At 36.6% G+C, this 72,089-nt stretch overlaps 1 protein-coding gene across 1 annotated transcript; it reads right to left on the bottom strand.

The window, feature by feature from the left end:
• Positions 1-22,558: 22,558 nt before the first annotated feature.
• LOC145693506 (protein takeout-like) lies at positions 22,559-66,550 on the bottom strand. Its single transcript, XM_081769573.1, has 6 exons — positions 65,991-66,550; positions 50,973-51,065; positions 49,572-49,719; positions 46,355-46,488; positions 43,051-43,203; positions 22,559-29,033 (listed from the first exon to the last, which is right to left on the bottom strand). The coding sequence occupies exons 1-6, from the start codon at positions 66,082-66,084 to the stop codon at positions 28,882-28,884; spliced, it is 774 nt and encodes a 257-aa protein (XP_081625699.1). The 5' UTR covers positions 66,085-66,550; the 3' UTR covers positions 22,559-28,881.
• Between the last annotated feature and the right edge of the window lie 5,539 nt (positions 66,551-72,089).

Below are 72,089 nucleotides of genomic sequence, written 5' to 3'. Positions count from 1 at the left end.
CGTTTGTACAGAAATATGCATGCAAAATTTTCGTTTGTACACAATTAGGGGCGCCGCCAGAACGAAAACAAAGGGGGGGCTGTCTAAGTGGTAGCCCCCCACCATGTTCAATTCAATCACAAATTGTCACAATCGTTTCTATATCGTTTGTACAGAAATGTGCAGGCTAAATTATTGTTTGTACATAATTAAGGGCGCCGCCAGAACGAAAACAAAGTGGGGGCTGTTTAAGTGATAGCCCCCCACCATGTCCAATTCAATCACAAATTGTCGCAATCGTTTCTACATCGTTTGTACAGAAATGTGCATGCAAAATTTTCGTTTGTACATAATTAGGGGCGCCGCTAGGGCGAAAACAAAGTGGGGGGCTTTCTAAGTGATAGCCCAATCACCATGTTCAATTCAATCACAAATTGTCGCAATCGTTTGTACATCGTTTGTACAGAAATATGCAGGCAAAATTTTCGTTTGTACACAATTAGGGGCGACCTCAGAACGAAAACAAAGGGGGGGGGGTGTCTAAATGGTAGCCCTCCCACCATGTGCAATTGAATCACAAATTGTCGCAATCGTTTGAATATAGTTATAAAGAAATGTGCAGGCGAGATTTTCGTTTGTACACAATTAGGGGCGCCGCCAGAACGAAAACAAAGTGGGGGCTGTCTAAATGTTAGCCCTCCCACCATGTTCAATCCAACCACAAACTGTCGCACTTGTTTGTACGCCTTTGTACATAAATGTGCAGCTGAAATTTTCGTTTGCACATAAATGTGGCCCCGCCAAAACGATAACAAACTATGGGCTCTCTAATTGATAGGCCTCTCACCATGTCGAATTCAACCACAAACTGTCGCACTTGTTTGTTACGGTTTTGTACAGAAATTTGCAGGCGAAATTTTCGTTTGTACACAATTGCGGGAACGCCAAAACGATAACAAAGTATAGGCTACCTAATTGGTAGCACCCCCTACGTCCGATTCAAAAGAAAATCATCTCAATTGTTTGCACATCGTTTGAGCAGTAATGCGCAGGCGAAATTTTTTTTCTAAGCTATCAGATGCGTGGACAGAACGAAAAAAAAGGGGAGTTGTCTAAGTGCTAGCCCCACCATGTTCGATTGAACCACAAATTGTCGCGATCGTTTATACATCGTTTGTGCAGAAATGTGCAGGTAAAATTTTCGTTTGTATTAAATAATATACGGATGTGAGTATTTTTAATATCTGCGATCAACATTAACCGGTTTGAATAACGGTTGATGAGTTTGAAAATGGTTCCTATTGCACTAGTTGAAAAAAAATTCTTTTTCTCTGGCACACGGAAGAAAGTGCCTGATTCTAATAGAACTTTTCACGTAGAATTCGAATCTGCAATCAGTTTTTCTCCATCACCCTCAGTTTTCCCGTGACAGAGGTGTTTTCGGAAAATTTCCCCTCAAATTTCTGTTCTTTTTCTTTTTTCTTTTTTTAAAACCGTTTTCATACTTGTAGCTTGGGTACCTTAGGTATATAAACGCACAAATTATATTGTATGTTAGCCTGATTTATACTTAGTAAGCCCTCTAAGTTTCATAAGAATAGCATTATTCTATCTAGAGAAATAAACATATTTATATAAAAAATATGCTATGTGTACTGTTCATTTTACAATATTCATTAGTGCAGATAAAATCACATATAACTTCCACGAAAATTACAATATAAGCACGGTTTATATCTTATTGGATTTGAAATAAAACATATTTTCAATGATGTATACACCGTGTCACCATTTTATATCTACTTAATAAATAATACAAAAGAAGTGAGTGGTATCTTCTTAATAAATGGACACTTACTTACCTCAACTAATATGTTTTAGTTGTCGACTTTCTTCTGTGTTTGGTTTCTGGAACATCTCTTTTAAGTGTCCAACAGTAATCAGCTAGCATTTTTGAACTACACTGTCACTGGTACCTCTTCTCCATGGAGGAAATGTCCTGATGAAAATGTTCCCCATACTCATCACTAACAGCACCAAGCTTTTCAGGAAAGAAATGCAGGTGGGAGTCTAGAAAGTGAACTTTAAGGGACATGTTGCAACCCATTTCATTGAATGATTGCCGGAAATCACTCACAATTTCACGGTAATTTGTGGCTTTCTTGTTTCCTAAAAAAATCTCTGTTAAACATTTAAATGGACACCAAGCTGCTTTCTCAACCAGAGTTAAGAGATCCTCAAATTTTTGGTCACGAATCAAACATCTTATTTGGGGGTCTACAAAAATCCCTAGCGTCACTAACCCGAGGATTTTTTTCCTTGAGGTAACAAGATCCTGCATTACTTTTGTCCATTGTCCTAACAAAGTTTTTGAAGAGCCCCAACTTTATGTGAAGAGGAGGTAGAATTATCTAATCAGGGCTCACCAGTGAGGAATAAACAGCATTCTTCTGTCCAGGAGTTAATACATGCGTTGGCCATTCCTTCTTGATGTAATGTTCCGCTTTGTTCCTGCTGTCCCATTCGCAGAGGAAACAACAATATTTCGTATAACCAAGCTGCAAACCCATTAACAAAGAAATGACTATTAAATCACAGCAAACGGTCCACTTGTATTTCTCATACTGAATTTTTTCTAACACTATTTCGATGTTTTCATAAGTTTCCTTCATATTAGTTGCATAAGCCAAAGGCACTGAAGGAAATTTGTTGCTATTGTGCAAAAGGACAGCCTTAAAACTAGTTTTCAAAGAGTCAATAAGCAATCTCCACTCTGTACTTATATGTGCATGTCCAAGTCTATCCATCACAGCACAGACATTATTACAATACACTAAATCATTTTCTTGAGAATAGTAGTTTTGAAACTCTGTATGAAGGTTTCGAAAAATACACACTTTAGTGCCACGATGGAGCAGATTCCAGCCTTAAGTTTAGAATCAAGAAGTTCTGTCTGTGTATTGGAGAGTTTTAAATCCCGTATGAGGTCATTTAGTTCACCCGGAGTTATCAGATGGGAATCCAATGTAGATGTGCTTCCTATATAAGTAGGATCATCATCTTCATTTGGAACTTCAATAGTTGCCTCAAGTACGTAATCCTCATTTACCGTAAGATGAGGAGGAGGTACCGGTACAGGTAATTCTGTACTGTGTGGAACTGGTCTAATTGCTGATGCAAATTAGGGTACTGTACTGTGTGGTTAGATTTACTGCTTATTTCTTTTATCTGTGTCATACAAAAGTAGCAGTCTGAAGAATGATCTTTTGGTTCCCTCCAGATCATCGGTACTGCGAAGTTCATGTTTCGTCCACCATTTGCCCACCCAGTCAGACGTTTCACGCAAGTACAACAAATGTAGTGAGGAACCCAGTTCTTATCCTGGTCTCCTACACAGCAACCAAAATATAACTGATAACACTTCCTCACAAGTGGAGTAAAACATCGACGCTGTGATTTAAATATCAGCTCCCCACATACATAACAGAAATTGTCCGGTTTATTTACACACTTCCTCGACATCTTGTATCCTGTAAGGTATCACACACATACATACATACACACACACACTCACACACACACACACACACACACACACACACACACACACACACACACAGGAACCTACACTCCATCAAATTCCCACAAAATCCCTCTAGACATTCCCTCATACAAAAATGGTGACATGGTGTACACATCATTGAAAACGTTTTATTGGAAGTCCAATGAGGTATAAACCGTGGTATATTGTAATTTTCGTGGAAATTATATGTGTTGAAGACCGACCCGACCCCACCCGTGACCCAAATTGACTGACCCGACCCGACAACCCGACCCGAGCTGACCCGATTGGCCCGACCCAAAGTGACCCGAGTGAACCAACCCGAGGTGGCTTAACCCGACAACCGACCCGAGTGACTTGACCTTACAATCTAACCAGTTTGAGAGAGCTAGAACTTTACAATACTGCCACCAGAAAAAAAATGCTGACCAATTCTTATGCATAAACCATTGTTTCGGCTTTTTTTACTTGTAGTATAATTATCCTCCTCATCCTCCTCAGTGTTCTCCCATTAATAAACAGGCCAGTTTCCGTGAATTAGGTAAGAAGCTTCCATTTTTGCGATTTCCCGCTAATATCTGCCTCGCAACCCAACATAAAGTACCACCCTCCTTATTACAATCTATCAATTCCAACCTTCTTACACACTCTCGCTCTCCTGATATCACCCCCTTTACTACATCCCTCAGAATGCAATCCCTTAGCAAGATCAAAACTTGTGATCCGTCCATTTTTCGCTTCCTTATATCGTCTAATATTGCTCTCGTCTCTTGCATTTTTTCAGCATTTCCTTATTCGTTTTCCTCTCTACCCTGCTAACCTTCTTTATTTTACTCCACATCCAAATTTCCAAGGTTAAAATTTAGGCAATCAAGTTCAAAAGTCAAAATAAAATTTGACTGAGTTCTGAAGACAAGTTCTGAAGGCTAAAAGAATAAAAGTTCTGAAGACAACATTATTTTCTAGTAAGGAATGTATATAGAACTTCCTTTAATATTTTTTGCTGTGTAACAAACAATTTCATCACGTTAACATTCCGATTTTTCTATTTAAAAACAGCGTTGCTGTCTGATAGAATCATAAGGAACTAATTGCACTGAAATATCATTCTGTAGGGAATTACCTTTTATTTTTTCTTGATTAATTTATCTAGAAGATATTTGCAACGTTATATAAAATTAGCAAGTATTTTATTGCAGAGAAAGTCAAATCACTACCCCAGCAATAATAATAATAATAATAATAATAATAATAATAATAATAATAATAATAATAATAATAATAATAATAATCTGAAGGTGACCAAGAAAGTTCTGTCTCTTTGTGGAGGTCTGTGTTCAATTGGCCCTCACACCGTGAGTTGAATGCGAATGGATATAAGGTGAAGGTCAGTTGTTGGACGAGACGAGACGAGACAGAATTTTCATGAAAGGGTACGAGATGAGACAGAGCTCTTTCAATAGAAACATATGCACTTTTCCAGACGAGACTACCTTCACGACACATTTTCGAAACGAGAATGCCCCAAACCAGGTCTCGTGAGCAACACTAGTAAGTATATCCAACATACTACTTGGTTGTGGCTGTTCAGATACACCGTGAACTTGCGTAAGGACTGAGTGAACATGGGGCCTTCACAGAGCGTCATAAGGGCTTGTTTGCTGTACGAGTTCAAATTGCTGCTCCGCGGAGCGGAACATATGACAGGCCTTTGGTGAGGGTGTCGTGACTACGCGGAGAGTGCAGTGGTATGACGGTTTAAGGACGGTGACGAAACACTCGAAGACGCACCGGAAGTCAAACAGATGTTCAAAATAAAGATCTTCGGGCAGCAATTGAGGCGAAGACAGACATGTGAGGAACTGGTACTACCTTTCAGTGTAAGTGGAGAAACCATTCGGCACCACCACCATCAACTTGGGAAGCACTGCAAGTTGGGTTGATAGGTCCTACATGATTTGACTTGGAGCCAGAAAGCAACGCGAGCAGACACCTGTGTTTCTTTGGTGTCTCGTCTGAGGAAGGAGCAATTTCTGAACAGGGTGTTGACATGTGATGGGAAGTGGGTCCTGTACGAAGCTCCACGGCGCCGTCATTGTTGGTTAGCATCCCATGAACCGGTTCAAAAACAGCCCAAGCCAGCACTACGCCAGAATAAGGTTCTCCTGTGCATTTTGTGGACTGCTCGAGGCATCGTCCATCGGGAACTGCTACCAGCTGGTCAGATCATCAATGCAACTGTGTACTGTCTGGATCCAGCAGTTCTGAATCGCAAAGGGGTCCTCTTGTTACAAGGCAACGCTAAGCCCCACGTGGCTAAAATGACCCAGTACATCATTCTACGCCTTGGATGGAAAACACTATTGGATCCGCCATACTCCACGGACATTGTACCGTCCGATTATCACCTGTTCCATTCCTTGGACAATCACCTTAGAGAACGCCAATTCAAATCGCTAGTAGAGGTTCAATATGCACTTGATACCTTCTTCACTTCACGTCCCACCAAGTTCGACTGCGATGGAATCCATAGCCTTCCAGAACGTCGGCAGAAGGTCGTCGAGGCTGATGGAGACGATTTTTGATATTCCAGGTACGTCTTAGGTTACATACCAATGTTCGAAGATGTTGGTGAAAAGGCGGCGGAACTTTCTTGGGCACTTTTAAAGTTATAATAATAATAATAATAATAATAATAATAATAATAATAATAATAATAATAATAATAATAATAATAATAATAATAATAATAATAATAATAATAATGTGTCCTGCCCAAAGGCAGATGTTTGACCCGAAGGTCCATGGGTATTGATTCCAGCTCGTACCAAGTAAGTTTTCTGGTGGACAAACCCCATGTGCATGGGTTTTCTCGGTGTTCTCCCATTTCCTCCCACTTTCTTCATTCAACCACTTCAATTATTTCTCATCATCACTGTCTCTCTTAGCGTTGGTGCATAACGTGGGACGTTAACTAGATATTTCCTTTCAATTTCACTTAATGTGACATTTAACTTGACATAGAAACGCAGAAAGGAAAAAAGTCAGTAGTAATATTAATTACAATTACAATACCAATTAGTTAATATAGGGTAAAATTAAAATTTTATTACTATTTCACCTTTAATTAGTCACATTTATCATTCATTCACCAACTTCGAATTGAATTCCACAACAAAGCTCTTTATAGTATTCCGTATAGAAAATAAGTGAAGAATGTGACGACCCGACCCGAGTGACCCGACACGAGCTAACCCGACTGACCCGACCCGACAACCCGACCCGTAACCCGACCCGTAACCCGACCCGTTTGAGAGCATTATCAGAGGGGTACTATTTACAGTACAATTTATTTTGTATGGTTTAGCATACTTTAAGGCTACCATACTTTTTGAAAACAGAAAAAACGGGACATCTTACAAATTAGTAGTAAATATTGCATTTTGTATTAATTTTATCTTTCGAATTTTACTACAGTATCGCACTAGTTATACAACTTAAAATAATGTATTAATATAGTCCATACTCAGTGGCGTATTTAGGGGGAGGGCATCTGGGCTCAAGCCCCCCACCGAAATCTTACTTACTATAGTAAAGTATATGAAATATCTTGCAAAATTTTCATATTTTCAGGCAAAGCACCCCCGGAAGTTAGCAAAGCCCCTCCCGAAACAAAATCGTAAATACGCCACTGTCCATACTTAATCAACAGTGCTAAAAATTATTATAGAAGCTAGAAGCTGTTATACAATATAAACGCAATCAGTGAACATACAATATTTAGGCAAAAATTATATTTTTTTTATTATTACGCATACCACCTTTACATGCTCTACATGTCTATAAAGAAAAATATCCAGATTTATGAAGTTGTTTCAAAATTTCAATTGGCTGATTTATTTTTGTTAACCTAAAATGCGAACTAAAAGAAAGCAATTTGCATAATTGTTTTTCTGAAGCAGAAAAAAAAGTGTTTTCGGGGCTGGTCTGCAACGTCACAAGAATTTGTTGCCACCTCGGGGTATACATTCTTACTTTTAGTGATAAGAGTGCTACTTAGGAGGATTTAAACATTGCATGTTATATCCGGGGAAAAAGCGATTGCAATAATAATAAAGATTAGAATGAAATTGGTCCTATAGTATTGTCGGAATTGAAAGCAAAAGGAATAAGTCGATTTTATTATCTTTTCAGAAATTTTGATATGTAATTAATAGTAATAATAATAAAAAAAAGGACAAGAAGGAAAATTTCTGCACACCGGGACAAATTTTAAGAAACCGGGGCGTAAGGTAGCCTTACATACTTATTTGCATGCGGAGTGTCAGTACGGAGCCACTACGTAGCAGAGTTGAAACAAAACCTCGTAAATAGGTTGCCAACTCAGGAAAACAAAATTACCGGCACACCCTCAAAATTATCTGTACAAATGAGAAACTGAAGACTGTATTGATCGTTATTGTATTTACCAGCAATTGCCACTTGTTTAAAATTATCGAAACAGATGAATAATACTGGATGAATAATCTTTATGTAACAATAGTTGATTCATAAAATGAAATTTATTCTATAAACTTCACTTCAAACAAAGGTAATTGCTTTAAAAAGTCATTTTCTACTCTCAATAAATGAATAAAATTCTTTTACAATAAAATATAAGTGTTATCAAATTTGTTATGTTAAATAAATAAAAAAAACTGCCATACTTTAAAAAAATATCGATAATGTATAATACAACGGAAATTTGTGTTTGTAAAGGCACTGTTGAAAAATTTCGATGTTCAATGTTATATTCTGGATTGCAAATTCCAAAATACCGGTCAGAAGGGGTCTAATAAGAAGTTTGTACCGGTTACCGGCCTTAATCAAAATTACAGCAAATACCGGCCAGTTAGCAACTCTACTCGTAAATCAGAATGCTGAATGCACCAAAATACTTCACCATGCATTCTATAGTTTCTGCAAAATGAGTTTAATGAAGATGATCAAATAAAACAAAATACTATGTTATAATTTTCCCTTTAACAGTCTACTTTGTGAATTTGTTATATCTTTCACTTATCAATTTCCTGTACGAGATGAGAATAACGGTTTCTGCGCAAGATAGAAAGAAAAAAACACATTTTTCTCATAAGGATTCAGTTCACGTAAGAAATAATGAATAAGTTTAATAATAAGAGCCGAGGAGTGAAAAACTAACTCAGCAATAATGATTGTAAGTATAAATATAAATATATATATAAAAAAAACATTTAATTCCATCATCGTTAGGATAAGATCAATATAGTGAATCACACGATAGTGTGAACAAACCAAACCACACAATAGTGTGAACAAAGTCCTGTTAGAAAAATACTCCATAAATGTGACACATTTTTTTAATGCTTCTACCATTTATACAAACCCTCACATTGTTTTCGTTCTGGCGGCGCCCCTAATAGAGTACAAACGACAATTTCGCCTGCACATTTCTGTGCAAATGATGTACAAGCGATTGATATAATTTGTGATTGAATTGGATATGGTGGGGGCTACCATTTAGACAGCCCCACTTTGTTTTCGTTCTGGCGGCGCCATTAATTGTGTACAAACGAAAATTACGCATGCATATTTCTGTACAAACGATGTACAAACGATTACGAAAATTTGTGATTCAATTGGACATGTTGGTGGGAAGCTACCACTTAGAGAGCCCCCAGTTTGTTTTCGTTCTGGCGGCGCCCCTAATTGTGTACAAACGAAAATTTTGCCTGAACATTTCTGTAAAAACGACGTACAAACGATTGCGACAATTTGTGATTGAATTGGACATGGTCGGGGGCTACCACTTAGACAGCCCCACTTAGTTTTCGTTCTGGCGGCGCCCCTAATTGTGTACAAACAAACATTTCGCCTGCTCGTTTCTGTACAAACGAAGTACAAACGATTCCGACAATTTGTGATTCAATTGGACATGGTGGGGAGGTATTACTTAGAAAGCACCCTACTTTGTTTTCGTTCTGGCGGCGTCCCTAATTGTGTACAAACAAACATTTCGCCTGCACATTTATGTACAAACGACGTACAAACGAATGCGACTATTTCTGATTGAATTGGACATGGTCGGGGGCTACCATTTAGACAGCCACCACTTTGTTTTCGTTCTGGCGGCGCCCCTAATTGTGAACAAACAAACATTTCGCCTGCCCGTTTCTGTACAAACGAAGTACAAAATTGCGATAATTTGTGATTGAATTGGACATGGTGGGGGGGCTACCACTTAGGCAGCCCCCTTTTTTCTGTTCTGGCGGCGCCCCTAATTGTGTACAAACGAAACTTTTGCCTGCACATTTCTGTACACACGAAGTAGAAACGATTGCGATAATTTGTGATAGAATAGAAGATGTTGGTGGGGGGCTACCACTTAGACAGCCCCCACTTTGTTTTCGTTCTGGCGGCGCCCCTAAGTTTGTTCAAACAAACATTTCGCCTGCACATTTCTGTACAAACGATGCACAAAAGAATGCGACAACTTGTGATTGAATTGGACATGGTGGGGGGGGGCTACCACTTAGACAGCCCCCATTTTTTTCTGTTCTGGCGGCGCCCTTAATTATGTACAAACGAAAATTTCGCGTTCACATTTCTGTACAAACGAAGTACAAACGATTGCGACAATTTGTGATTGAATAGGACATGGTCGGGGGCTACCACTTAGACAGCCCCCAATTTTTTTCGTTCTGGTGGCGCCCCTAATTGCGTGCGAACATACATTTCGCTTGCACATTTCTGAACAAATAAAGTACAAACAATTGCGACAATTTGTGATTCAATTGGACATGGTGGGGGGGGCTACCACTTAGACAGCCCCCATTTTTTTCTGTTCTGGCGGCGCCCCTAATTGTGTACAAACGAAAATTTGGCCTGCACATTTCTGTACAAACAATGTACAAACGATTGCGATACTTTGTGATTCAATTGGACATCGTGGGGGGAGGTACCACTCAGACAGCTCCCCACTTTGTTTTCGTTCTGGCGGCGCCCCTAAGTTTGTTCAAACAAACATTTCGCCTGCACATTTCTGTACAAACGATGCACAAACGAATGCGACAACTTGTGATTGAATTGGTTTCGGGGGGGGCTACAACTTAGACAGCCCCCATTTTTTCTGTTCTGGCGGCGCCCTTAATTATGTACAAACGAAAATTTCGGGTGCACATTTCTGTACAAACGAAGTACAAACGATTGCGATAATTAAGTGATTGAATAGAACATGTTGGGGGGGGGGTACCAGTTAAACAGCCCCAATTTGTGTTCGTTCTGGCGGCGCCCCTAATAGTGTACAAACGAAAATTTGGCCTGTACATTTCTGTACAAACAATGTACAAACGATTGCGGCAATTTGTGATTTAATTGGACATGGTAGGGGCTACCATTTAGGGGAACTCCCTCGAGAGGAATCACTCTACTTATTTATTGCAAAAAGCAGAATTTAAAAATTCGCATTCGTCCAAAGTTATCGTGTGAAGTAACAGCCGTTTGTATGTACGTACTAATATTGATAAGTTCCACTACGCGATCCCAATTAATAGTTCATATACCCGCGCCACACATACACACAGTAGCATTTGTACACACGAAAGTATACCTGGTAGTATCCACACGCTTACGCCGGAAACTAGAAACAAACAAACACACACACACACACACACACACACACAGGGACAGAGAGAGAGAAAGAGAATATATTGTTGTACCTTTATACTGAATGCACCATTACTCACAAAATTAGTTAAAAAAGAAAAAAGAAAAAAGTTGTAAATGAAACTTTCAAAGATTGGTACCACTGCTGCGTGTCACACATGAGATTGTTCCATAATGATTGATTCGTAATATGATGTATATGGGTTTCTTAATGGTAGTATAACAAAATGCCTTCAAATTGACCACTAAATAAAAAGTGAAATTTATTTCTCAAATTTTGTAAAATCGAAGTCGGTGGGCATTATGGGAACAGTCTACAATAACAATATATGCAAATAAATATTAATATACTTCACGTTTTCCAGTGGGTGCAAGAAAGCTTCGAATAGTATTTGTTGCCAGAAGCATTAGCTGATGTAAATATATATATATATATATAGATATATAGATAGATAGATAGATAGATAGATAGATAGATAGATAGATAGATAGATAGATAGATAGATGTAGATATATATTAGATAAATATACCCATTCTTCGCATGGAAGTCAAGGCCTGTGGAAGTATTACCCTCATTTCCGCGACCGCGAAAACTATGGATCTGAGACTAAATCGATCATTTTGGATTACTTTTACATGACTCGGTATATCCTCCCCTCCCCGCTGATTCTCGGTCCGCATACAATGGTAGCTGAATTTGCAAGTGATCACTAATGAAAGTGTCACCATTCATCTCAGCGACCGCGAAAAGTATGGATTTGACACTAATATCGGTCATTTTGTATTACTTTTACATGTTTCGGTATCCCCACCCCCCGCTGACTCCCGGCCCACAACAATGGTGGCTGAATTAGCAAGTGATCACTAATGAAAGTGTCACCATTCATCTCAGCAACCGCGAAAACTATGGATTTGACACTAATATCGGTCATTTTGTATTACTTTTACATGTTTCGGTATCCCCCCCCCCCCGCTGACTCCCGGCCCACATACAATGGTAGCTGAATTAGCAAGTGATCACTAATGAAAGTGTCACCATTCATCTCAGCGACCGCAAAAACTATGGATTTGACACTAATATCGGTCATTGTGGATTACTTTTACATCTCTCGGTATATCCCCCCCCCCGCTGATTCTCGGCCCGCATACAATGGTATCTGAATTTGCAAATATCGCTAATGGAAGTGTCACCATTATTCTCAGCGATCACGAAAACTATGGATTTGACACTAATATTGGTCATTTTGTATTACTTTTACATGTTTCGGTATCCCCGCCCCCGCTTACTCCCGGCCCGCATACAATGGTAGCTGAATTTGCAAGTGATCACTAATGAAAGTGTCACCATTCATCTCAGCAACCGCAAAAGTATGGATTTGACACTAATATCGGTCATTTTGGATTACTTTTACTTGTCTCGGTTTTCCCCCCTCCCCGCTGACTCCCGGCCCACATGCGATTGTAGCTGAATTTGCAAATCATCGCTAATGGAAGTGTCACTATTGATCTCAGAGACCGCGAAAACTATGGATTTGACACTAATATCGGTCATTGTGGATTACTTTTATATGTCTCGATATCTCAACTCCCCCTTCCCGTTGACCCCCGACCCGGTGCCGCATAGCATGAATTTGGAAGTTAATGCGATCGGAGTTTCACCATTGATTTCAGCGACCGCGAAAACTATGAATTCAACACTCATATCTGTTATTTTCTACTACTTTTACATGTCCCGGTAAACAACCCCTGAGACCCCCCTGGTTCGAATTTTGACAAAATCGTTTAACTCTGGTCTGGAGCCTGGACCAAGGTATTCGTGACTAAAATTTGGTAACTCTCGGTCAATTTGTCTGGTTCCCAAGCTGGTTCCGGTAAACACCTCCCCATGAGACTCCCCTGGTTCGAAATTTGAAAACAACTTTTCGTCTTGATCTCGGGCCTAGGCCAAGGTACCCCTGACCAAAATTTGGTAACTCTCGGTCCACTCGTCTGGTCCCCAGGCCGCATACAGACAGACAAACTCACAAACAAACTGTTTATTTTATTTATATTAGACTAGATAGATTCTTGGAAATTATACCAGATTTTCATATTATCTTTCCGAACTAATTTTAAAGACCCGCTCCTACTTATCTTTATATGTATACAGTATATCTATATTTATATCTATATATGTATATAACAAACGCAGGAATTACCCCATAAATAACACTCCTGGAGGACCCCTTTCTCAAACACTTGTACAAACTTCAGTTTTCGTACCGGATGATTACCGAGACCTGGTGGGAAAAAAAACTGCTTTTGCGTTCGAATTAAAAAAAAAAATAGTTCTCCTCAGATTAGTATTCACTGATAATATTTTTATAAAATTTAAATTTGATGAGTAAATCAGTGGACTTTGAATACATCCACATCGTATCCACTGAGTTGCGAAATTGTGTACCTCCAAACATGAACGGCCGAAGGGGAACATCTTCAATGTTTGCTCTATTAGTCTGGCATTTAATGTTCATGGTTTGTTATATTACGTATACATTTTCGTGAGCCAGGGAGGTTCATTCTTATCAAACACGGAGATTATGAAGGAGCAGATCTACTGTACAAAATATAATAAAAACATCTCTTTCGGATTTCTATTATCCCGCAGTCCAACCCCGAAAGGGAAACATAAGAGATAGGCTTTTTGTTTTTAAACAAGATAACGTGTCTAGCGAATGCTTTACATTGTGAAGATTATATTAGTGAAAATTAAACAATATAATTTTACAACTTAATATACATATTACTAAATGTTTAGCTCCCCGTTGCTATGTTGTTAGCGATGCGCCTTTCTCGAACGAGGTTTGATTCATGGTAGGAGCTCATGTGTTTCAAATCCGACATTAAACTGTACGTTCACGTCTTGTAGAGCTTTGCTCCTAAAAACGACGCTAAACTATAATCTAATTTAATATTATTAATATTAAAAAATAATGACTTATCAATGTGACGTCAATTTGGCAGTCATCAAATCCATTTTATACTTTCACTTAATCCAGTGGATATTAATATAACAATTACGAGACATACGCGCATATAAATACTCAGAAACAAGCACATACACACGTATACATACACAAATATGAACACTTCAAATCTATTTACATGTGTTGGACTGCACTGCATCAAGTATCTCCTCATGTATCTGCATTTTCTGATTCATCCACAGATTTCTTATTTGTACGCATCAATCATTTTAGCATTTTCGGGAAGGTTCAGGGTTCGTTCTTCATTTAAAGAGTCGGTTCTCTATATTGGAAACAGAATGAGGGGAGGGTGGGGGAATTTATACTTTATGAATGGATAACATTTTAAGAAATATATACAAAACATGCCGCTTCCGATGCAGCACTAAAGCATTTCTTTTAGCGGTGTACTACTAGTGGTACCCTGGTGATAATACCCCCTCCCCTCTCAAGTTGTAAAGTGAGAAGGGACAGAAACATCCCAGACACTCAGGGTTCAGTTGACAATAATAAAACTATGGGTAAGTAAACATCTTGTGCAGAGTCACGTTTTGCTTATTTTTGAACATTTCTGTGAAATCAACAATACAACAGCGGAAATACTAACTGGTTTTATTACTCCAACCATCGCTTCAACAAGGGATAATTCCCAACGGTCAGTGTTCTCTTTCTCTTTTTCTGTCCTCGTTCTTATTCTCCACATCTTTAATGAAGTAGGGGGCGCCCAACCCCTCGACATTTGGACGTCTTTTCCTCTTGGTTTCGCCACTTGTTGAAGACAATCACCACAGCACTCTTCGAACACCTGACAAGTCCTGCAGTTTCCGAAATTCTCGTGCCGAGTGTTTCTGAGCGAGTACTTTCTTCAAAATATTATTAAAAATTATAGAAAGATTTTCGAGACATTCGAGTCGAGTCGAGATTTTTACCAGCTGTCTCGACTCGACTCGAGTCTCGACTCGAAAATTCGAGTCGAGAAATACGTTTGTCTCGACTCGTCTCGAATTTTACAAAGAGTGTCTCGACTCGAATTCGAGTCGAGTCGAGTCGAGATTCGAGACATGTCTCGACTCGAGCGCATCCCTAACGGCCACCAACGGTCATGCCTCTTTGGAAGCCTGTCAGGTCGCCCATTTTACCGCACCACTTTCAAACCACGACATTCACAGGTGAACTGGTTATTGCTGATGGAAGACGAAGGTCTACATGGCACATTCAAAACAAAAAACGATCGGAAACCGCAACAAGTGTTGTACAATGGAGAGCCAAACTTATGTGTCCTGTATGAAGTGTTTTTAGATATTTTTGTCTACCCTATATATATAGATATTCTAGGTAGATATATATATAACAGATATTCTAAAAATGACATCCGCAGGTAAGAGAGCGTTATTCTTCAGGTCAAAATAAAGCGAAAGTATTATGCAATGGTGTATCGCACAAGCCTCCTTCAGCTGCTATAGGAAATCAAAAGCTTCACTATGTGGCAACATCGCATATTAACTTAGAACCATTATCACTCTAACCATTACCCGCCCTCTACACTACAGGTGTAGTTAAATTTATATCAAAGTTGCACCATCCGGTCGTGACGTAATGTCAAATCGTAATTAGTCCACTTTGCAGACACAACTTTATTGGTAAAAGAAGTGATCTACATACATTATGAAACATAGCAAAGCGAGCGACAGCGAGTGAAGGAGGTTAGAAGCCCCGCAGGGCTGGTTTGATTCCAACTTTGCACAAATGATAATACCACGTGACATTACGTCACGTTCGGGCGGTGCAACTTTGACGTAAATCTAACTTCACCCATTGCTCTACGAATCCATGAAACCGTTACATCGATAGTTACGCTAATAGACTGAAATAGTGATTAGAGATGCGCACGAGACGAGTCGAGACAGAATTTTCCTGACAAAATTCGAGTCGAGACACGGCTCTTCCAATAGAGAAATATACATTTTTCGAGTCGAGACATCACTTTTTACAGCACATTTTTGAGACGAGACAGCCACAAATCTTGTCTCGTGCGCATCCCTAATAGTGATGTCGTCCTTCCCTCTTCATTACCATGATGATCACCATGTTTATGTTTTTTTCTAAACAAATGCGTTGAGTTGAGTTGATTTTAGTTTAGCGTCCCTTTCAACAGCGAGGCTATATGAGACGTGGATCTACTGATTAACGTGGAATCCGAACCACATGAGCTCCCGCTGGGAATCGAACCAGGTTTCCCACGCCAAAGGCATGTACTCTAACCGCTTAGCCACGAGGGAGCTGGGAGCTCTCTAATCAAATGCATGAATTGATAGGAATAGTATGAAGTATACTGTTAATAAGAACACACAGTTCATAAGAATATTAGAATATTTTAAAAGACAAAGTACACTTGGTAGGAAAAGATACAAATTAAGAATATGGGTCCACTATTTAGCAAATTTTATGAGTGAAATCTAGTAATTAACGAAGTAACATATAAGGAACTTTTTTCTCGAGGTAATCTGATAAGAAAGAAATTGAGTAAGTAACGCCAGCGCCATTACCATATAATGCACAATGAACAAGAGCAACTATACGCAATGTATAAACTCTAAGGTATAAACTGTTTAGCTGTCAGGACAATGAAAATAGAACAAATATACGATTTGTCTACAAGGAAAAACAATTGTCTACTATGAAAATAATGTTAATTATATTGATGCATTTAGATGTTTTACGCCCACCGTGCATAATTAGTGGCTACAAAATAAAGAAACAAACAATAAATCAAAACAAAGCCAAAAAATCTGCATTCTGAGAATTTTCACCCTGGACTAATTTCTGATCGGTTAACATCCATCGGATCTTTAGTTATCGGATCGGATTTTTAATATGTATACAAGGTCTGTATGATAAGTAATGAGACTCGCCGCGCCGCGGCGCGCGTGTCGCTGGAGCGGGTTTGTCGGTGATGGAGGATGTAGGGGGGGGTCCGAGCAAAGCAACGCACCGCGCGTCAGTTGGCTCCGAGCCTTAGTGGAGCGCGGACAAGCCTTGGACAAAGCCCTTGTGAACATTCTTGTCACGGCGGAAAATCAACAAACATGGAGGGTTCCATCGAACAGCGTTATGCGATCAAATTTTGCGTTCGCCTGGGGAAAACGGCTACTCAGACGCTTTCTCTCATCACGGAGGCCTACAAAGAGGAAGCCCTATCCAAAGCCCAGGTGTTTCGTTGGCACAGTGCGTTCCGGAACGGCCGGGAAAGCGTTGAGGATCTGGAGAGGGCTGGACGCCCGACAACAGTGACTACGGACGAAACTGTGGCAAAAGTGAGGGATCTCCTGAACTCAGACCGTCGATTATCGTTGAGATTGATTGCTGATGAACTCGATATGAACCACACAACAGTGCACAAGATTGTGACGGAACAATTGTGAATGAGAAAAATCTGTGCGAAACTGGTGCCGCGAGTGTTGACTGACGAACAAAAGCAACGACGTGTTGATTGTTGTCAGGAACTGTTGAACCTCATGAACAGTGACCCTAACTTTGAAGATGACGTCATAACAGGTGACGAGTCGTGGGTGTTCCAGTACGACCCTGAAACGAAACGTCAAAGCGCGGAGTGGCACACTCCTGCGTCCCCGCGCCCCAAGAAGGCCAGAATGTCGAAGTCAAAGGTGAAAACAATGTTGATTGTTTTTTTTGACAATGTGGGGGTGGTCCACAAGGAGTTTGTACCCCAAGGACAAGCCGTCAACGCCGCCTTCTACAAACAAGTCCTTGAGAGACTGCACAGGAGCGTCAAGCGGAAAAGACCGGCGATCGCTAGCCGGTGGAAGTTGCATCACGACAATGCCCCTGCCCACACCGCCTTCTTAGTGACCTCCTTTTTGACCCGGATTGGGGTGGAAGTCCTTCCACAACCACCCTACAGCCCAGATGTGAGCCCGGCCGACTTCTTCCTCTTCCCGAAGCTGAAGCCACGCTTGAAAGGAACCCGTTTTGCAGACGTCACAGCCATCCAAGCAGCCGTGACCACATTTCTAAAGGACATGCCGGCTGCTGACTTCCAGGGGGCGTTTGCAGCGTGGAAACATCGATTGCAGAAGTGCATCGACGCAAGAGGAGAGTACTTCGAAAGCTTTTAAGTCCCTGTACAGATCAGATCAATAAAACAATGTTTCCAGACCTGGTCTCATTACTTATCATACAAACCCTGTACTGCAGTACAACAGGAAATTATGCAACTATGAGTGGTTCAGCATAAGTTTTAAACACTATTTCTGTAGACCTACACGTTTGGAATGTAGACTAATGTGAGATACTGATGGTACTAAATAATTTTTTCCAGAATTATTTAAATTTAATATCCGATAAAATAAGCTAAATATATTTTGACACCTAACGTAATCTCAAAATGTATAAATTAGAAAATCTGCTATATCAGGGGAAACGTTTCACTTCCAACACTTGATATATTTTAACATTATTATTTACGTAATTGCTTGCTTTTTTAGGTTTTCGTAGTTTTATGCATTGGATTGTTTAAACATAGAAATGTTTCTTTTACTCTAATGTTTGCAGTCCAGAAGTTGACACGCCACTGTTTTCGCTTTTTTACTTAGGTTCTCAGGCCACGTTGTTTAGAAAATAAAACTACGGTCACCATGGCAACGAGACGGATGTAACGTCACACTATTTTAGTTCATAGGGGTGCTAGTGTCAACGCGTAACGACTTTAACCAAGGATCTTATAAAATAGAGGATCTCCTTTGTTGCCCTTACAAAAAAAATCTTGAAGCCATATGTCACAGCTTCGCCACCCCTACTCTGCCCACTTCGCCCAATAGTATCGCAATGTTTTGAGTCAACAATCATGGCAGAAATGAAAGTGGCCAATCAGACGATGGCAGAAACGAGAGTAGCCAATCAGACGTGCCGAAGTTTTTTTTTTTTTTTTTAATCGATTTAATAGGATGAAGATACATATGGACAGATCCTCTATTTATAACATCCTTGACTTTAACTGCTATCTGGAAAGAATCGATGTAACTATTGGATGGATTGCTGATTTACCCTATAGTTCTGTATCTGCGACGTTGCCACATAGCGCAATTCCTATCTATAGATGATATATTCAATACTCAAGGGTGAATCAATCTAGATTATAAAATTGAAAGTGACTTTATTTGTGACTCTTAATCTCTTGAACCGAAAGTCCGATCTCGACCAAATTGTGTGTAGATGCGCTTCTGACCTAGGGGTGTTTTTACCTATTCCCTTTGACGGTAGAACGTAGGGTTGGGGAGGAGGTGGAGGAGGAGATAGAGAAAATAAATAAAACTAACTATTGCACCACCAGACCGATCTTGACAAAATTTTCAACATAGATGAGGTTCGGGATTGGAATGAATTTTCTCATTTCACATTGACGAAACAACGTATTAGAAGAGGAGGAGGAGTAGGTATAAAATCAATATAAATCAAAATAAAAGTGACTAGGGTTATGGCTTAATAACTCTTGAGCCACCAAACCGATCTCAATCAAATTTTCAACATAAATGAAGTTTGGGACTAGAAGGATTTTTATAATTTCACCTTGACGGTAAAATGTAGGGGAGGTGGAGATATATATGAAAATAAAAAAAACTTAATAACTCTTGAACTACAGAACTGATCTCGATCAAATTTTCAACATAGATGAGGTTCGGCTCTGAGACAATTTTGTCATTTTACTTTGACAGCACAACGTAGAGGAGAGGGAGGGGAAGATATATGTAAAAAATAAAAATAAAAGTGACTTATTCCGTGACTTCATCACTCTTGAATTACCTGACCGATTTCAATCAAATTTTCACCATAGATAAGGTTTGCACCTGGGGAGGTTCTTATCGTGTCATTTTGACGGTAGAACGTAAGTGACTGGGTGAGAATGGGGATATATAAAAATAAATAAAACGTAATAACTCTTGAAACACCCAACCGATCTCGAAAGTATTTTTTATATATTTTTCACTTTGACGGTAAAATCTAGGAGCGCAGGAGGGGAGGGGTATTATATATATATATATAATTAAGTAATCTTTAATAACGCTTGAAACTCCCTACAGATCTTGATTAAATTTTCAACATAGATTATATTTGGGCCTGGGATAATTTTTATAAATTTACTTCGACGGTGCAACTTAGGGGAGGAGTCGAGGGAGATATATGTGAAAAAATGAAAATGGCTTTTTTGTGACTTTATTACTCATGATCACCCGACCGACCTCGATCAAATTTTCAACATAGATGAGGTTCTGTGCTGGGATGGCCTTCATCATATCACTTTGACGATAGATCTTAAGGGAAGGGTAGGGGAGGGAAGGTATATAAAAATAAATAAAACTTAACTATTGAGCCACCCGACTGATCTCGATCAAATTTTCATCATATATAAGGTTCAGACCTGAAATGGTTGTCATATCACTTTGAGGGTGCAACGTAAGAGAGGAAGGAGGGAAGGAACATTTATAAATGATCGAAAGCGACTGATATTTATGTCAAATCTATAGTTTTCGGGTTCATTGAGATACATAGTGACACTTCTAATGCTGATTAAATCTAAATTCAGCACCGCAATTTGGGGAGGGGAAATGGGAAATACATAAAACTGATCAAGAATAACTCATATTAGTGTCGAATCCATAGCTTTCCGGGTCGCTGAGATTAACGGTGACACTTCCGATGCAGTGCCCCGGAACATGGAGGAGGGAGAGGGGAATATATACATACATACATATATATACACATAGATACATATATAGGGCTATATATATATATATATATATATATATATATATATATATATATATATATATATATATAGCCTATATATTGAATGAATGTGCTAATAAAAACGTGATATTCTACTCAGATATAGAAAGTCTCCGCACCAAAGCCAATGATGAAATAACACTTCTTTAAAAAGCGCGCAACTTCACACTACTAGAGCACTTGCTTTTAGGCACATTGAAACCAAATGATGCCAGCTTCTATGACAAAAATCCCTCTCCCGTTTCTAAATATCCCTCATACTCGAAAAATATTTGTTCCTACAATATAAAGGGGGAAAAGTGAGATGTTATCATGAGTACCAGTAAAGATCAGGTGGTAGCCGGGGGGAAGTTGAGGTTTACAAGCATTTTAACTATTTTTTTTTTCTCTTTTGTGTATTTAAAGTTTCCCTCGGCATGTGGATGGAAATATTTTCCACTAATATGCAACAAAGAAATTGGTCTTCATGTATTTTTGAGGGGAAGGAGGAAGAGACAGACCAAAGCTGGGAGGTGTCGTTTCTTTTTTCAAAGAAATTGATGTTACTTCTTTGATCCTTCACACTAACTCCTTCAAAATAGGTTGGTTACACAAGAGCAAATAAATATTTCTAAGAGAAAAGTTCCAAATAACCTCTTAGTTGGCAAAAACATTTCTGAGCTATAAGTGTAATCCACCAAAAATGTATTATTTTGGGCCCAATTATGATCTAAAAGTAAAATACGCATTGATATGACCAACAGAAAACATACAGTATTTTTGTATTCACAATTGTCAGAAATATGTGAGTTTTTTTATTTTATATGAAGTGAAATCTTTCAGTTTCACGTCTCACGATATACTTTTTGTTGATTTTTATTTAACATACCGTATATGTGTTTTTTTTTTTGTTTATTTTGCACTCATAAACACACAAATCTTAACAGGAACTAAATAACTTTATTTAAGAACAAAAATACAACTTTGAACAATTACATTTTCAAATGTGATTTATGCAAGTATACAGTATGTTTGGATAAAATCATCGTATTAAATCATCTCTTTTAAGAATGGTACTCTTATGTTAATTTACTGCACTACATGGTAAATACTATTTACAGAATTAATACTAAACCATAAACTATATTTACTATACTAAATACCCGCATGAAACGTCAATATTTTGGAAATAAATATTCCTTCAAATTTCAATCCTTTGTAACATCTACATAAAGCCAAGCATATTTACAGTTTCAACGTTCTTTTTTAAGTAAATAAACATTTGTATTCCCTGGAAGTGTGGTTTAATGAATTTTTGCTGAATACTTTGTATGTTAAAATATTTAAAAATTGACAAATATAAATTATATAGAATACCCAGTTGAAGTTACAAGAACAAGCAAATATACGAAATAGAAAAACTTACTGAACATTAGTTTGCGAACCTGTTTTAGTGTTGTTTTTTTTGAGCTGTCGAAGTTTATATATATATATATATATATATATATATATATATATATATATATATATATATATATATATATATATATATATATATATCAGTGATCTAACACAAGTAATCAAAATGGTCGGCCCCGCGTTGTTTTGTGGTACACTTGATTTTTTGTGCTTAAAACAACTTTTACATTTTATGATATTCAAAGCCGTTGGTTTCAACCAACGAATTATCACTTTCAATTAAATAACAGTATATGGTTGCTAATTTCGTTGAATTCAACCAACCAATGTTCACCGTATGACTAACATTTACTTTATTGTAGTTAAATTGAAAACTAGGTATTAAGTTTGGATGCTTTTTCGGTGAATTTCATTGAATTCAACCAATCAATATTCACCGTATGACTAATGTCTGTTTTTTGGTGGTTAAGTTGAAAACTAGATGTCAGCTTGGTTGTTTTTTTTACTGATGAAAATTGGTTGGTTGAAAATTACAGAATGTAAGCGAATATCATGAAGGTATTAGAAACCGTTAAAAATTGGTTATCACCAAGAATCATCCGTTGGTCAACACTCATTTAGTTCCTTATGAACACACACACAAATACACAAACGCGACTTAGCTAAGAAGATGGAGAAATTGTAAGCGAAATACTGCCAATGTACATAGCCGTGTTTTAGAACTGTATTCGAACTATAGAGATTGCTTCGTCAGGTATCAAGTGGTAACCGTGTATTAACTAGAATTCCATTCAATGATCAGTAAACCTGTAGCTAAATCTGTGATGTTACATTTCGTTACCCTTCTTAGTAATTTATACGCATAGGGGAAGTGCTAGCATGTAACCGGATGTTGATAAAAGACAGTCATGACACACGATCAAGAATATTACTAGCAACTACATCACATACAAGTTGTGACTATAATCATCTTCTCCAAAATTTTCAAGTAAATATAGTGGGTAAAACGATATCTTAAACCACTTTCAGCTATCTTCACGAAAGGTTTTGATATTTTAGATAAATAATCTCTCAAAACTCTGTTCTTTTTGGTTTTGATTCCGACCTTAATGATTGGTTTCTTTTGAGACTAACGTCGCTTTTCACTATTAAGAATATGCGAGACGGAAATATAGCTTAATGTGGTATCAAATCTCGAGCCGGGTATCTCGAGCCGAAAATACATACGTTTAGCTATGACCATGAAGGAACATTACAGATTTCATTTAACACTAAGAAATATTATACGGAATTGATGATATAACATATTGTTCTGTGATTTACAAAGGGTTTCAATCAGTGAACGAATTAATGCAAATCACAGTAAACATTTGCTTAGCGGCGAACAGATGATTTGAGGTGCTAAACAAACACTTGTTTTCCTTCTGTGTTTATTGTAGACAAAATTATGGTCAAAACAAATATTATTTTGAGAATTGATGCTCGTTTACACTCCTTAAAATAATGTCATATTCAACATACAGAATTTTGGATAGTAAAGTATTAAAGAATCAATCAGTACTGATTGACATTTCTTAAATTTTCAGGTGTGTATAATATGTGTACTCGGTCACTTCTATGCATGCAATCTTTGAAGAAGCAGACGCTAATCCGTTAAAAAAAAAATGAAAACGGAAGTTGAACTGTTATCTGAATATACTTAGTATTGGCACAAGGATCTAGCAAAGAGGGAACTCCGCGGTACAGAGTATCCCTACTTCTTTCTCTTTTGTAGAGTTTGGCGTTCGTTCACTTTTTGATATTTCAATTTTTTTTTATCTTGAATTTTACGTGGCGGTCCAATCTGATTTACTCAGTTTCACGATTCGGAAATAATGGTTTCCTCTTCAATAAGCTGCCATACCGCAGAAGATTTAATACGTTACAGTTCTCGATAAAATTTGTTCAGTCATATTCTACTGGCTTCTTTCTCTCTCTAGCTACTGCAAGGACAGAACGTTCAGTATACTGTTTAACTTCACATACTGTTTAACTTCCTTGTTTGGCGTTTCGTATGCAGTTTTTCTTTCTTCTTATTCGATTGAATTTAAAATTGTGGTACCGAGTCTGTTTATGCAGCACGGTCAGTGCATCATTTTAATACTCTGAGCAAACCAGTGTACTGAGACCCCTACAACTAACTTTTATAAGTAATTCAACTTGTGTGGGGGAGGGAGGGGCTTCCTACGCACGTCTGGTCCCCGGGCAAATTGACGATCTTGCCTGTACCTAGGTACATTAAGACAGCCCTGAGTACGGTAAGTTTGATAAGAAAATAACACTTGAAAATCATAAAAACATGTAAATACGAGATAATGAAGATATTTGAAAAATCAATAGTGTCTCACCATGAAGTTTCTTCACTTATTGTTTAGTCAAGAAAAATTCTTCCAAACAACTATTCGTTTCTTCCTTTTATGATTACACTCTTGTTCTGAAATGGCAATTGCCTAAAAGTCTGATGAAACCAAATTTTGTGATTAAAGTGTACCTGCTATTTCACGCGCTAAAGAATGCCTTAATTCTATCTTAATTTTAATTCTATCTTTTAACAATGCCAGCGCCGTAGCGGACATAGCTACTAAGTCTATCGCATTTCATTTATAACCCTATACGGGATACCAGAATAACAACAAGAATTGTTATAAAATTAGCCTAGCCATAAGCTAAATTGCATAGTTCCTAGCAAACTACAACTGTCTTTCTTATACACCCTCTTTTCATAGGTTAGGAACATAGCATTTTATTTATTCTGGTAGGCCTACGTAAGTATAGCATCCAAAACAGTAACTACTCAAATATTTAAACAGAAAGTATTTACAACGTACAAAGACTTCTGTATAATATTATGTATTCTAAACTTTCTTATGATGTTAACATTAACAATCAGTTTAGTTTTGGCATTCATTAACCTATTTTCAGTTACCGATTTCCATACGGATGAGTTTCCTACAGCATTTGTGCAAAGACTGTCATAATAAGAAAAATTGACTCAAAGCACGCCTTTTTCTTTTCTTTTCTTTTTTCTTTCTTTTTCTTTTTTTTCTTTTTTTTTTTTTTTTTGGACAAACAGACAGAGAATATTATTGGACTCAAATGGCTAATAAAGACAAAAATTCAATTGGTAGATTTATTCCTAAGTTATTGATGCAAATCGAATGTGTGTATTTTGATGGTGAGTGTAGAGTCACAAATTTAATAATAATAATAATAAATAAATAAATGATTAAAAATTGCTACTGTTGTACGTTGCGGTACGTGCTGTTATTGGATGTAGAAGGTGTTGCGAGGAGAAATACAAATGGTTTTCTGTGTTACTTTACAGGATTGCCACGATGTATATACAAGCAATGAAAGTTTGTATCTAGACTGTTCTGTTATTATTTACAATTGTTGAAGTGGTTCTTGTGATTTGAAAAGCAAATGGAAACGCCAGAAAAGAAAATGTCACAGAAAGTAATTCGGACTAATACTAAATAAATTATTACTCAACCTGAAGGTAGGTATTCCTAGAGTGTCACGAAAGGAATGCATGTTGTTAGCTAAGAGTGGTGAAAGAGATAAATATAATTAGAATCTATTACTGGAAATATAGTTTTTTAATGGGTACTTTGAATTTCTAATATTCATAGATATATTTATATTTCTACATATGTTATGAAACTAGTCTTTGGCTAGCTGGGGACTCCGCCTCCAGACCCCGCGTTTGCTCGGATTACGGCCTCTTATCTCTTACGTATCACCCTTTGCATCAACAGTGAATTTTGTACTATTGCTCTTCATATTTCCAGAATTTGCCCAGCTGAGGGCTTCGCCCCCACACCCCCTGCGTTTGCTTGGTCTAGGGTCTCGCATCTCTTAAACCCACAACTCTACCGAATTTTAAGTTTATTTTCCTATTTCAACTATTTAAAAGATACGATTTTGTATCCCAAGAAAACGACTATTTAAATAACATGAGGATTCCTTCATCCCCCTTTAGACCCCTAAAAAATTAAAAATATTCAGTTTTGGCAATTTTCCTGTAGGTTAGTCCAGAAAAACTACAATCATGTCAAATTTCATCATTGTAATCCTACAGGAGGTGCTCAATAATTTTGGGGTGTAAAAGGTGTCCCTTATATTTAACATGGGGAAAGATTTTTCAGTTCCCCATAAAACCACTCTAAAGTTGGAAATATTTATTTTTACTCATTTACTTAGGTAACGATAATGATAGCGTACAAGCATAGAGAATTTTAAGTTTCTTATCCTAATTTCAAGTACCTAAAACATGAGATCATAGGTCCAATAAAAGACCCATTTAAATAATATGCTGAAATTCCTCCTCCTTTAGACCATGTAGTTTTATGTATAGTTAGGATATAGCCAAAAATATTAAACAAAAAAAAAAAAAAAAAAACGGAATCGTTTAAATCAGCAACAATAATTATAAAGCTTATTAGAAAGTGGAAATTACTTATGTGGGTTGCTGGGAAGAGGATGTGATAAGTGAGGGCTTGTGATAATATATTAGGTTAAGAAAGCCTATTATATATTTGTAAAGTGTTAACATTTTGTAAAGAAAACGCCTAAAGTGTAGGTGTATTAACATTATTGTATTTCGAAATATTCTTTAGTGTTCAAAGTTATTTCTTTATTACAGAAGAACTACTGCAGATTAGCAGCTACAGCATTGTTTATCAACACAAAACGACTTAAAGTACTTGTATGTATCAGACTGCACTCACTTTTACGTAAAGGAGTATCTTAAACAATACTGTTATAGTCTGTTCAAATAACGAAATTACTTCGCAAATCTTGCCGTCTACACGAATATATCAAACGTGTAATTCTCCGAAATAATTGGCCAATTAGAATACAGCATCCTGATTCAATGGAAAATTAGGTTCTTAATGTGTCAAACAAAAGTGAACTAAACTTGGATGGACCGTTTCGAAAAGTTATTGTAGAAAAAAAAAAACTATTTGAACATTGAACTCACAATATTACATATTGCTTTATTTACAGCACAGAGAGTTTCCTTTTCCATATGTTATTTGCAACAACTAAACGTTTTTCGCCTTACTCAGAATTAAACATGTATGTTTCGTTTTCAATTTTAGCACAAAAATTGGTAAATATGCTTGCAACCAGTAGCATATCTTAAGATAAGTCACAGCGCTGAAAACGTAATATCTTCTGAAAATGTACATCTTCAGAAAGTAGTATAAAATGAAGGAAAGCTTACGTAACGTAATAATTGTACACAGCTTTCTGAAGCTGTGTGAAGCTTTCTTTCCATAGGTAGTAGCATTAGATTTTAAATCTTTTGCAATGTAACTTTCTTCAAGCGTTACGACTGCTCACAACTGCAAGAAAAGTCTATAGTATATATACACCAAGTTTCTTACTTTTACCTAAAGAAACTAAATCTATATCACATTTATGCTTATTTTCTGTTACTTGAATGTCAGTTCATATGAAGGAGGTTCAGAAACTAAGGTTACAATGCCGGTATTTCTGGAGTTTCGACTGTTATGGTGAAACGAGGAGTAAGCGGTAATTTTAATACATGGACTTGGCAACTGCGTAGAGTTTTACGCCGCTTACGGCGCAAGTCGTAGGCAAACACAAATGGTGACTTGTTGGAAAAACTGGTCTCGCGAAGAAGTTCGCTCACTTACTAGATTCCTGTGGGTGAAACATGTAACTGCGGCTGAAATACTGTGATCTTGACACGATTGGGCAAAACAATCTGCAGCATACGGCCAGGACTTCTCACCGACGGCGTCGTCTTCCTTGACGACAACGCGCGCCCATATACACCCCAGAAGACTACCACGTTGTTGAAGCAATTTCGATGGGACATCATTGACCACCCTCCCTACAGCCAGGACCTCGCTCCAAGCGACTTTCACCTGTTCCTGCACTTGAAGGAGCACCTTAGAGGTCGTCACTTCTCGTCAGAGAAGGAGGTGAAACACTTCGTCACAACGTGGCTGAACACGCAACAACAATATTTTTACCAGTAGGGAATCTTCAGCCTCATCCCACGATATGATAAGTACCTCAATCGATACCGACTATGTTGAAAAATTACCTAATGTATGTACTATCTGTTGGCTGTATGAAATATATATATACACGTTTTACTACAGGCTTCGTAACCTTACTTTCTGAACACTCCTCGAACAAACAAGAGTACATACTTTTTTAATTATAATTCTTTGTGTATAATTTTAAAACATTTCTAATCTAGAGTTCATAAAACTCAAATTGTATATAATCTTTCTTTAAACGAAAGAATCTATCTTAGTAAATAACCAGATCATTCAAAGTTAACATGGCATATATCAGCCAGTTAATGAACTATTTTATTTCTATTTTCTGCGATGATCTCAACTATTATATTTTTCAAGATGCTGGTTTTAATCTGGTAGTAAAACATCTTGAGGAAAGTTCTTGAAAATTTGATCTGCAATGTGCCCGTATATTCTTCCTAAAGCTTGTATAAGTTTTGGTTTGATGTCAAAGAGGATTTCATGGGCATTTTCATTGGCAAACATATTCAGAGCATCAGCTGCAAAGAAAAGTAAGAAGAAATACGTAATTAGTTTTCTTTTAAATTAAAAATTAAATAAATTGACGCACTCAGAATCAGAAGTTTTAAGTCAAGTTCGGGAAGAAACGTTAAGTGCATGAGAAATATCCTGCAATACAGGTCTACACTAGTATTAAATATTAAACGAATCGAACGACGTTCAAATGACATACCTCTGCCCTTGGGAAGGAAATGTGAGTTTCGAAAGAGAAGTTGTTACGTCCATATTTGGGGGCAGATGTTGTTAAGTCAAATTCGTTCCGCATCTGCTCAATAAGTGGCGCTGCTGCTTTGCCGCCAGAGGGCTTGCTGAATAGTGAAAAAATAGCTGACGTCGAGAAAGATTCGAATGACGATGTCACAGGTCAATGTTTATCTGAAGATAGTGGCTCTGAATATACCCCTTCTGGCGACTGCAAATATGTAAAGGAGCAGGGCTGTAACTTCTGGGAGACAGGGGGCAACTGCTCTCCAGAAAAGCTCCTTCCCCTTCGAGGAGGGGGGGGCACTTTAAGACAAAAGTTTTTTGCTCCATATACGAAGATGAAATTATAAATGAAGCACCAAAGAGTTTCTCTACATTACATAAAGAAAACAGCATACAAAAAGTAAGTAAAACAAAACTTCGTCGTTGATCCATTTCAGTAAAAATGTCTATAGGGGCCCTAGAAATAATATTTATTCGTATGGCTTTGAGATTTGAGCCTCTTAATTAATTTGCCATGTATGGAAAGGGCCAGGGGCGTGCCGAGGACCTACAGACTCCAGGCTTACAAAGAGTAAGAGAAATATGGGAAGAAGGGGCCCATCTTTGAATTTTGCGGGAGGGCCCCAAACAACTTTTTCTAGGGAGCTCAAATATTAATGTTTGCCCCCAGAAAAAATCTAAGTTACGGCGCTGTAAAGGAATTATAAGCAACAAGTAGCAGCGACAGCGATTGTGAGGGTGCACCTTCCGCATCAGCTGCAAGTGTAGATCCTGTGGAATTTATACCATGTATAATCTGACACCAGGGCCTGCTGGACTGTCAAAAGCAACATCTGGTGAAATGAACACTCCCATGGAAGGAAGAAACGGAGAGCTCCGGAAAAATGGAAACGTAATGTGTGCAAGATTTGAAAATAGCTGGCAAAGGGTGCATAGGGTACAAAGGGAACGTTGTGAGCCCTCGTGTGCAAAGTCAAGACTTCTAACGTAGGTGTGGATGTGCAAAGAAGTTCTCTGAGGATCAGAAAGACAGGACGTTTACCTACTTCAATGAACTGGGCAGTTAAGAGCAACACTCACGAGCAGTCCTCAGGAGTGCCTTCTGCAAAAGCCTGTCAAGATTCGTCAAGCCAGATGCTAAGAAGCGAGAAAGTATGTATGATGTGCAAGTTAAAGTGTGTATGAAGGCATCTCATACGCTGCATGGATTAAACCGAGGAGGACCGGATCGGAAAGTTTGTGTTTGGGTTATTCACCAACTGATGACAGAGAAGCATCCGCTGGGATATAAAAAGCATTAGTATGTACGCCAAAATGTTCGCAATGTCATTGCAAACATTCCAACAAGGGAAAGTCATTACTGCCGCGCTAAATCGCAGAGTGTCCAATGTATACCTGCCGAACTCATTGTCGCTCACTTGCATAAAGATTTTATAGAGCAACATCCAGAGTTGCGTCACGATGTGAAATACTAGTTATTTAATGACGTATTTCAACATGATTTTCATTTAAAAATTTGATAAACCAAGAAAATATATTTGTGATGACTGCATGAAAATGGATGCACAATGCAAGGCTGTTCATGCAGACTTGTCGTTTTGGAGGAGCCAGTGCATTATCAAAAAGCCGAACATTTTTGTACCTACTTAAGGGAGGTGAGGGAAGCGAGAGGAAGAAGGACCTCCTCCATACAGGGCATTTGTTTTGATTATCAGAAAGATCTTCCTCTCCCTGTAATTAATATTGGGAAAGAATACTATAAAAGACAACTGTGGTTGCACAGTTTTGGTGTACGCGATGTGGCTTCAAATAATGCGACAATATTCATGAACTCGGAAACATTTAGTGGCAAAACACTAAATGAAGTTATGAGCTGTATGAAATGGTATATTGATGATAAGGTGTCTGACAGTTAGGACATGTTTTTATGGATAATTGTGCAGCACAAGAGAAGAACAGATATATGTTTGGGTTTTGGATGCATCTTGCGCATTTATTTATACTTCCCCGACAGAATTTTTGGGCATATTAAAAACAAGAAGCGATCAACACATCAAGTGCTCGTCCCTTCCACATGGTTTAAACTGATCACACAAACTCTACGGAAAAATCCCATTGATTTTGGGTATGTCAAAAAAACAACTCACTGATAATGGGGAACATGATGGCACTCGAGTTGTTGACGTCTTTGATTTCAAAGCGACCCTTAATGACACTCTTATGCAAAGTGTTCCTGACTTTACTGGAATTTGTTATGTACGTTTGAAATGAGGTGCGTACCAGAAGTTCGTCACATAACGTCTTCAACTCTTTTTCGTCCATAGTCGTTTCTGAAACGCGGGGTGCGATTGCAAATCTTTCAAAATGCATATGACGGTGCTCCTTAGACCTCAGATCAGTTGCGGCCGGTAAAGAAAGAGAAATGTGATGATGTACATATGCTGCTAAAACATGTCTCTGCCAGAAGGGACTACATTTTACAACACAATGGTTGTACTACTGATGATAATGTAGAGTGAATGTACAAGAGGATCTTAGAAACAAAGCTCGTAGCTATGACTCGTATTACTTATCTATTCTTTATTGTGGCATCTGTGTTAACAGTGAGGTCAAAAGTTATTAAGTACATTGACTTGCCGATTTTTCACGCGTTTTATAAGACAAGTTGTCAAGATTTCAAAGTTTTGTCACAAAAGTTCTCCTTATCTTATACACAGCTGGTATTGTAACACAACATCACACCTATGGAAACGAACCAGAATACGAAATTTCAGTTCAGTGTTCATATCTTGGTATTTTAACACAGTTCTATGAACTTCAAAGCGCGCTCCTTTAAAATCTAGTAATAATGACTTCGGAACTTCAATTTCTGAGTGCTTCATTTAGCACTTGTTTTTGTTTCTTTGTTTTGGGTAATAAATAACACTCTTGTGATACCTATCATTAATGAAGCACCGAATAGATGGCAGAAAAATTGAAATTTTTATTTTTGACTATATTTAAATAAAAGTAAGATTGTATCTCACATCTCGTAATAAGAATTAACAAGTAACCTTTCTACAAGTTCTGAGAAATTTAAACAACATCTAAAATAGTATCAAATATTTCTTTTTGTCATCAACATTTATTAGTATCTGCAAAAGTACTGTTAATGAAATCTTTCAAATACATTGCAAAGCCATTACTTCACACTCTTTCAAGATCGCAATTTCTGATATAAGTAAATGCATTATTGTTTCGTAACTTTAAAAAACATTAATGATTATAGGATTTCTTCCTTATAAGCACATCTAAACATAGATTATCTGTAGCCATCATATTTGTTCCAAAATAAACATAGGACAGCTTGACAACAATATCCTTCGGGTCTTTAACGATTTTGAGTAACAAAGTAAAATCTGTAGATAATGTTGCTACCACTACCAAATTTACCGGTATTAGACATGACTTCCAAGAATTTATATTTATCCAAACTGGATTCAAAACATTCTTCATGAACATAGTCAAAGTGGTTGTTAGCCTCTTAGGATGTCTCTACTTCCGTCTTATTGTGTGTTATAGAAGAAAAATCTCGTCCAGTTATTTACCAGGAAGTAATGTGCCTAAGATCGTTGACACATTCCCGCACTGGATGGCGATGCTGATACGTTGGAAAAGGAATGCAGTAGCTCGGGGGTCACCAGTTTTGATTGCTATTCGATGACCAACTTAATTAATGAAATTAGATCCTTCGTGACCCTAAGACCCACTGGTTTCTATTGCTACTGTTACAAATCAATATTTGTCCAATAGATTTGAGTATTTTAGTCTTCTGTCTGATTCTCTGTGAGCGGCGACGAGACCTGCCTGAATTGAAGAATGGGGTAAGTTGGAAGGAGCAAACGTATCGGAACATGTGAAATCCCAGACTAGTGCTTTTCCATTTTTCCACGGTACCAAGGTCATGCCATCAGGCCTTTTACCATCAGAGCGGCAACACCATTTGGTTCTTTTATTGAAGGAACTCCCGCTGAAACGAGGGCTCTACTAATAATGTCGTTTACAATATGATGTCGAGATTGTCTACCCGCACTTTTTTTTTTTTTTTTTTTTTTTACATGAAAGACCATGTAATCCTTTATTATCAACATATGCGTTGCAAGCAGGACAAAATTGAGGCTCACAAATATTAGCACCTAAGCGCAGAGCTGTTGCAATACGAAAGCTCTGATTAGAAAGGTGTAGGCCGAGTGTGTGAGAAGGTAGGGCTTGAAGCCATGCTCCGTTTTTGGAGGAGGAGACAGCTAACAGCCTGGCTTTGTCATCTGGGTTATTAGTTGATGATAGGAGTGAAGATAAACGAAGCTTGACTATAGGTTCATCCCAAACAAACTGAACATGTCTTTTGTCGTTAGGTGGGGGATCCATTCCAACCAGACTAGTCCATTTATCGATGCATTCTTGTACATCTCGAATCGAGTCTAAGTCAACCTCCTGTTGGAGAAGAGATCCAATTAGTTCTCGTGAGCCATAGAATGATGCGAGGAAAGAAGGTATGGCGATATCCATGGCTCGACGAATCCCAAGGCCTCCATTCTCCACTGGTAAGGAAGCTTGTAACCATGAACTGTCTTTCAAAGAACAGTTTAGAATGGATTCCAGTCCTGTTCTAAGAGTGTGGTCGAATTTGTCAAGTAGTTTATCATCCTGTCAAGAAGAGGAGCAACGGAGGAAATACAGTAATCTTGGAAGTGAGAGTGAAGCTCGTAGTAAATAATAAGCGGAGTGTGCAGAAACTTTTGATAATTGAGAAAAGAAGAATTCTAATTTTGATATCTTGTCCAATAAAATTTTGCTCCTTGATCCATATATTATTAACAGGACATTAAAATGCTACGAGTTTTCATAACGTTTCATTCATACCCGCGTTTGTTTGACAGAGCATAGCAGGTAAACTGTTTCACTGATACTATTTACTATTTTTGCACGGTGATACCCTAGAGTAGTTTTTATTAAAGAGAATCTTACGAAATACACGCTCTAAGGGAGTGAAAATAATTTTACGAAATCCACACACTAAGAGAGATGAAAGAAATACAGCGAATGTAACATTCAAGGGTGCCGATCCTGGGAGGACTGCCCCACCCCAAAATTCATGTAGGCCCCCTTATTGTATTTATGAATATACAATATTTGGCATAATTTGAATGCAATTTGTCTTAAAATCCTCACATATATACCTTCCGCATCCGAATGCCCCCCCCCCCCTTCAATTTACAGAGAAATCGGCGCCCTTGGTAACATTTCTAAACCACGTTTTTAAACATTCTATTCGTAATAGCACGAAATTTGATACTTGATGTGTTTTGTTTCAAAGAATACGAATTAAATACTGCTGAATTAGTGGGCACTGGACTGATTGATTAGATGATTTAGAATTTAATGTCCCGTTCAGTGCCAAAGCTACATGAAACGTGAAAACTAGAGCTTCATGTGGAAACCGTACACTGAATTCGAAGCAAATCAAATGCGAATCAAATGCGGAAATCAAATGCGAAAGTGTTGAAGAAAGTAATTCACATAGCGTAAGATTAACGATACCTAACAACTCGAAGATAGGAGACGCAAACTCACAGTTCAAGTAAACAGCAGCAAGGGAAATACAAGATACCAAATTTATAAAGGACATCCAAGTAGAATTCTGCGTGCCTTTTACAGCAAATATATATATATATATATATATATATATATATATATATATATATATATATATATATATATATATATATATATATATATATATATATATATATATACATGAGCAAAAATGGTATCACTAAGGAAACCAAAAGGCATTAGCGAGAGATTCAAGAAATCTATTCACCACGTAAACACTAAGATCATACCGAAATACACTAATGAATGTAAAATGTAGAACAATTTCACCATATTACTTGCTGTGCTGCAGTTACAGTGATGAACATAGCGCAGATAAAGAAAAATTCAGAAAAGTCCGAGAAGAACAATCGGACAAATACGAAAGAAACACAATCACATACAATACCCAAATCAGGGGCTTCATTTAGGGGGCAGGAGGAGAAAATTCCCCCCCCTCCCCAAGAGTTTGAGGAATACATATACTTTAATCGGTTGTCTACTAATGTACTAGTATAAAACGTAAAAGTCTTATGTCGGTGGTGCTCTTGAAGCGAAGTCTGAAATGACGCCCCTGACTCAAATAAAAACTCAGCTTGAAAAAACGAATAGATTGATGAAGGACAAAAATCGGCCAGGTAACACAACACTATAAGGAAATCAAATCAATCAATCTGAAGAAAAATCTTGAACCATAATAAAACTGTTAGAAATAGACAACATAACTGATTCCACCACTATACATGAAGTTTCCTCAGATATAAGAAAACGACTATTAAAAAGAAACAGAATAGTGATTTTTAACAAAACCCAGAATAGTTCTACCAGAAACACAGAAGCAAAACAGCGAATGTCTAATGAAATCAGAAGTTACTGCTCTAAGATCTGGGAACAAACTCGAGTACACGACACCAAAAGTAGTACTCTTAAAAAAGTAGTAATCAGATCTCAATCAATTCTAGATGTGGAATAATTTTACATAAGAGAAACAGGTGTCAAACAAGCAATTGGAAAATCACGAAACTGGAAATCCCCAAGCCCTGATTATATTTAGAACTTCTCGTACAAACAATTCACAACGCTTCACAGCAGCATTGCTGTATACAACAATCACATTTTTTACAGGCCAGTCAAGATGGAGTTCCACATTGCCATTTACAAAAATAATTTATACCAGAGTTTTGTACTAGTTTTGTACTGTTTTGTACCAACAATAAAGAATTTTGTACCAGTTCCAAAATGTCCCAAATTCAAACTTCTAATTTGGAACGCATAAACAAATCTTAGTCCCACATACACCAAATTTACTGAAAATACTGTCATTATATCAAGAACGTTTTGTACTCTTATCTAGTATCCAAAAATGTTTGTACCTGTCCCAAAATGTTCCAAATTTCAACACCTAATGCGGAACGCTAAGGTCAAAATGGAGTTTTACATACCCCGATTTTTTTTTCAAAATAGTCTCATTAGATAAAGAAAGTTTTGTACTCTTTTGTACAAACAATAAAAGGTTTTCTACCTGTCCCAAAATGTTCCAAATTTCATCTTTTAATGTAGAACGCCAACAGTCAACTCAGGTTTACGTAATAATTTACAAAAAAATTACACTAGAGTTTTGTACTGGGTTTGTACCAACAATAAAATGTTTTGTACCTCTCTCAAAATGTTCCAAATTTTAAATTTTAATGGAGAACGCCAACAATCATCTCAGTTTTCCACGTAACAATATATATATATATATATATATATATATATATATATATACTAGAATTTTGTACTAGTTTTATACTGTTTTGTATTAAAAATAAAGTTTTTTACCAGTTCTAAAATGTCCATGTCCCAAATTTCATTTTTTAATGTAGAACGCCAGACATCTAAGTTTTGCACTTAATATTTTACAAAGAAAAAATCATACTAAAGTTTTGTAGTAGTTTTGTACTCTTTTGTACCAACAATAAAAAGATTGATACCAGTCCGAAAATGTCCCAAATTGCATCATCTAATGCGGAACGCTAAAGTGAAGATGGAGTTGCTCATTCCCCGATTTCTTTACAATAGTCGGATTAGATAAAGAAAGTTTTGTACTGTTTTGTACCAACAATTATAAGTTTAGTAGCAGTCCCAAAATGTTCTAAATTCAAACTTCTAATTTGGAACGCATAAACAAATCTCAGTCCCACACACACCAATTCCACTCAAAATAGTCTCATTATATTAAGATTAGAGATTTATTTTGTGCTCTTTTTCTAGCATCTAAAAAGGTTTTCTACATGTCCCAAAATGTACCAAATCCATTTTCTAATGTGGAACGCTAAGATCAAATTGGAGTTCAAGTATCCCGATTTCTTTCAAAATAGTCTCATTAGTTAAAGAAATGTTTTTACTGTTTTGTACTACCAATAAAAATTTTCTACTAGTACAAATACTTCTAATTTTGTTAACTTCTACATTTTTCTCAGTATATAGGAATGACATCGACTGTCACGTTACCATGGAGAATGAGTGAATTCTTTTGATTAAAGTTTAGAACATAGCCGGCTTTGAGCCAGGTTTTTACATGTCAATTTAACTAGAATACGTATTTTAAGGGCGAGGAGGATTTAAAACATACGTCGATCTTCCATTCAAGGACATGAAATTTGGTGCATAAACTTTCACTTAAAAACGTGGCTACGTGCCCCAGCGTTTCCTACGTTCAGCTTCTAAAGGGTGTTGTGGGTTTATTTATAATTCGTTTTAATTTCCAATTTTCTATTCATTAACTGACTGGTCAGGAAATGTTTGAATCGAATTTTTGAACTTAATTTTCACGGTTTTTATCGACTCACTTTGATTCATTTTTATTTCATTTTTTAAAAATAGATATTGTAAAGAAGGGAAGAGTATTCAAATATTCCTTTTAAATACTTATTCTCGTGTAAAGAACGGACTTTCATCTAATAATAATAATATTTATATTTTCATTTATTTATTTATTATTTATTCTCAGCAAGATATCTGCATACTATTGTAGTGCAGAACAGATTATAGTTTACCGCTTTGTTCTTATAGAAACCACAATTATTAATAGTTTTTGTATGATATTTAATTTTAAAAGCCTTTGATATAATATTCCTAATATTTTAACTTCGAAGGTAGTTAATTCTGTTGGAAGCTCGCGCCTCCATGAGATTTTCACGCCCCCCTCACGGGACGCGGCCCATAAATTGTAATTACACATTAAAGTCCCTAGGTTGTAATGTTGGCGTTCCACATTAGAGGATGAAACTTGGAACATTTTGGGACCGGAACAAAAGAGTAAAATTTTCTCTTTATCTAATGCCACCACTTTGAAAGAAATCGGCGTATGTGGAATTCAATCTTGACCTTAGCGTTCCGCATTAGAAGATGCAAATTGTGACATTTTGGGAAAGGCACAAAACGTTTTCTAGATGCTGGGAAAGAGTACTAAACGTTCTTGATATAATGAGAGTATTTTCAGTGAAATTCGTGTGTGTGAAACTGAGATTTGTTTATGCGTTCCAAATTAGAAGTTTGAATTTGGGACATTTTGGGACTGGTACAAAACTTTTTATTATTGGTACAAAACAGTACAAAACCTTCTCTATCTTTTAACATCACTTTAATGTAAATCGGCACATGTAGAATTCAGAGGTCGAATTGGAGTTCCGCACTAAAATCTAAAATTTAGGATATTTTGGGACAGGTACAAAACTTTTTATTGTTGTTACAGAACAGTACAAAACTAGTACAAAACTTTGGTACTAGTTTTATTTGTAAATTCTTATTTTGAAAACTAAGATGGCCGTTGGTGTTTCACATTAGAAGATGAAATTTGCGACATTTTGGGACAGGTACAAACCTTTATAAATACTAGATGACAGTACCAAAAATTCCTGATATAATGAGAGTATTTTCAGTGAAATTAGTGTGTGTGGGACTGAGATTTGTTTATGCGTTTCAAAGTAGAAATTTGAATTTGGGACATTTTGGGACAGGTACAAAATGTTTTATTGTTAGTACAAAACAGTACAAAACTTTCTCTATCTAATGACAGCACTTCGATGCAAACCGGCACGTGTGGAACTCAGAGGTCAAGTTGGAGTTCCACAGTAAAATTTAAGATTTGGGACAGGTACAAATCTTTTTTATTGTTGGTACAAAACGGAACAAAACTAGTACAAAACTCTAGTCTATTCTTTTGTAAATTGTTACGGGGAAAGCTGAGATGACTGTTAGCATTCTACATTAAAGCATGAAATTTGGGACATTTTGGGACAGTACAAAACATTTTATTGTTTGTACAAAACAGTACAAAACTTTCTTTATCTAATGAGACTATTTTGAAAGAAATCGGGGGTATGTGGAACACCATCTTGACCTTAGCGTTCCGCATTTGGTGATGCAATTTGGAACATTTTGGGACAGGTACAAAAAATTGTTGGATACTAGATAAGAGTACAAAACGTTCTTGATATAATGACAGTATTTTCAGTGAAATTAGTGTGTGTGGGATTGAGATTTGTTTATGCGTTCCAAATTAGAAGTTTGAATTTGGGACATTTTGGGACTGGTACAAAATGTTTTATTGTTGGTACAAAACAGTACGAAACTTTCTCTATCTAATGACATCATTTTAATGTTAATCGGCACATGTGGAACTCAGAGGTCAAGTTGGAGTTCCACACTAAAATCTAAAATTTGGACATTTTGGGACTGGTACAAAACTTTTTATTGTTGTTGGTACAAAACAGTACAAAACTAGTACAAAACTCTGGTACAACTTTTATTTGTAAATTCTTATTTTTAAAACTGAGATGGCTGTTGGCGTTTCACATTAGAAGATGTAATTTTGGGACTTTTGGGACAGGTACAACACTTTTTATTGTTAGTACAAAACAGTACAAAACTTTCTTTATCTAATGAGATGATTTTGAAAGAAATCGGGCTATGTGGAACTCCAACGTGACCTTAGTGTTCGAAATTAGAAGTTTGAATTTGGGACATTTTGGGACAGGTGCACAACTTTTTATTGTTGGTACAAAACAGTACAAAACTTTCTTTATATAACGAGGCCACCTTGATGCAAATTGGCGTATGTGGAACTCAGAGGTCAAGTGGGAGTTCCACACTAAAATCTAAAATTTGGGACATTTTGGACTGGTACAAAACTTTTTATTGTTGGTACAAAACAGTACAAAACTAGTACAAAACTCTGGTATAAATTATTTTTTTAAATGACGATGTGGAACTTCATCTTGACCGACCTTCAAAAGACAGCTTTCTAATAATCGGAAATACATTTTTTCTACTAAACAATAGACACACTAAGAACCCTGCAAATTACAGGGTGATCGCATGTTTTCCGACAATGTACAAATACTTACATCAATATTGACTGGAAAAAATATACTATCGCTTGCGAAAGAATAGAATTAGACGGAGGGAAAAAAAAAGAAAAAAATCTTCAGAACCAGCAAGGGATGCAAGTTTCAGATTATAATGGATACAAGCCTACTGAGTAAGGTAAATGCAAGGAAAAACACCAAAGTTTATAATTTATAGATCACCTAAAAGCCTTCGATTCAATTCCACACTCAAATCTAATAGAGGTGACATACATGTATAAAATGCATCCTAGTATCATGGAATTCTTGGAAGCAACATATGAAACAAAGGTCCACAAAACTTTATCTTTCCAATGATTAGAACAATAAGTATCTAAAAAATAAAGATAAACAGAGGCATATTCAAAGTCGCTTCTCTCAGTGACCTATAGTTTTGCATAGCTTTCGATACTGCATGTGGGTCATTAACGAGGACAGGTTTAAGAGTAGATCATACAACAAATCTTGTAAAATCAACTATCTGTTTTATATGGATGAGCTAAAGCTCTACGCTAACTCCACAAGCCAACTAAACAGACTAGTAGAAGTAGTTAGAGTTTCTAGCCGTGATAACGGTATGGATTTAGGAATCAACAAATGTAAATATTTGCTAAGAGGGAAACTAACAAACATCGGACGATTTCCAATTGACGAACACCATAAAAGAAGAGACTCAAAAGAAAGAAAAGACTACAAATACTTAGGAATACTACACTTTAGAAGCATCGGACACAATGAAACGCACATTGCAGATATGTTTTCAGTCAAAATTAAGGAGATACAGTAAGAACACAGTTTAATAATACTAAAAGATTAAAGCCATCAATATATTTGCAGTACCCATTATAACACATTTGTTTGGCTTAATCAAATGGACAGACACTGATTTAAATTAATTTACACTAATAAGCCGGACTTTAATGACTGAATTCAGTTGAAATACCCAGAAACTGCAACAGAGTGCGTGGATTCCCCCAACAGAAGAAGGAGGCATTGGTATCAAAGATACACCAAAACTTCACAAAGAACAGGTTGAAGACCATCCAAAATCTGCATGGCCGTTATTAAGTCTTTGGCTTCCGTACTTTTACTCATTATAAATCCTGTGTTAAAGGTAAATTGAGTTCTGAGGTGACTCTTTGAGATTCAAGAGGAGTAATTTGGGAAATAAGAAGTGAAAAGTACGTAAACATGAGCTGACATAGAATTGCAAGCAGCAACTTGTATATTAAATTATAGAGTAATCGTTTTCCTAATACACAAATTGCTAATGGGATAGGTTTCACGCTCCACCTACCTAAAGAATTAGGTAGCTTAACTGCATTCAACCCTATTCGTTCTAAACAATAGTCACAGATTAAAATCACTGTTATAATTTTCAATTTGATATGAAGTGTTTCACACAATAATTACAATAATTTCTGCAATTTCCTAGAATCACAAAAGAAAATTATATGCACTACTATCCTAATTGTATTATAATGTTTCGGATTGCTGATGCACATGTCGAAGAAAAAGTGCTAAAGAATAAATAAATAAATAAATAAAATAGTAATAAATACAGAAGCAAGTACATATAAAATTGCTGTTTGGAACATAAAATGATGATTGACTATTGGCTAGAAAAGTGTAAATTGTGCCAGTATATGTGACATACAAAAGTTATATGCGAGTATATATGGAAGATGAAATTTGGTATATAAATTTTTCATTAAAAATAAATGGACCTGTGACTATTTTTGTTCAGGAGTTTTTTTCTCTTATTTACTACATTGTATTGTAGAATTACTTTCTATCTGTGGTTCGAGTTTCATCATTCTATGAAGCTTCGGAGTGACACATAGAATGGTGAAACTTGAACCAAAGATAGAAAGTAATTCTACAATACAATGTAGTAAATAAGAGAAAAAAACGCCTTAACAAAAATAGTCACAGGTCCATTTATTTTTAATGAAAAATTTATATACCAAATTTCATCTTCCATGAGGGCACGTGAGATACTGAATTTTTCGCATAAATTACATTCCCATTCCTCCTTTAGAATATGCAGTTTAATCAAGGTACTATGATAAAACCACAGTTTGTGATAGGTGATGGGAGATAGCTGAAAACCCCTTATATTAAAAAATTATTTCAATCTTGCCTTCAGTCGATCACGTACAACATCGCTTTCATTTTTATTATATAGTTTAAGCACAGTAAGTGTTCTCCTCCAGCTGAAGTCATAACGAAGACCTGATGGGATATGTTTTAAGTATTAGTTTCATTTTAATAACTGGCTTGTTATTAAGCCTGTTATTGTTGACTACGAATGACATATATACAATTTTTAGAGCAAAATTTCTTTTTCAATTTTCTCGAAATCTACGCATGAGAATATGCCCTTGCGCATGCCATTTTGTTTAGCTCAATAAGATCGAACGATTGGTATGTGTCTCATCTTTGAGCATTTTTTTCTTAGACGTTAAGAATATTACAGAATGTTATTGCCGCAATTTTTGCATGTTGTGCCTTTATCCTTATGTGTTTATTTTGTTTATTATTATTATTATTATTATTATTATTATTATTATTATTATTATTATTATTATTATTATTATTATTATTATTATTAACACTATTGCTTTTTCCGTGAAATGAGAGGCTTAAGAAAATTCGGAATTATTTGTACACAGTGAAAACAGAACGACGAATAAGCTGAATTTTTGTTTTGACATCAAGCTTTGCACTATGATATAAATTCATGATTTGATATGAGTCTTACCTAATTTATTTTCTTCTCCATCGTATAAGTTATCAAAATTGTAGTAAATCTCTGCTGGCATTATATCCAAACCAAAATTATCAGTTTGTATGAAGCTAGTTCCATTAACTTCCACAATGTTGTAAGAAATAAGCCATACAGCTGTCACGTCGGCTGAAAAAGAAAAGCAATAAACCATACATATGATAACTAATATTAAATTCAAATTTAGTGTCCAAGAGAAGTGTGAAAAAAAAATTGTAAAGCATCATACTTCGCAAACATTTTTCTCTGTAAGCTCTATTGACTCAAAGCTCTTTTGACTTACGGGTACAACAATAAAATACCCGTAATTGCTAACATTTCGACACTAGAATGAAGTCCTTCTCAGACTCTCAAAGAAGGAAGTATTGTCTGAGGAAGGCATTGTCGCTTTGAGGAAATGTTAAAGCACTTCATCCTTTTATTACATTCAAAGTTCTTGACTTGGCAGAATATTTATAGAAGACTGCATGAAGCCTAGCATAACCTGAAGTTACGTGATATCGTTGATGACAACATTGTCAAATAAATAAATAAATAAAATAAAATAAAATAAACTGAAAAACGTGCTTTTTCAGTTTTTTTTTTTTTTTACCATTTTAGGAGTCTTAATGTCAAAACTTCGAATATTTCTTTGACAAAGTTCACGATTTTCTTTCCTCTTTCGTCACTTATTTATTTAAAACTAGCTCTAAAGGTGAAAACATTCCACTATATAGCGGAGAGAGATTATTCGTGATGGTCTATGCCAGGGATGGTCAAAATCAGTCATCTTAAATTAAAAACCGGTAACAGTTTCATAAAAAAAAAAAAAAAAAAAAGCTCACTTTCTCATCCAAACGAGTTTTAGTTTTCTTCAAGCCTGTTTCGATTTTTCATAGAAATTAAGATTTTCTTCAAATAACCGTGTAATTTTCGCTGAAGCCGGTATTTATTCTTGTCCTTATGATAATAATTTCCTACCAAGTTACGAAGAAGCAAAAACAAGTTTTTGAGAGAAAAGCGAACATTATTTAGAAACAAAACCAGTTGTTGGTAGAAAAGCGTACCAATTCTGGAAATCCAAAACTAGTTTGATGAGAAACCGAATCGATTTTATTTATTTATTTATTTATTTTTGAAAGTTTTCAAAGATCGATTTCGGTCTGTCTTCCTAATACCTGAAAACAGAATAACTTGTTTCTGTGCCCAACACAACTGTACAGGAAAGTCCTGGTCGTGGTTCCAAGCACACGTTAAAAATTTGGACTTCTAATACCTATTTTTAGGCACTAACGTAGTGTCTTCATTATTCGATTAAAAAGGAACCAATAAAGCTTTTTACTTCGGCTTTTTTATTTTTTCAAGTCTAGAAGCATTGAAAAACGCGTTACGTATGGTTTCACGCTTTTGTGCGTCGAGACATAGGAGGTGATGACGTCATAACTTTAAAAAATTGTTACACGTTTTTCTATTATTTTTTTGGCAAGCTTACTTTTGCACCTAGAAGATTGAAATTTTACACAAACATTCAGTTTACCGAGTACTACCGAGTGTACATATCAGATTTTTTCTGATCTCTGCGTTAAAACAGGGGGGTTCAGAGGGGCAAAAGGGTAAAGAAAAGGGATATTTTAACCAAAAATTCGACTTCTTCACGATTTTCCCGCCTCAGATGCACGATGGGGACATGTGAGTGGTACCGTTTGAAAGACAGTTCTACTCTGAAGAGATTGATGAACAATCCATGATCCTAGGCTAAATAGGATGTCTCAGGAAATTTTTACCTGAGATCCTGAAAAAAAATGGTTAGACTATTTTTTATTTTATGGCGGACTTACTTTTGTGCCTAGAAGCTTGAAATTTTGCAGAAACATTCAGTCTACCGAGTAGTATGAATCAGATGTTTTTCTAGATCTCGGCGTTAACACAGGGGATTCAGAGGGATCAGAAAGTTCAAGAAAAGGAATAGGTATTTTAATTTTAAAAAATCCCTTTTTCGCAATTTTCCCCCAACATAATGGGGGACATGTGAATGGAGACGTTTGAAAGATTGTTTCATTCTAAAAAATATGAGGCACAAAACATGACGCTAGGAAAGATAGGGATTTCTCAAAATATATATATATATATATTTACCTGAGATCAGGGTCTTTTACGGTAACTGGAGCATTGTTAAGATCATTGGTAAATATTTTTTCCCGCCCTTACTATTCAAGATAGAAGCTTAAAATTTTGTACAGACATTTAGTACACCAGTTAGTATTTTTCAGTTAATTTTCAGATCTCTCCGTTAACACAGGAAGGGTCTAGAGGGGCTCAAAATTTGTAAAAATACACAGAGAAAAATCCAAATTTCTCTCAAGATTTTTCGCCTCAGGGACATGATAGGGAAATGTGAACAGCACCGTTTGAAAGGACGATCTATTGTAAAAAAACGAGGTACGAACCATGATCCAAGGATAAACAGGAATAATGCTGTAGCCGCTAGACTGAATTTAATAATAGGTCATATCTTTCATAACGTCGGTGTAGCATAAGGAGGTAAAACACAATCGAAAACCCTCTCAGTCAAGAACTCTGAAAAAACTAAATACAAATAATGAATATATAATTATATTAAAATAGTGAGACCTCGATAACTCGTAACTGAAGAGAATAGATAAAAATTCCAGTTATCGAGTTTCTCGAGTAAGCAAGTTGGTTCACAAGAAAAACTTCGAGATACAGAGGTTCCGCTCTCCTCATTAAAAGTGACTATAGAACCTCTATAACTCGAAGTGTTATCCAATCAACAACCTCTGTAACTCGAAGCGTTATTCAATCAATTTCTATAACTCGAAGTGTCATTCAGTCAACCTCAATAACTCGAAATGTTATTCAATCAACCTCTATAACTTGAAATTGTGAAAGTTCTTTAAAATAAACAAGATGACTAGTAAAAATTAAATACTAGACATGAGTGAAACACAATTACAGTACAAATTAGCAAAATAATGACAAAACTAGCAACAATGAGAATTACGTAAAAGCATAGAGCTATAAAATAGCTTCGAGTTATCGAAGTCACATTAAGATGAATTCGACTTATAGAGTTCTTAAATATGATTATGAAACTCTTAAAATTCGACTTATCGAGGTTGTAATTTTTTAAACATTCGACTTACAGAGGTTATTTTAATGTTGTTATGGAGAGCTTAAAGCAATGTGAAAAAGTTCGGGTTATCAAGGAATTTGAGTTGATTTGATGATATAATGTTCATATGTAAAGTATAATTAGAACATACGATAAATACACACTTACTCATACTAACGTTACATACACCATTTCCAGCAATAGGCAATTGTAAAACTTGTCCTTCTGCTAAGTAGTAACCTTCCATTATAAAGTAAGGTTGCTTTGTGGTTATTTCGAGTTTGTTGTCTTCCAAACTTGCTCTGAAAACAAAAAATATATACATAATTATAATATAAACTTATTATTAAAATATGAACATCGAAATATAACATAAATAATGATTAATTAATTTATAACAACAATAGAAGGGGGCATTAAAATTCATTTAAAGAAAGCCAAATGAACTAACTCCTAACAAATGTAAGGGGAAAGAAACAGTAGGAATTGACTATATTTTACATATTTGCAGTTAGAGAATGCGTTCACGTGCAGCGTGAGCAAGTCCTCCGTTTTCTCCCGTAGGAGCTCTACTTGCAAAGCTTCGTATTATCATCAGTCTGTGATTGAAGGAAAATATGTGTGTGAAATTTGAAGTTCCTACGGCGATTGGTTTCAGGAATTTAGTGATAAGTGGACAGTTACTGAGTCAATAAATTTATGGATATGGTACACAGTATATTGAATTATTTCTAGTGACAATTCTGCTTAAGAGGGGTAAACTACTAAATATTTTTCAAAAGCTTACAATTTTTCTTTTGCCCGCTTTTCGTATGTAAAAACAGATAATGGAGTGTAATTTTCCACAATAGTAGATAATGTTATTCTATACCCGAAAATAAGAATCGGAAAATTTTTCAGTGTTGCCAACCATAGAAATTAAAGTGTGACCAGAATTTGAATTACCCAAAAATCTAGGTTGAGGCAGCGACTAGAAAAATGAACTCAACGGTAATTGATGACTTATCATACTGTCTTTGTTCCTTTTAGCTACTTTTTAAATATTTGTATTTATTTTGTAATAACTTACATAAGTTGTTACAAAATAAGTAAGTTATTAGAAAATAAATACAAATATTATTTAAAAAGTAGTTAACTAGGAACAAAGACAGTATGATAAGTAATCAATTACCGTTGAGTTCATTTTTCTAGTCGTTGCCTTAACCTAGATTTTTGGGTAATTCATATTCTGGTCACACTGTAATTACTGTGGATAGCAAGACTGAAAATTCTTCCGATTCTTATTTTCGGATATAGAATAACATTATCTACTATTTGTGGTAAGTTACATTTCATTATCTGTTTTCACTCACGAAAAACGGGCAAAAGAAAAATTGTAAGCTTTTGAAAAATGTTTAGTAGTCTGCCCCCTTAACACTAAATTATTCAGCACAATGTATCAGTCGTCATTGGAATTACTTTCAACATATCTGACATCGCCAACAACTCTTGGAATTGTTTTGGTAAACAGCAGAAATAATGCAGTTCTTCACTTGGAAACTCAATTCTGTATATGGAAGTGAAACAGGAAAGTGAAAGTGTGAGTCAGCTTTAGTGTACCGTTTCTACACCATGATTTGAAAAGGGATCCTAATACATAGCAGTAGGCAATGTAGCTGTTCCTAATCACTGAGAAAGACATGCTCACGAATTCCCTGGAGTGCGTAGGATCCTGGTTCAGCCCTATCTTGCACCTAGTAGGCTTCGTGGTGGACAAACATCGTGTTTGCGGGTTTTCTGTGGGGTTGTCTCACTTTCTTTATTCCACTATCTCGTTCATTATTTCATCAGCGTTTCCTTTAGTATAATCGTAAAACGAAAAGAACATAAATTTATTTCATCTTAATTTATTATGCAAGAAATAAGATTTTCAATCCTTTTCACTATTTTAATGTTTAAAGTGTTAAAATCCACAACCTATTCCATAACGATATTTGCATAATTATTCAATGATATCACCTTGTTTTTATCAGATAGTTATATTGTATAACTTTTTTTTCTAGTTACAATCTTTTTTTTCGTGATAAGATAACAAGTATAAAGCAAAGTTACTCTGTGTTGGCTTATACGAGTCTAAAAAATATAACACTATTCGTATCATAAACACTTGTTTATTAGATTTACTTCCACTAGACATAAAAATTCGAGTATCGAAGAGAGGATTTTATCTTAACTTGATAATACTCGTCCTTGAAAAGAAAAGCAAATATACGTATAAATTTAAAATATAAAAGTTAAGAAAAAAAAGTAATTCAAAGATCTTCCTATCACGTAAAATAAGGTAACACAGTTTCATTGCGAATGTGAATATCTGAAATGGCTAGTTTCTCATGACAAAGATAAAAAATAAAACTTCATTTCCACAAGCACGCGTGCCCAGTTGCGTCCATAGTATTACTGTTTTGGGGAGAGCATAATTTTTCATTGAAAAACGGTGAAAGAAATCTTACAGTTTAACGCCCCATTATTACGTCCGTTAGGCTAAGGGAGACATATGATTAAGGCACTAAATTGGTGCAATGAAATTGTGGAAGAAAATGGGAGCACCCTCTGACACTATTGTCCACTACAAACTTATTTAGCTGAGGTTCGAACCAGGGACTCCACACACACTAGAAGTAAGCTTTCTACTACTAAACCACCGTATCCTCTTAAAAAAATATACTCTAGAATCAAACCCGAGAATAGTAGATTTGGGGAGAGAAAGGTTAGTTTGGAGGGTTAGAAAGTGAATTTTGGGGGAGAATGGTTAAATTTTAGGGGTAAAAATAGTAAATTTGGGGTTAAAATTCTGAATTTTAGGCGTAAATATGGAAAATTTGGGGAAGAATGGTAAATGTTTGGGGGTACGTATGGTAAATTTGGGGAGAATAGTAAATTTTAGGAGTAAGTATGGTAAATTTGGGAACAATGGTAAATTTTAGGGGTAAGTATGGTAAATTTGGGGAGAATGGTAAAGTTTAAGGGGTAAGTATGGTAAATTTGGGGAGAATGATAAATTTTAGGGAAAAGTACGGTAAATTCAGGGAGAGTAGTAAATTTTAGAGGTAAGTATGGCAAATGTTAAGAGTAAGTATGGTAAATTTGGGGACAATGGTAAATTTTACGGTTCACGGTCAAGCCTGTGATGGGAATGGGCATTCCTGCCTACAAGACACATTGCGCTCTTATATTTTTTCATACTTTACAGCAACTGCAAAACAGACACACGTTTATGACACAGTCTAGTATTACGTGTACATTAAAAAAGCATCCTAACTAATTTCAAATAGAAAACTTCGTAAACTATTTTACGTTAATTCTACTGCGTATGACTTAGTCTTTACGGTTATCATATTGTACTTACTTCACTGTTAAAGCTTCAAGCTTACTTAAGCCTCTGATTTTAATATTTTTAAATACGACATCGATATTAAGGTTACCAGTGCCCTGGTCAAATTCCAGAAAGGGTACAGCCAATGGATCGATTGGCGGAAGTCCAAGAAACTCATCACCTGTAAAAGAAATTCGAAGAATGCATTTTCTATATTACGCCAAACGTTGGAACTTTATACAATAGTTTCAATGCTTGAAACAATAAATAAGCTTATTCAAGTAGGTGCTTGCATACAAATTTCTTATAAATGAAACTAAGTAAAAAAAAAAAAAAGTAAGAAATTAAATAAGTAAGTAATTAAATATCAATTGGAAAAAAAGCGAATTCGTGTTATTATTAAGTATAAACTGTTTTGTCTTCTTTTGTTTAAGATGGAATTCAATAACCACCGTAAATTTTAATGCTCTCTAAACGGGACGTGAACCATTAACCACATGCGTATGAGGCGCACAAGCTAGCTACTAAACCAGCAAGAATAACAATCTGGTTGGTGGGATACAGAACCAATGTTCAGTTGTATAAAGATGACTTTCTATTTGTGCATTTTTATTTTGTTACTTAAGTCTATATTTTTAATTTTTTAAATATTTTATTTCGTTTCATTTTTCATTTTCTATTATAATTGAAGATAGACAGGCAAAGTATCATATTCCCTTAACATCTCCCTGATAGTCTCTAATTTTCTCAAGATTCTTCTAGACGTATAGCACATTACGTCTTAGAACTATCAAAACAGTTTTTTTTTTTCCTTAACGTGTGTTTAGATGGTTACTATTACTTCCCTAAATTTTGCCTACATTTTTTAAAAAATAAATTTCCCTAAGAACGTTAGATATTACTTGGTTTCATAATGTTTGCCTACACATTCCCCATACTTTGTCGAAATTTTGCCCAGACAAGTGATATATTTTCCTAAGAATTTCAATAAATAGGAAAGACATTACTTTTTTTGACATTTTGCCTAGACAGGTTTGTCCAAATAGGTGGCATGACTTTCTATGATTTTGAAGGTACCATATATATACAGAAAAATCCATGTTTAAGAGTTAATAGTGCTAAGTGCGCAACAAAGGTAGATATCAAAATCTAAATTCTATAGCTTCACACTAACAATCACGCTTTGTCAGTGCCTCTTTGTGATTTACAATGAACGTTTCTCTATTTTTTTTAGCACAAAAAACTATATCTTCAGAAACTATATCTTCTATAACATATTCGCTAATATCTTGTCATTTTGAAGCTGGAATTTAACATCAACAAATTATATTTAGCATATTAACGTCAATTTCGATTAAAAATTTCGCGATATGAGTAACGGGAAGAAGAGAAACTATTAGTGTGTATATTCTCTGTGTTAAAATCAATACCTACCATCTTTTATGTTACGAACTACGCTGTTTACTGATTCTCGGATGCAGTCGTTGAGGTGAGTGGTGTTTCGATGGCAAGGTATTAAATACGGAGCTGAAAAATAAGAGAAAGTATGTTTAGAAAAATACCAAACTACATGAACACTTTCAGTCCAATATGATATTTACAAAATACGTAGTAACATATATGATGAACTTGCTATACTGAGTAAACAAAATGCAAAAATCTAGTGAGTGAGGTTTGTTAATTTGATAAGCATGCACAATTCATACTTTGTCCGTTTTGTGAAAATTAAGGGATAAAAGTCGCTGTAAGTGTAGCTCTTTCATGAATAGAGAGAATATAGGTCTAAAGTATATATAGTAAGTCTGAACTATAAAATATTAATAATAATAACATCTTAATTATTAATCATAATATTTCATAATTCAATATATTATCGGGTTTTGTCATAATTACACTGAGAAAAAAAATTGTAGGTGGCGTACTTAAAAAGATAGGTTACATGCGTAATTCCTGTAGTTTTTGGACTTAACGTACAGCAGACGTATAACTGAAAACGCATGTTTTATAATACTTTCTGTGTAAGTATTCCATCTATACGTACTTTCTGTATAAAACAATGTAGGCGGTCAGCATCTCACATGCAAATGGACGTATATAACATATAGCTGACGAAGGTAACATACGTATATGCATGTGATATACGGAAAACTGTTAGATTTCATACACCCTGCAACGGCATGATGTAACATCTAAGGGCAGTGCCTATGTAGCATACGGATAACGTATGCTCCGTGCTGATTTCTATAGTAAGCAAGAGGATACCGTATATTTGTACAATATACTGCTGTCCGGAGAACGGATTTTTCTCTGTGTAGGAGATAAATGAACCCATTACAACGAATTAAGAAACCAGATAATGTAAAGTCGAAGCGTAATATTTCCTGGGGAGCGTTAATATAATATTTTCATAAAATGTTTCTTGATTAAATGAATTATTCACTTATTTCATCTGTTACACATTAAAAAATCTCAAAAAAGGTATTTATTTTTGGAATCTTCTCGTCGAACCATTTTATTTGATACCTCGTACAAAATGTTACATTAAAACATAGATTTTAGTATTGTAACAATACGGTAATTAATATCCATCATTTTGAACATTATCTGACAAAATGTAGGAGAAATCAGTATCGATTCCATCAACATCTAACTTATCAAAATTGTATAAAGTGGATTAGGTTCAAAAATGAAATCAAAGTTTTATTCTACGTCCCAAGGTTATGCCGGCTAGACTAAAGGAGACGGTGATAATGAGAAATCAATTAAATGATGGAATGAAGAAGTGGAAGGAAACGGGAGAACCCCGAGAAAACCCACGAACACGGTATTTATCCACCACAAAGTGGCTCGAGCTGGGATTGAACCAGGGACTCCATGCACAAAAGGTGAACGCTCTGCCAATGAGAAAATGTGGCCCCTTGGGTTAGGTTCAATATGCGAATTTGCTTTCTAATATAATTTTATGACCTTCAGTGTCTGCCATATTGTAATTACTGTAATTATATATAACGCTCAGTGCACAAAAAATCAAGTCCATTTGATTTATTAATATATAAAAAATAATATATATTAATGTGGCAAGGGGATTCGAGTTATTCCCTTATCTGTGGCTTGGTTCTATAAGGGCCGATATCACTTTTTGGCGAAATTGAGATTTTCAGCAATTTGCATATATCTAAATGTGCATTTTCTTGTGTAAGAAGGGCAAGTATCAACATGGAATAGTTTTATAATAATTTTCCAAATAATGGTATAGTCCCTTGCTGAGGATGAAGTATTTCTGTATTTAAAAAGGGCCAAAGAATACATTGGCCTTTGTTCAATCTACTAAAAATAATGTGTATTAGGGCCAAAATGAACATTGACCTTTTTGATCCAATATTTTTAATATTTTGACGCGACCAAAGTGAGAATTGGCCTTTTCTAATCTAGTGTTTTGGAAATTCTGTTGAGGTCAATGTTTAAGCTTTGTGCTTATTTGTTTGACTTGAAAAGTGACTTCTTTTGTGTGACACCAAAAGGAAAATAAGGTAATAATGTTGTGTTTTTGTGTTCGTGAGTGTACTTGCGACAACAATCTGGTTCATGGTGACCAATCATGCTTAAAAGTGTAATTTTGTTAACACTTTGTGGCTAGATCTGGCCATTTTGCGAACCTGGCTAGCAACAAATTTTCAAGAAAGTCACTAGTAACTTTTCTATCTATGTGCTTTTTGCTTTTAGTCATTTCTAGCCATTTTCTGAGTTCAACCACATTTTGATATAGGCTATTTATCGTTAACTTGTGTCTAGCGTTGTTTCGGGATTTGTAATGCAATAAGGAAACACCTATTAAAATTTTACATATATTCTTAATGTTTCACTTCAAGGAGAAGATTAGCTACCTAAGTTTCATGGCAATTCCATATCATAGAGGAATGTGTTTTGCTCAAAGCACAATTTGTAAGGAAACTCAAAGTTTAAACTGGGGCCGCGGTGGCTCAGTGGTAGAGTGTTCACCTCTGGTGCTCGGGGTCCCGGGTTCGATCCCAGCCCGGCCAAGTGAACTTTGTGATGGACAAACACCGTGTGCGGGGTTTTCTCGGGGTTCTCCCGTTTCCTTCCACTTTCTTCATTCCACCATTTCATTCATTACTCATCATTACTGTCTCCTTTGGCATAACCGTGGGGCGTAAAACTCAAAGATTTCATTTCATTTTTTCCAAAGTTTAAACTTTCAATAAAGGGCCAATGTCATTGTATCTGTTAAAAAAAATTAGTAGAATTTCAAGATCAAAAGTGCCAATGTCAAGAGATATCTCGGAGATAAGCTGAGATATATTTATGAAAATGAATTTTCTATTTGCAAGTATGTTTGAAATACGTTCAAACAAACAATTGTAAGAAAACTTCAAATGCGTTTTTCTCAAAATGGTAATTTTTGACGTTGGTCCTGTTAAATCCAAACCACAGATATTGTATACACATTTGATTGTTCAGTTTCAACAGATATTATTGAAGTGTTTAGTTAAAGTATGTATTGCAAGTTAGAGATGTTAAATGAAAAAGGAAAAAAAAAGGAAGGAAACTAAGGTCAAACCTCATTCCTCCACAAGGAAAACGGAAGCATCAAGTTTATTTCTCATTATTTAATAATTTACATAAATCAGTAATTTTCTGAATTAATCAATTTCGTCTGACGTTGGTAGCAAGCGATGACCCGGATCACGGCAATCTGAAGTACAGTTTTGAATGACGCTTGTACGTAGTTAGGTCGGATGGCCTTCCTACTTGTTCACTACACGTGGAGTTAACACTAACGTCAGAGCGCTTACGTATCATACAATAAGCTCGGTGTTTAATTATTATCTCAGGATATGAGGAAATCATTATCAGATTTTTGTGCGTGCATGTCGTCCATTATTATCCATTAAGCAAGAAATAAAAAAAAAAAGAATAGGACAGAATTGTAGTAATATCGCCTCATTTTAACACACGCACGTGTCGAAGAACTACAAACTGGTTTTGGTGTAGACAAGTGATCGGAACAATGACTCATGGTAGGATCTTCATGGATTGACCTTTTACTAATGTAAACTTAAAAGCCTTTCTTTTGTTTGAAAACTAAATTGAATTTATTTCTTTAAAATAAATGTAGTCTCCTGCTTTACACTTCATCTGCGAATGGAAAAGAAGAATAAACCAGATCACGGCAACTTAATTAAATGATACTTGTGGAACACTGTAAGAATATATAATATATAATTATGCCCATGCAGATTAAAGATGATAATAATCATGTATGCAAGGTTGCAGTAAAGAAATGTAGAATGTTGGACTTCAGTCTGCTGGGAACTTAAAGGAGGCGTAAAACTGTTGGTTCCACATATTTCACCTATTTCTGGAAGGTGCTGCTCTAGACCCTTAACGCTTTTTATAAGTACACTATATTTTATAATGTTCACGAATAGTTTTATTAAGGAGTTTGTTTACCAAAACCACTTTATATACACTTACTGCGAGTGCTCACTGAATTGCAACCACACCTCTACACAAGGAAGTGTGGCCAGCAGCCGAACTGATTGTATGATCACCCCGGCTGGTAGTATTGTAGAGAAAGAACACACTCGAGGCTACATGTTGGCAAACAACACACTTATAATGGGAGATGGAGAGGATTTATGGGCATTTTAATAGGGCATGATTGTGGGCACCTGAACAAAGGTGCATCAATAACCCAGACAGCAATATTTGTCGGATGCGCCCGTTCCTATGTATGGTTTGGGGATGATTCTGTTGGCAAAGACTGAAACTATTGGTGTGTATGAACCACAGCGAGACATCCATTATGTACTTACAGGTGTTAAAGAATCACGTACACTTTACAACGCCATATTGTACACACACGAAGACGGCATTTTCCAGGTTAAGAATGCACGGTGCCACCAAGACAGGCCTCTACTTGCTTGGCTTACCATCTGTGGACCCATTGTGGGATGCCATCAGGAATAGATGGTGTCAGATCTCCGTGGAAACATAGTATCTACCAGAATTCATGTCACGCCGTGTCCAGACCGTCCTCTGAGCCGCGAACTAACAAGGTATTAGGTAGATGGTCGCTGTTCAGTGAACACTCAGTGTATTAATTCTGTTTGTGTGTCCTTCCAGGAGACACAAAATCTCAATAAATATTTAATGGATCACCATCTGTTTTGATCAACACGAAAACTTAGGAATCGTGTTCGTTGAGAGAGGGTGATTCGTTCAATTGAATCTAATATGGGATACCTACTGATTGCATTGGGAATAATTTTTTGATATCATCTTTCCTTGATAGACTACCGGCAGTGCAGTTACGGTTAGCAAGTTAGTATGATACTCAGAGTGCAAAATTGTAATCCGTCCGAAGAACATGACACTAAAATGAAAGTAAATAGCTTTTTGTTAAACAAATCTAAAATTTAAATATTTTCTATTTTCAAATATTTGATCATCTTATTGAAGTTTTGAGTGAAGAATAGGAAATGAGGGGAAATGCAAGTATTCAAACTTCAATTTCTATATTATGTACATTGCGACACTGGTATTGCTGCCTATCGATGAATAAAGACATGGTCGATAGTTTTTGGAACTATGTACGAGGGTAGAAGAATTTTGTTTGTCGTCGTCGTTGATTCGGGCTTCACTTTGTCTCACAACGGTCATGACCAGTGCTGGATTTACGTATAAGCTAAGCAAATTATAGCTCAGGGCCCCACTCTCTTGAGGGTCTCAAAAATTCAAGAAAAACTTGATGTACATTTCCAAAATATAAGAAAAACAATAAATAAAATAAAATCTACATAGCCTATAGCAACAGTGCTTCGTGTTGTGTTGGGCCCTGTGGGGATACTTCTGTTAGCCTGATTCCTAAAACATCATTAGCTTCTTCATTTCTTTATATATGGTGTGGTGCCTACGTTGAACTGGACACATAAAGGGTCCCATTGCTATCAATAGCTTAGGGCCCCACCAAACCTAAATCCAGCTCTGGTCCTGGCCAGTACTACACTTAAAAGTAGAGCAAAAAGGTATTTCAATAACGTAAAAATGAGGACAGAAGTCCGGATTATTGTAGTAACATAATGTGAAATGCATTACACGTAATAGCATTCCAGGGATTAGATACATTTTTTGTGCATTGTCGCTAGGAATCATTACTCTTAGTCTAGTAGAACAATACGTATGTCTCAGAAATTACAGTAGACTACGATAAATCGTCCTTATAAATGGTATGCAAAGATTGTAACATAATCGTTATCTAGTATGTTATTATTGAAATTAAGATTTTGTTAAGTACACTGCTGACGATTAAAATTGCCAAATCGATTAGTATTAGAATTAGATTTCTTGGCTTTTGGCAAATATGGCCATGTTAGCCCGTCACGTATGAGGGGTCACACTGGCCGGGAAATTGGAGAGGAAAAAAGGAAGCGACCTGGAACCATTATGTGAAGTGCGATTTTTATATCTGCCTGGTGTGAATGAGGAAACCCCACCAGAATGAATGGCCTGAAAAAGCATTTTACACTTTTTGAACCGCGTACCCACTGAAAATCGAACCCTTGTCCGCTCGCACCAAATCCGAGAGTGTTAGCGACTGCGCTACACGTGGCCACCCGTAGCACATAAAAACATATCAAATATCCAGATATTAATATCACGTTGGGACCATATCAACCTCAATACCCATTAAAGCACAGCACACAAATTAAAAGACATTGAAAGTCCTCTATATTCCAAGTCGTTAGGTTTTGATATGTTGCACTGGTAAGCAAACCACTGTGGGGTCATACCCCATGCTGAGTAGCCAAAAGATCAGTTGAACGTACAGAAATCTAAGCAATTTCAAGCGCGGCTGCCCATTGTCCTATTGAAAAATCGACCCATTCAGCAGATGCAGGAAAACAATATGATAAGCTCCAACACCTCAGTGATGTAATAATGACTGACAATCTTCCATTATTGCGTAGTAAGAACATCACTCAATGCTACAAACGGAAACGAGACTCACTTGCAACTCAAATCATAATGCCACTTGCCAGGCCAGTGTTTTGGTTGAGAATGTACCCCTCGCCAAGTAAAACCGGACGTAGTACATCTATACATTCTACAAATCATGGATACGGTCAAAGATTGAACCTTGTTCCTCAAACGCTGAGTCCATTGTCATAAAGCCACTACTCCCTACCTTTCGCCGTTTCTGCTCTATGGAGATTAACATTGAATCAGGAACTAGAAGTTGATTCTACCACTTCCGTTGCAAGAGAGAAATAAACCCAGAAGTGTAAAATATTTTACGGTACTGATTACATATCAAAATAACTGTTGTTCAATGTCTATATAGCACGTCATTTATACCACGGCAACCAGTGTTGAAACTGTGAATCGAGGATTTCCAACACTTCTGGTTTGATAGAAGTAGAAACGAAACGTATTATTGGGAAGCTTAAATCAATGACGAAAGACCGGTTTAGCTTGAAACCGGAAGTAGTAGTAAATTTCTAACACTTCCGGTTTTAATAGAAGGATAGGAGTGGAGATTGAGTTTGCGCTTGGAACACTTAATTTATTCCAAAAAACCACCTCTTGCTATCTCTTGCTGTGTTTGTTCTATGACAATGAAAAATCTATTAGGAAATGATTTTTACCGCTTTCGGTTCGAATACATGGTTAAAAGAGAAGATAAAACTTATTCTTAGGACGCTGAATAGATTCCAAAGAAGACATAGGTCGTTATCTCTTTGGATATGAATATTGAAATACAAGTAATAGTAAATTTTTAGCACTACCGGTGTTAGCACAAGGAAAAACGGCTGGTTAGGAAGCTACTCTTAGGACGCTGAATGGATTTTTGAAAATTACTTTTTATTTATTGCTGCTTTTGTTCTATGTTGATCAACATTCAACCGGAAATGGTTTATTTGTACCAGTTCCAGTTTGAATATAAGTGGATGAAGTGGAGTTTATTCTTGCGACGCTGAACTCATTGTAGAAAAGCCTCTTCTCGCTATTTTTTGCCGTGTTTGCTCTGATATTTGTCGACGGACAGACGAGACGAACGGACATAGCCATTCTATCATACGTATGCATAGCATAATTTGGAAGTCTAATAATATATGTAACACATGTAAAAATAATTATGTATTTAGGGTATTCGATTAAGATTATAGTCATTAGCATCATTATTATTATATTTAGTATTCTTCCATGGTTGGAAGGCCACTTCTGACAAATTGAGAGCTATATGCGCTAGTGGCTAGTAGCCAATATGGATTAAAATAATTATAAATATTATATGCATTTTGTAAGGACAAACTTCAAACTTTGATTAATTTTCTTTCAAGAAATTAGATATCTTCACATAAAAAGTAGTATAACTGAAACCGAGTTCATTGTTTTAGTAACTCGGGGTAGTCATTTTCGTTTAACTTCTGATACAAGCATTTGTTTTACAAAAAATTACTGCGAGAAATACGATTAAAAATATTCGTGGTAGGTTGGGAATGCAGCTTCATTTTGTGACATCAAGGCCGTCCACATAACACAAGCCGATCAACCGGTCTTCTTTCTCTTAAGTTAAGGAGTCTTTGTTTCACGTCTTTGTTGTTTCGAACAACTTAACTTTTTTGTATTAATGAGATGAGAATTTAGATCTACTTGTGTAAGACCCATATAATTTTAGTTTTACCATAAAAAAAATTTTAAAAATGTTTTAAAGACAATACCTCAATGAGACATCGAAATATAAGAACAAAAGAAACATTTTCTCACAATATCTGAATTAAACTATAGAGATATTAGCATAAAAGAAACGATTTCTCATCATATCTGAATCAAACTAAAGACATAGAATAAAAGAAACAATTTCTCACAATATGCCAATCAAACTATAAACATATCTGAATAAAAGAAATAATTTCTCACAATATCTCAGTCAAGCTATAGACATATCAGAATAAAAGAAACAATTTCTCACAATATTTCAATCGAAACAAAAATATATACAAACAAAAGAAATAATTTCTCACAATATCTCATTCAAACTATAGACATATCAGAATAAAAGAAACGATTTCTCATAATATCTGAATCAAACTAAAGACATATCAGAATAAAAGAAACAATTTCTCACAATATGCCAATCAAACTATAAACATATCAGAATAATAGAAATAATTTCTCACAATATCTCAGTCAAACTATAGATATATCAGAATAAAGGAACAATTTTTCACAATATTTCAATCGAAACAAAAATATATAACAACAAAATAAGTGATTTCTCACAATATCTCAGTCAAACTATAGACATATCAGAATAAAATAAACAAATTCTTAGAATGTTTCAATCGAAACAAAAGTATACAAAAACAAAATAAACAATTGCTCACAATATCTCATTCAAACTATAGACATATTAGAATAAAAGAAGCAATTTCTCGCAATATCTTGATCAAAACATAGATATAAGAGCAAAACACGGAAATTCTCACAATATCTTAATCAAAACAGAAATGTAAGAATAAAAGAAACAATTTCCCACAGTATTTCAACTAAACCACGAAAATGTAAGAATAAACAAAACAATTTCTCACAATATTGCAATCAAACCATAGAAATATAAGAACAAAAGAAACTACTTGTATTTCTAAGTTTAGACACAAGAAGAGAAGTATGTCACCAGACCCGATTAGAGAGGTAAAAATCCAGCATAAAATTTAAGTTTCGTTTTTCTTAAATGGTTGAAAGACCTCTAAAAATAGTATAGTCAATTTCAAAGTTGAGCCGGACGAAAGGCTTTAATTTCAATTGGGTAATTGGTGGTTAAAGCTTTAGCTTCTGATATTATAATTTGTAATTTCATTTCAAAACTTTCAAATTAAGAAGGTTCTCGTTTACCTCATGGTACAGAGTAAAGAATGAAAAACTAATCACTACTATGAATTGAGACTGGGATCATGTACGCTGAAATTCTATGAGCTATTCCTTCGTCTGAACAGAAGAAACATAAAAGCATACACACAAAACGATAGAATTTATTTTTAATAATTGTAATGTAAATAAGTACTATTAGGGATTCGGATTTTCATGTACAGTAAATATCCAAAGTTCCAAAATAAAACACTGAATAAAATAGTATATATTCTAGATTATTTTCAGAAAGCTTCACTAAACATTTGTGACCTTTTCTTTTTTCCTTTGTTCATAGTATATCTTGAATGGCAATATATTACTCTATTATCTGTTTATTAGAAACTTGTCTACATTTCCTTTCATGAAAATATATACTCTACTAACTAAATACGGGGTATTAATGGGCTATTCCGACAAACTTTAAGAAATGATACCTCAAATCAGAGTAAAAAAATAAAATAAAATAAAAATAAGAGTTCGTATGGAAATGTAGAGAAAAGCGCATAGTATTTGAGGTAGGGTCGTCCAAGACTTGAGAAAACACATCGCAATACTCGTTATTCCGGAAATCAGAAACCTCGAAGTTGGCAGTTCCTAACACTTTCAACTACTTGACGACGCATTCCGTGTTCACTGCTATCAAAGCTTATTATTTGCCTACTCCCGACCCACCTTTAAATTCGAGTATATCTACAGATGGTGATCAGAAAAATGGAAACACCTATAGTTGGCAACACGTCAGATGTGTGAGTTGGCAGTGGTGTCGTGGCGCCCGCAGCGCCGGACCGCTGGGTGATGTGTTAGGTCGGTCTTCATACTACGTCAGGCTCAGTGGAACAGCAGTGTCCAGTGGTTGCAGCATAGGGAGGTAGTGTAAAATGGGAGACCTCTCAGATTTTCAAAGGGGGCAAATTGTTGGTGTGCGGTTATGTGGAGTGAGTGTGACGGCAGTGGCTACTGTGTTAGGTGTGTCGCGTGGGACAGTGTCGAAGGTGATGACGGCCTACACAACAGACGGGAAAACCACATCGGGGAAGCGGAACAGTGGGCGGAAGAAAATTATGAGTGACAGGTCACGCCGGGTATTAAAGCGCATTGTCACGCAGAATCGTCGTGCCAATGCGGAGCAAGTGACCGTGGAACTCAATCAGCACCTCCCCCACCCTGTTTCGACAATCACAGTCCGCCACGAATTACATGACATGAACTTACGGGGTCGTGTTGCACGGGTCAAACCGCTCATCAGGGACCATAATGCTTTCGCATGCCGCAAATGGTGCCACGACCATGCAACTTGGACCGTTGAGGACTGGAAATGTGTGATATTGTCGGATGAGTCATCCTTCACCCTATTCCCAACCACGGGCCGTGTTTATGTGTGGAGAACGCCCAAAGAAGCTTATGATCTGCAGTGTTTCCGCCCAACTGTGAAACTTGGCGGCGGCTCGGTGATGCTGTGGGCCGCCATATCATGGTTTTCATTGGGTCCTGTGGTCACACTTAGCGGACGAATCACTGCCAACGATTATGTCGCAATTTTAGGAGACCACTTGCATCCTATGGTCCGGATGTTGTTCCCGGACAATGACGCCATCTTCCAGGATAATAATGCACCCATTCACACAGCTGGCGTTGTTCCAGCGTGGTTTGAGGAACATCGGGATGAAGTTCAACACCTCCCCTGGCCCACCTAATCCCCAGACCACAACATAATTGAACATCTGTGGTCCGTCTTGGAAACACGACTCCGGCGACGATTTCCACCTCTATCCTCTCTCACAGAACTGGTCGATGCCCTGCACGAGGAATGGTGTAAAATTCCACTTGCTACCATTCACGAATCATAGTGAAATTGATAAAATACTTTAACGATATTCCATACTGTTATACTGTAATGATTACTAATGATTTAGTAAGTTTATTAAGTGAGCATTACTCAAAATAAGTTGAACTTTTGTCCTAACCACCGTAAATTATGTACAAAAATATCTGAATAATGCATCATATAATGTAATCAATTTTATTCTGGATGAAAGATTTAATAAATTTTCCTTTACCTTGCTGGAAATATATTTCCTTCAGTAACAAGTACATAACATTTTTTCTTTTACTAACTCCCGAACTCAAACTTCATATATTGTAATAGGCTAAATGTCTTTTTATTTTGTATGTAATGTTTCAACTCTTTCATAACGCAATATTAATTTACTAGTGTAAAAAATTTAATAAGAAAATCGTTCTTTTCCTTTAGTAATTATAGTACACTCTATTGTAATTTGTGAAAAAAAATATAAAATGAAGACAAAGGGACATTAGTATAAGTTGTATAACTTCCTGTAATGCTATATAACCTTCAAAAGTTTTGCAATACCATGTTTAAAATTTCTTAACAATATACGATGTGTATGAATTACGTTTTAAAATATTTAGAGAATTAGATGTAAACATTAGTCTGAATAAAATACTTGGAGCCTGAATAAAAGCTATTTGCCAAGGAATTTCAATGATAAAGTAAATTTATAGAGTACTCGGTATTGGTTCATCTCTTAAAAATATAGGCCGTCACTGAGGATCACGACCAGAGCCAAAAACATTGAAACTGCGTGCCATTTCATTCAGATATCTTGAGGATTACCAAATTCATATAAGATCATTGAATACTATTCTTTTGTATTGAAGATTAATTTGCAATAGCCTAGCAAAATAGCAAATACTCGTTGGGTTTTATTGATATGAAAGTTCATTCTACGCAAAACAATTGAAATAAAAGAGGAATGAACCTGATGAGATACTGCATATAGAAATGCAAAAAGCCCGCGGTGGCTCAGTGGTAGAGCGTTCGCCTCTGGTGCATGGGGTCCTTGGTTCGATCGCGGCAAGTGAGCTTTGTTGTGGACAAACACCGTGTGTGTGGATTTTCTTGGGGTTCCACCCGTTTCCTCCCACTTTCTTCATTCCAACATTTCCTTCATTTCTCATCACGGTCTCTTTAGCCTAGCTGGCATAAACGTGGGACGTAAGATTTTATTTCATTTTATGTATGAAATGCAAATACAAAGAAAAGAAATCTGCTTATTAAAATAAAATTCATAATGAAGGCTACACTAATAAATTTATAAGCGATAGGCAGCAATAATTAGAGCAGCAAAACTTAGTACAAATCATAATTATATCGTTTTGGATTAGAAGAGATTGCAGAAATGGAGAGATCTAACATTGAACAGAGAGTGCCATTTGTCGGAGTCTATTTGGAAAAACAACGATCAATTACTGCGATTCAAGGAGGCTAGCACAGACATTTCAATGTAACAAACTCAAACACTGAGATGGTTATATGCAATCTCATTACACCTTTTCCACAACAGTCGTCAGTTGATTAACTTGTCTCGAAAAAGGACGATCTCCTTCCTCCAATATAGAGCAGAATATACATTTTTTTAACGTTTTATGTAATACAGTTATGCCGGCTAGGCTAAAGGAGACGGTGATGATGAGATATGGTTGAAACGGTGAAATGAAGAAAGTAGGATGAAACGGGAGAACCTTTCCACTAATTTCAACCCTTTCATCCGAAAAAAACAAACGTCCACGGTGTTTGTCCACTACAAAGATCACTTGGCGCGAGCTAGTATCGAACCAAGGACCCCAAGTACCAGAGGTGAACGCCCTATAGAGGTCTGCACGGACTCGGGTCGAGCCCACGGGCTCAAGTCCGACCCGACCCGCAGGCCGTACTCGGGCCTACAAAGCATATATCATTTCGGGCCCAGACCAGGCTGCACGAGCAGTAAATTTTGAAATATGCAACCATATTTCTCGGACATTTTCGGTCCCAACTTTGTAAAAATAGTGTACAACGATATTTATTGCACCGTTCTTTCTGGAGAACTTTTAAAGCACAAATGCAAAATTAAACCTCTAATTGCTGTACACAAAAATACAATTTTGCGTTGATTATTATTATTGCGAGCTTATTTCTGGTTCACTTGTTTATCACACGAGCTCGGGCCAGGCTTGGGCCTATTAGGGATGGTATCGAGACCGAGATGGACTTTTAAATACTGAGACGAGGCCGAGACCGAGACAGACCTCTATAAATCGAGACGAGACTTAGGTCAGTCTCGAAAGTCTCGGTCTCGTCTCAAATATTGATATTGATAGATACTAAAATTACCTTCACTCAAAATTTGTTTCGTTGCTTTGTTAGATAATATGAGAACGGTTGACTCATGTACAGTGGCGTATTTAGGGGGTGGTTATCGGGCTCAAACCCCTCCCGAAATAAATTTGTGATAAAGATTTACAGTTGGCTTTCCGAACCAGAATTCCTAATTTGTAAATTCAGGTAGCTGTCACTAGTATTGCACAGGAGAATGGGAGCCCGGACCCTCTCAAACGATTTTCTGACACCTTATCCGTTTGTTATATGTTTAATATACACTATACTGAATGTACAGAGCCGCGTATTCATTACTATACTTTCCACAACAGTGTAAGTATTTATTCTTATTTTCTTCAACTTTTTAACCATTGATCAACGCTAAATCAAACAAATGAATCCCATAAACAGTTTTTGTTCTTTTACGAATAGCTTATTGGTACATTGCCTACTACCTATGATTCTAACTCCAAAACCTATGCTTAAATATATAACGTATTATTATTATTATTATTATTATTATTATTATTATTATTATTATTAATAATAATAATAATAATAATAATATATACATGCAGTATGTATGTATGTAATGTGTAAATATACGGTGACTTATTCATATTTTCATATTATGATTTTTAAATAGTTTCCTTTAGTTTGAAGGATCCCGGTCCCTGGAGGTCATACCCTTCCACCCTTTCAGAACCACTTGCTGGTTACATTGAGCTCTATAATTGCTTCACAATACAACGGTAAACTTGTAAACTTGAACCCAAACCAAGCACCAGCATCAAACCCAGGTAAAGCAGCACCAAAGATAGACTACACTTTTGAATAACTTTCCATAACAGTGTAAGCATTTATTCTTATTTTCTTCAACTTTTTAACCATTGATCAACGCAAAATCAAACAAATGGATCCCATAAACAGTCGTGGTTCCTTAACGAATAGCTTATTGATACATTGCCTACTACCTGTGATTCTATCTTCAAGACCTATGCTTTGTTTTCAGCCCAAAAAATGTTCTACTAGTCAAGTTACATATTAAATTAATGTGTGCTCTACGTTCCCTCGAAACTGATACTACTTTAGTCATCAACTTTAGGAACTATTCATGTTTCAAGGTATATCATCAACGACCAAAGAATCTAATTGCGAATCACATTCACCACAAACTAATCAGCAGCTAATCAACGAGTTTTGAATGCTATTATTAACTCCTTTTAAAGAGATAACAGATTATTAATTTGAAAATATAAATTGTATTTTCGTCCTTAAATTTTTTTCTCTAAAATAACACCTGATTAAAAATTAGTGATATAGTTTGCTATTATAGAAATATTTTAAAATATACTTACGTAATAATTTAGTGTATTCTTCTGTTTGTTGTAAAAGTGAAGGAGAAACTGTACACATTATCACAAACACCAGAATCACACCAAAACTCTCCATTTTTGTTAATGGCTAACGTGTACGAACCAACACACAATAGATATTGTATCTTCGCACTATAAAGACACGTGAAGATTGTGTTTTTCTGAAGGTCTGAAATGTCAATTCTCACCTTTTAATACATGTGAGATTCACGACCCTGAAAAACAGCGGTGAAAAAAGAAAGATCCTACTGACGTAAAACTATAAGGAGCTGTGAAAAAGTTGGAAGAATTGAAAATAATAATAATAAAAAAAATTGACTATTAAACAATTGTTGTAGTCTTGGCCTTTGACACTGTATACGTTACGTCTAATGAAATCGCAAGTATTGATGGTTAAACAGCAAGATAGTGCTGGTCACGTGTATACAGTACGCTTGTTCTTGAGGATACCTTGTGGAACGTTGTGGAGAGAAGCGGAACGGGAAAAAAAGATAAGAAGAAGAAGCTTATAAGTCTACTCCTTTTTCTTTTTCTTTTAAATCCTTTCGGCTGGGAGAAGACAGCGAAAAATGTAGCCCATGTTGACCATGAAACTCACTGTCAGTGCCGGAAGAAATCGTACAACATCGCCTATGCGCAATCGTAGTACAACGTGTGTTAAAAAATTATAATGTATGGAAAGGATGTGGTGGTTTTGCTTCAGGCCTATGTAATGTATAAACTAACCATTCACACATGGGAACATCACGCTTATGGAAATTACTTTTTCTTTTTCTTTTCGTGAATGGGCTTTACAGAGTTTAACATAAAGGATTTTGTGCAAACCAATGTCAAGGTTAGTAAATACCTTACAGGAGTTTAAAAAATATGAAGTGAAATCTTTAACAGTCATCTGGCTAATGATCAATTCTTTAGCCAGGAACCTCAGAACTTCTGTGAACCTGGGATTATGTGGCTACCGAAGAGCTGGAGAAAGATCGTCGAATAGAACGAAACATACTTTATTGATAAAATCTTATGTTTAAAAAAACAATTGTTTCTTGAATTTTTGTCATAAAATGGGAGGAACTTTTGCTTCAAATCAATACAATATAAGCTTAAGTTCCACCTCGCAAGTTTATTCTTTGTAGGATAATGTCACGATGAGAAGTTCAAACCAATGATGAAAGAACCGGTGTCTTGAAATTAGTTAAAATGCACGAAAGAACCTCGAACGAGATCTCACGAATTCGATGTTTTATATAATACATTCGATCGAAACACAGACGCTTCTGAAAAGATAATGCCTGTACAACTAAGCAGATACACAGGGTAGCCCAAAAGTAGGTATACACCCCTGCACTGATCAAGTATAACATTCTAGTTTATGGATTTATTTGCTTCGGCTCCTCCGAGCTTAAGATCTAAATAAAACCATACTGAGAACAAATAATAGAGAAACTGAGTCTACCTGATGGATAAAATAAGAAACGATATAAAATGTAATGAGCGGATCAGTACGTATTGTATACCTACTTTTGGGCCACCCTGTATACTATATTGCAAGGTTCTACACGTGCTCCCAACACCACATACTTTCTGTAAACAACTTCAGACGACAATCACAAAGAAGACATCGCCAACGATTATCAAACAACGAAGATTGATGAAGTTAGCAACATTTCTGGATAAAAGGAACCAGAACACCGCAGACAGCATGAATCGCCACCGATTGATCATCACCGCCAATCTCTACGGCGCCTGGTCTCTGAGAGCTTCTTTATCCTTAACACTCTCTAGGACGCCTGGTCTATGAGAGCTCCTTTATCATTACCACTCTATAGGACGCCCGGTTTCTTAGAACTTCTTTATCATTACCACTCTCTAGGACAACTGGTCTCTGAGAGCTCCATTATCCTTACCACTCTATAGGACGCCCGCTCTCTGAGAGCTTCTTTATCCTTACCACTCTCTAGGACGCCTAGTCTCTGAGAGCTCCATTATCCTTACCACTCTTTAGGACACCCGGTCTCTGAGAGCTTCTTTATTCTTACCATTCTCTAGGACGACTGGTCTCTGAGAGCTCCATTATCCTTACCACTCTATAGGACGCTTGGTCTCTGAGAGCTCCTTTATCCTTACCACTCTCTAGGACGTCTAGTCTCTAAGAGCTCCATTATCCTTACCACTCTCTAGGACAACTGGTCTCTGAGAACTCCTTTATCCTCACCACTCTTTAGGACGCCTAGTCTCTGAGAGCTCCTTTATCCTTACCACTCTTTGGGACGCCTAGTCTCTCAGAGCTCCTTTATCCTTATCACTCTTTAGGACGCCTGGTCTCTGAGAGCTCCTTTATCATTACCAATCTATAGGACGCCCGGTCTCTGAGAGCTTCTTTATCCTTACCATACTCTAGGACGCCTGGTCTCTGAGAGCTTCATTATCCTTACCACTCTCTAGTTCATCTGCTCTCTGAGAGCTCCTTTATCCTTACCACTCTCTAGGACGCCTAGTCTCTAAGAGCTTCATTATCCTTACCACTCTCTAGAACAACTGGTCTCTGAGAGCTTCTTTATCCTTACCATTCTCTAGGACGCCTGGTCTCTGAGAGCTCCATTATCCTTACCACTCTCTAGTTCATTTGCTCTCTGAGAGCACCTTTATCCTTACCACTCTCTAGGACGCCTAGTCTCTAAGAGCTTCATTATCCTTACCACTCTCTAGGACAACTGGTCTCTGAGAGCTTCTTTATCCTTACCATTCTCTAGGACGCCTGGTCTCTGAGAGCTCCATTATCCTTACCACTCTCTAGTTCATCTGCTCTCTGAGAGCTCCTTTATCCTTACCACTCTCTAGGACGCCTAGTCTCTAAGAGCTTCATTATCCTTACCACTCTCTAGGACAACTGGTCTCTGAGAGCTCCATCCTTACCACTCTTTAGGACGCCTAGTCTCTGAGAGCTCCTTTATCCTTACCATTCTTTAGGACGCCTGGTCTCTGAGAGCTCCTTTATCATTACCACTCTTTAGGACGCCTGGTCTCTGAGAGCTTCTTTATCATTACCACTCTCTAGGACGCCCGGTCTCTGAGAGCTCCTTTATCCTTACCATTCTCTAGGACGCCTGGTCTCTGAGAGCTTCTTTATCATTACCACTCTCTAGGACGCCCGGTCTCTGAGAGCTTCTTTATCCTTACCATTCTCTAGGACGCCTGGTCTCTGAGAGCTCCATTATCCTTACCACTCTATAGGACGCCCGGTCTCTGAGAGCTTCTTTATCCTTACCACTCTTTAGGACGCCTAGTCTCTGAGAGCTCCTTTATACTTACCACTCTTTACGACGCCTGATCTCTGAGAGCTCCATTATCCTTACCACTCTTTAGGACGCCTGGTCTCTGAGAGCTCCATTATCCTTACCACTTTCTAGGACGCCCGGTCTCTGAGAGCTTCTTTATTCTTACCATTCTCTAGGACGCCTGGTCTCTGAGAGCTCCATTATCATTACCACTCTTTAGGACGCCTAGTCTCTGAGAGCTTCTTTATCCTTACCACTCTCTAGGACGCCTAGTCTCTGAGAACTCCTTTATCCTTACCACTCTTCAGGACGCCTGGTCTCTGAGAGCTCCTTTATCATTACCACTCTATAGGACGCCCGGTCTCTGAGAGCTTCTTTATCCTTACCATTCTCTAGGACGCCTGGTCTCTGAGAGCTCCATTATCCTTACCACTCTATAGGACGCCCGGTCTCTGAGAGCTTCTTTATCCTTACCACTCTCTAGGACGCCTAGTCTCTGAGAGCTCCTTTATCCTTACCACTCTCTAGGACAACTGGTCTCTGAGAGCTCCTTTATCATTACCACTCTTTAGGACGCCTAGTCTCTGAGAGCTCCTTTATCCTTACCACTCTTTAGGACGCCTAGTCTCTGAGAGCTTCTTTATCCTTACCACTGTTTACGACGCCTGGTCTCTGAGAGCTAACTTATCCTTATCACTCTTTAAGACGCCTGGTCTCTGAGAGCTCCATTATCCTTACCACTCCATAGGACGCCCGGTCTCTGAGAGCTTCTTTATCCTTACCACTCTCTAGGACGCCTAGTCTCTGAGAGCTCCTTTATCCTTACCACTTTCTAGGACAACTGGTCACTGAGACCTCCTTTATCATTACCACTCTTTAGGACGCCTAGTCTCTGAGAGCTCCCTTATCCTTACCACTTTTCAGGACGCCTGGTCTCTGAGAGCTCCATTATCCTTACCACTCTCTAGGACCTGTGGTCTCCGAAAGTTACTTCTGCCAGGCAGGCCCGTGCTGGGATGCTAAGGAGGGCGGTGGACAAGTCTACCAAAAGGGCGCCCATAGAAAGGTGAATACGTATACGTATATATATATATATATATATATATATATATATATATATATATATAGGGTGTTTGAAAACAACATCGACAACATTTGGGAGGTGATTCCTAACACCAAGATAAGACAAAAGGTATAGACCAACTTGGGTGCACAAATGATTCTTCGGAGTTATAGGCTGCCGAAAACATGACAAAAATGAACTTGAATGGTTTAGCTCCAAAACTATAAGACCTACAGTAGTCGGGTCAAGACTTCACTTAGGAACTAATATGTGTCCTACCCAAAAATAAATGTTTCAGAATCCTAAGGTACTCAAGAAACAATTTTTTAGAGGGAGTTTGGCTACAGGCATTTAATTGGAAGTACTCACCAACTACCTCTACAAAAACTGTTGCAGAAGTACCGCAGGATTTTGAAACTTGGATATTTGGATCGGGCACATACTAGTTCCTAAGTGAAGTCTTGACTCGACTACGTTAGGTCCCATAGTTTTGGAGCTATGAGCTTTGAAAGTTCACTTTTTCATGTTTTTGGCAGTGTAGAACTGCGGAAGGAAGCATTTGTGCACCCAGGTTGGTTTATACTTTTTGTCTTATCTTGGTGTCAGGAATCACTTCCCAAACGTTGTCTGTGTTGTTTTGAAACACCATGTATATAGTAACTTAATTAATATACGAAACGTTGGGAGGTGATTCCTGGTACCGAGATGAAGCAAAAAGTATAGATCAACCTGGGTGTAGAAATCCCTCTGTGCTATGACAACCCGAAAATTTTCGAGAAAATGCAACAGCAGCCATACTCGAGAACAAAATGCCGGATTGAAATTATGTAAAAGGGAATGTCCATTATGTTTAGTCGTAGATTCCATTAGTGTACAATGGTGTAGTGTACAATAGTGTACCAGATGTAGTGCAATGGTGACGCAAGGGTGACTCCCAAAGAAACTGGAGTATTCCTTCGAGTATTTTATTAAACGTTGAATGAGGAAAACGAACAACAATCAAGTACAAGATTTCAACAATCAAAAATAATAGCACATCTTTCAAGTTAGAAGAAAACTTCGAATTCGAAAGACTGAGGAATATACATGTGTGATTGATCTCTTTGTCTCAGCACAGAATAAACTCTCGGGAGAAGAATTTAAATGAAGTCTTTAACGTATCACAGGGAATCTTCTAGACTAATGGTAATGAATGTCAAATGAAAGACTTTCTGTCCAAGTTACGAGTGTGTGAAAATGGAAAAAATAACTTTGAACCAGATTAGGTTTATAACGACAGTCAGGCGGCAAAGATCATGTATGATGAAAGAGAGTACAAGTGATTCTTGACATGATAACAGTGATTTCCACAAATTATGTGAATACAATTTGGGCAAAAGTAAGCTGCATTAAAAGGTGTCCTCCTCGTAATACGTAATTCCGTGAAAGATTATAATTTCGAGCACAGAAGCAATGGAATTCGACGAAATATAAGCTGTTGCGCCTGTTGCACAATGATACAAAGAAATACGAACTACCGATTTATTGTTTCGTACAAAGTAGGATAACTGTGAAAAACTCAGAAGTATCGTGTACAGTATTTGTGAAATGCAGTATGTGTACACGAGACAGCTGTGAAGAATAACAGTTCACTTTCTGATATTATCAACCGTTGGCCGCTTTGCAAAGATGAAATAGGCGAAGCAAATTTTTCCGCGTGCCGTCAAACACCTGAAATTTCGGGGATGATTTTCGCAGCTATATTAA

The sequence above is a fragment of the Thermobia domestica genome, chromosome 8, assembly GCF_964235325.1.
Source record: "Thermobia domestica chromosome 8, izTheDome1.hap1.1, whole genome shotgun sequence".
NCBI lineage: Eukaryota > Metazoa > Arthropoda > Insecta > Zygentoma > Lepismatidae > Thermobia > Thermobia domestica.
The sequence above is the reverse complement of the archived record's forward strand: the minus strand, read 5'-3'. Positions and strand labels throughout refer to the sequence as shown.

Coding starts and splice junctions, on each gene's coding strand:
- LOC145693506 (XM_081769573.1), bottom strand. CDS start 66,084: ATGGAGAGTTTTGGTGTGATTCTGGTGTTTGTGATAATGTGTACAGTT. Junction 46,489..49,571: donor CTTGAAGCTTTAACAGTGAA/GTAAGTACAATA, acceptor TTTTGTTTTCAG/AGCAAGTTTGGAAGACAACA. Junction 29,034..43,050: donor TGGAGAAGAAAATAAATTAG/GTAAGACTCATA, acceptor TTTTCTTTGCAG/CTGATGCTCTGAATATGTTT.